This window comes from Eumetopias jubatus, unplaced genomic scaffold (assembly GCF_037043125.1).
Source record: "Eumetopias jubatus isolate StellerSeaLion01/CBP00866 unplaced genomic scaffold, mEumJub1_p1.0 scaffold_8, whole genome shotgun sequence".
NCBI lineage: Eukaryota > Metazoa > Chordata > Mammalia > Carnivora > Otariidae > Eumetopias > Eumetopias jubatus.
The window spans coordinates 99138970-99211058 of record NW_028274814.1 but is presented as its reverse complement, the minus strand read 5'-3'; positions in this window follow the sequence as shown (position 1 = coordinate 99211058).

Here is a 72089-nt window from a genome sequence, read left to right as displayed (position 1 = left end):
TTTCCTTTGTACTTATATCAAAATTAAGGAAAAACTATATTGTAGTTTGAATTCAGAAAATAGGTCTCCTCCAAATCAATGTGGCAATGGAGACCTTGTTTCTTATTTTAATATTTGACAGCATGGGCATATATAAAATGATTTGACATTACTTGGGGTACAAATTAAATCAGTTGTCATCGAAATGACTTTTCCCCCAGTATAATTTTGCATATAGGCATTGTTTTGCCTTGTAATTTTAGGCTGACTAATTAAGAGACATTATGTAGTATGCAATAAAATCTATTTTGCAAAGCCATTTTTCCTCCAAATTTTTTCTAAAAATTGTGAATTTTTTGAGTTTAGAGACTTTTTGTAGTCCATAGAATTTCTGTATTTTAAGGCATGTTAGCATGCCACAAAACTGATAATGCTTAATTCTAAGAGCAAATGAAATTTACTTTTTGCAGTACTGCTTCAATAACACATAATAGATTTAAATATTATCATTAAAGTTCCTGCTGGTGAATAATATAATGAATAACCATATATTTTCAAAAACTGTAATTTTGTTTAAATAATTCTTTTTCTACTTCATATATATTTTTATCTTCATCCATTGTAACACATCTTAGCAGATTCTACCTCAGGTTGTACTGAACTGTTTTAACTTTTTTTTTTTTAAAGATTTTATTTATTTAATTGACAGACAGAGACAGCGTAAGAGGGAACACAAGCAGGGGGAGTGGGAGAGGGAGAAGCAGGCTTCCAGCCGAGTAGGGAGCCTGATGCAGGGCTCGATCCCAGGACGCTGGGATCATGACCTGAGCTGAAGGCAGTCGCTTAACCAACTGAGCCACGCAGGCGCCCCTGAACTGTTTTAACTTCTTTGAAACTAATCTCCCCTATGATTGTTCAGGGCATACCATTGGTAGAGGGTAATTTTTCAGTCACTTCAAATTCAGCATCAATCCCTTGAATAAACAACAACCAAAAAGGATCTATAACAATCGACTCATCAAGAGCCAAGAAAAACCATTCTAAATAATTTGCCTTGATTTTTGATGATATATATTCATTAGAAAAAAATCAGTCATCAAATGTTCTTAAAATTTTACATAGCACCAAATTACTCACTAAATAACAGTTCCCTTTTGCAATTTTTAGTGTTACTTTGGGTCAACTAGTTGTTTTCCAGAAATAGTATCAATATAAATTATCATGTTCCAATGAATTAACTGATTGTAAGTAAACCCTATAAAAATTTACAGTAAAGTCCCACATGTTAGAGCAAAACAAGATATTCAAAGTAGGCAAAGGCAATTCTTTCTACATCTCTAGAAATCCTTTTACCTCCAAGCCCACAGAAAATCTACTTCTCAGGCTGCAGGAATTTTTTTCTTTTAAAAAGTGTTACCTACAGCCATTTTCTCTAATGTAATGTAAAAAGTGGTGATTAATTTTTTAAAGATTTTATTTATTTATTTGACAGCGAGAGAGGGAACACAAGCAGAGGGAGAGGGAGAAGCAGGCTCCCCACCGAGCAGGGAGCCCGATGCAGTGCTTGATCCCAGGACCCTGAGATCATGACCTGAGCCAAAGGCAGACGCTTAACTGACTGAGCCACCCAGGCGCCCCTAATGTGGTGGTAATTAATCTTAATATTCACCAAAAGACTTAAGCCTATAAACTCTGTGATTGAGCCAATATTAAGAATGTTCCTAGATAGTCAGTTTATAGCATAGTGCACATTTATTTTAAATATCAAGATGTAAAAGTACCTTCATTGCCTATTTAATGTAATGTCAGTAAGGAGGGGAGAATGGACAAACATTTGCATTTTGGTTGTGTTCGTTAGAAATATATGATTAACAATTCACACAAACAGATCTTACAAGATTTAGCAATATTTTAAAAATAAAGTTCATACCTCATTCAATTAAAGGTGCATATTTAAGAATGAATACCCAACCTTTACAACAACATGGATGGGACTGGAGGAGATTATGCTAAGTGAAATAAGCCAAGCAGAGAAAGTCAACTATCATATGGTTTCACTTATTTGTGGAACATAAGGGATAGCATGGAGGACGTTAGGAGAAGGAAGGGAAAAATGAAGGGGGGGAATCAGAGGGAGAGATGAACCATGAGAGACTATGGACTCTGAGAAACAAACTGAGGGTTCTAGAGGGAAGGGGGGTGGGGGGATGGGTCAGCCTGGTGATGGGTGTTAAGGAGGGCCTGTACTGCATGGAGCACTGGGTGTTATACGAAAACAATGAATCGTGGACTACTACATCAAAAACTAATGATGTATGGTGACTAACATAACATAATAAAATTAAATTAAATTTTAAAAAGTGCATATTTAAAATAAGCATGTTTTTGCTAACTGCATGAGTATACATTTCTATAGCCAGTTATTGCTTTCCATACAAGGTCATTTAATGCCATAAGGATTTAATCATATCAGGAACACTGTGTAATCCTTTAAGAAAAAAACATGCATTGTGCACATGCACACACTTAAAAACACACACACTTTTTCAGTTTCTTCTTTTTGTTGTTTGTTTGTTTCATTTTTTTACACTAGAGAGAAAAGAAGCCAGGAGAGGGAAATTGACAAACAAAATGAACAAAATATAAGTATTTGAGAATTTGAAGTTTCCCTTATTGTCTATATATTTATATCAATATTCTGAGCCTGAATTTTTTTTCTAATATTGAAAATCATTATTTTCTAAACCTTTAAACTTCTGACCAGTTTTTAGCTGTTTCTTCTCAGTAAGAAGCCCAGGTATCTGAGAGCTTAAACAATAAGAGAAAGAGAAGAAATGTGACTTGAAACAATATCAGGTTGACACAAAGGTAGCAGTTGACACTAAGCATAAATGAAAAGCCCATTTCCTGATTTTCATCACCACCAGCGTTTTCCCTTTTTCTTTCCATTTACAGATATCCTCAGTTTTTTTTTTTAATCTATAATACTTTCAGAGTAAATTTAAAAGTGCTTTACTGGCATTATTTAAATTTAACAACATCCATGAGGATTAAATCATTTTTCATTTTGCAGATGAGTAAAATGATCTGACAAATTAATTTACATCTTCAAATAAACTGCATGACTATTGGTATTCACAACTATAACATTCGTACACTTTATTAAAGGTATGCATTTTTGAAAAGTAATTTTGAATTTGTCATTTATTTACCTTCTGAATAGACTCAAACATGTAAGTTTGTTATACACACATTTATAAGGCAAGTATATGAAAGAGATCTTCATATATCTTTAAAATTTAATTTATATGCATATGGTTATATCTAGAAGTTTTCTTTTTCTGTATAATTCGTGGATGATGAAAAACAACTCATAATTTATGTGGAGATTGGAAAAGAGACAAGTATAATATGCCACATTATTAAAATATATTAAAACCAAAACAAATGAAAAGGTGCTGCACAAATTGAGTTTTTGGTAGGATTATATGCTTTTGAGTAAAGGAAGATATACATAGATGTTTGAGAGTGGCAAGTTTTGAACCATAATACAGAGAAGAAATAAGTAAAAGTGGTTTTCAAAGAATGTGGTTTGTTGGCAAGTAGATGAAAGAAGGCATTTTGGTTGAATGACATGGCATGAGCAAAACCTTTGGCTGAAGTAATTGATAGAAGTTTGAGAATACCAGAATCTCAGCATTGTAAATAAATGAGTGATGGCCTGATCACAATTTCCAGGCAAGGTGATTCTAACACTGAGTATGGTATTTAAGTGACATTTCATATCTAAAAGATTTACTTTTCTTCTACCTGCCTTGACATTGTAATTCTTTGTAGCTAAATTTACCTAAAATTCCTTTGACATGCTCTAAAACATAAGGCTATATTCTCAAATCTCTAGCCTCTGCCTGGAATTGGGGATGCCATCATCAACTTGACAAACAGGAAGCATTCTTTAACTTGTTTTTAATTCTCTAACCTGTTTCTGCTAAGAATTTAAATAATTTATTTTTCTTTTACTGAGATACTTTTTTATTGCAGTTTTAAATGGTCTGTTAGGATTGATCATTTCCCAAGAGCAATCCTGAAATGGCTTACTAGTTTATAAACCTAAAATGAACCTTAAGAAGTGGACAAACTTTTGTTATCAATGCTGTAAGACTTTATAGCATCTCTACAGACAGTTTTAGAAAGTACATTTGTGCTAGCAAGTTATTTTATTGAAAATGAAAATTTCAAATGCAAATAATACCTCAACAAACTTGACATTCTACAGTTAAAATTGTTGGCAATGAAACAAAGTGGTTAAGAACTTTGCTTAATTTCAATCAAACCCACCAGTAATGTCAATCATAACCCTGATTTTGAGCCTTAACTTCTCTGAGCCTTTTCCTGGGCCTAAATGAGGTGACTAATACTTTTTCTCTGGGTTGTGGACAAATCTAAGAATTTCCTAGAGGGCTCCTAAGTTATACACAAAATATCACAGTAGCTACACTTTAGTATTCTGGAACATTCCATAGCACAAGAGATTTTCCATAAATATTCTAGAAGACTTAAAGAAATGTATTGATAATGCAGAATTTCCCCGGGATAAAGACTTGTAGTTGGGGGCAGAGGGTAGAATTGTTGCTTAAATCTCCATATTAATGTCTCATAATTTCAGCTTTGCACTTGCAAAACATCTTATAATTAATCTTCCCTTTAAATTGTATCCTCTTTAGGGATCAGAATGGAATAAGAATGCAAAGAAAAGAAAAATCAGAAAAGAGAGGTACTTCTGTACCATTTTTATTTTTCCAACTGTAGAAATTTGCCCAGGGCCATTCAGACAGTAAGGACCTGGAGAGTAAGTAAATAACTTTAGATATGGCACTGTAAGACATCCTGCAAGTCCGAGTTTTACACTCAGAGAAATCTGTGTTCTTTTACTTCCCAGTTCTATAACCTTTGCTAAGTTGCTTTGTTTTTGTAAGCCTCAATTTCTACATATGAAAAACAGGAAGCGTCTTTGTGATGTATGCAATGTTCTTAACACCTAAAAGGCACTCAGCTCTTGAAAATCTAGTATTACAGAGAAATGAAGGATCTATCAAAACCAAAGTTAATGGAAAGAATTATGAAAAGTATGGTTATTGAGATTTCCTGTAAACCATATGTGTAGAAGCCAATATGGGTGAGATATTAATTTAGACAATAATATCCATTTATTGGACAAATCCTAAAATAACCTCAGTTATACGCACTGTGTATCTAGTCACAACTCTCATTTTACTAAATGATTTTTAAGAAAAAGTAACAAAATGTATTTATATGCATTATTTTTAAAAAGTTGTTTTATTTTAGTTATGTAAGATTATATTATTTAATGAAATTTACATAAAAGTTATATATTCATGTAGTTACAAGGAATGTACGTATATATGCATGTATGTATTTTTACCTTTGTTTTCTTAGATACCCCTCTAGTCAGGCATTTGACTATAACAAGGACTGACATTTGCTCATTTGTTTTTGTTTTGTTTTGGTAAATATTCAGGACACCCAGCAGCAGTAAGCTCTCTGTATATGCTTAACTGGGTAAGCATACATATGTTCACTCTATGAGCATATGCATAAAAAGGTTTTACTCAAATGAGTAACATACGAATTGACTACTGAGCCAAATTTTAAACATTGCTTAATTTCAAATGATGAAACAATTGCGTGCTACCTTGAAACCTGGAATGATTTGAGAAAATTATTTCATGACTACCACCTAAAACAAATACAAAAAATAAAAGTTGACAAAAAGCAGGTAAAATAGAGGTCTGTATTTTACAAAAGGAAGGGAACTAGATTGAAAACTTAGAGAACTGGGTTGAAATTTTGACTCATAAGCGAGTCAACATAGGACAAATTCATTAGTTTTACCCTGTGAGCCTCATGTTCTATTAAAATTGAATTAGCAATACCTGTTGTCATTTAAGGAGAGTTGTGAGAACAAATTAAGTAATGTCTGTAAAACTATATAATAGAGAATGCATTACAAACATGGATATTAAAGTGATCATAAATTTAAAACAAGATATAATTATTTCATGATATTCTTTTTTTTTTTCTGAGTTTTTCATGCATATAAAGGAGAGAAGAGAACAACTGTAGTGCTGGTGTTTTTACTCAGAAAGTGCAAAAATAGGAAGAACGAGACTTGGTGTGTTAGGGAATAAGAAACAGTACATTTCATGACTCTCCAGAATTATAGGTAATGCTACTCTGAAGCCTGATGATGGATCTATGAGTTTTGAAATGTAGTGCCCTGTCAGTCTCAAAGTAGAATGAAAGGCTATAAAATGGAGCTTTTACCTTCTGCTATTTTTTACCAGTTAGGTTTGTAATAAATATAACTCGTCTCAGGTTGAGGAAGCAACTAATACTCCTAAATTATGGTGATTATCATGTTTCAGTCCCCTGAAGAAGTCATGGTATGCATGGTTTGCACTTGATACTTTTTTTTTTAATGTAAGCTAGGTGCAAAATAATGCAGAAATAAGTATGGATTCTGCTCACAAAACATATAACTAACACAAAACAAAATTGGCTCATGAAAATGATTAATGCGTAAGAAATTCTATGGTGAAAATAGTGCAGAATTTATTCTTAACCAGTCTAAAACATTGAATTCCTAAGAGATTTATATTAACTGGCACAGGTAACAGTGTCTTTACATCTGCAGTCAATGGATTGGAATTACACTACTAAAAATGTTCCTTATAGAATTCAAAGTATTAGCCTTAACCCTCTTTCTGTTGAAAAGTTGAATTATTTCCATTTAGTGTGGCAGACTTATGATACACATAAAAAGTATAGGTTTGTGTATTTTATCAGCTGAATATTGATATTAATAGCTAACTTTTGCTGCCAGCTTTTTTTAACCTAATTTGCCTTGTTTACTTTTTTACAATGAGATACACACATGGTAGGATCGAGGTAGAAAATTAAGCAGTATGACTCTGAAGAAAACACATTATAAGCATTAACTAGTTACTAATTAGACTCTAGCACAAGCCTTATCTGCAATGATTGATGCACTCTTAACAAAAGAAAAAATGAGGCATCCTGTATATGAAAGAGATTTGGTTAACACTGCAATTAATCTTTCCACTTATGGGAGAAAATTGTTTACTGCAAATTTTATTTACTTAACTAATGTAGATGAATTATCCTAGATGACAGTCAAAATCATATCAAACCATGGTCTGTGTTTCAATATTGATGAATTTGATATATTATTTTCTTGATATGTTGGCTTTTTATGTTCACTCACCAATGTATCAGTTACATTAGCAGAAAAATCACATAAACATTGCTTCTTCTAATTGGTTATATAAACTTTTAATGACACAGGTATTCATTCTTACAACAAAAAACAAAACAAAAAGCAATATCAAAAATGACATAACTGTGAACCTTGAACCTATGAAAAAGGAAGTGAACAATTGTGGTATTGAATATGAAGACAATCATGTTCAATAAAGTTAGAGAGAAACAGTCGTTTTTTTATAATATCAGTTCATTTAATTAGTTTTCAATTCAGTGTATTTTATATATTGCAACATAAATAATATTCTAGAGATATAAAGATCTGCTGAAACTATTTATGAAAAGGAAACTCTATGAGTCATAATTAATGAATGGTTTATAAGAGATTCTTTTAATTGGGTAATATTATATAAGATTATTAATTATAAGTATTTCCTCAGATTATTTTTGTCCTTTACACTATCGTTTTCTGAATCACTCTCTTCAGGTAGAAAGTTGTTTTTACCAGAGAAGGTACATTGCATTGAATCAGGAGTATTTTCAAGATGTGTTTAAAATAGATTACTTCAGTAGAAACCAATAATATAAATTAACAATATCAAGAATGGTGTCATATGAAGAGATAGTCTGATAATACTATGGCCTTAGGCTATTGGTAAAACTTAAGAGCAGTTATTTTTCCTTTATAACATGGCAGAAACCTTTGTCCCTAAAATTATAAATCCTAATACTGGTGAATCCACTTTCTGTTAGTAATAAAATATTAGAAAGATGTAAACTTAGTTTATTTCCTCTATTCTTCTCATTCTATCTATATACATTAGATTCCCTTATATAATTTTATCAAATATGAAGAGTCTGAGTTACTATGAAGGGACATGTTAAGTTAAATAGTAAGTTGTGACAGATCCAGCAGTTGAATTTAGAATTGTATGCTTTCGGAGTGCCTGGGTGGCTTAGTTGTTTAAGTGTCTGATTCTCGATTTCAGTTCAGGTCATGATCTCAGGGTTGTGAGATCAAGCCTGATGTTGGGCTTTGCACTGGGCATAGAGCCTGTTTAAGATTTTCTCTCTGCCTTCCCCTTTGCCGCCCCCCTAACTCTCTCATTCTCTAAATAAATAAGTAAATAAAATAGACTGCCTGCCTCCTATCTGGTATATAATTTGAGTGAATTTGTTGCTTCATTCATTCATTCAGTCCTTCTGTTGGGTAATTACTTTATCCCATGTGCATTTAATCACAGTGTTCATAAAAGACATCAAAGAACTTCACACAGATTTCACTTGCTAGCTAAGCATACAGTAATGGTTAATTTTATATGTCATTCTTACTGCGCAATAGGGTGCTCAGGTATTTGGTCCAACATTATTCTAGGTATTTCTGTGAGGGTGTTTTTGGAAGAGTTTAACATTTAAATTGGCAAGGCTGGGTAAAGTGGATTACCATCTTAAATGTGCTGGGCTTCATCTAATTAGTAGAAGGCCTGACTGGAACAAAAAGATTAATCCTTCCCCAACTAAGAGAGAATTCTTCCTGCCTGATGGCCTGAGTAGGGTATCAGCTTCTTTCCAGCTCTTCTGGGGGATGCCAGCCTCTAGACTAGAGCTACATCATTGGCTCCCCTGGGTCTCTAGCTTGCCGACTCACCCTGCAGATCTTGGGATTTGCTAGTCTCCATAATTGTGTAAACTCATTCCTCATAATCAATCTCTCTCTCTTTGTTTCTCTTCATACATGTATATACACACATACACATGTACACATGTATGAACACACATACACACACACACACAGATCATATCGGTTCTGTTTCTCTGAAGAATCCTGATTCGTACACATACACTGTTTAGCATTTGGTTAAACAGACACTAACAGTTTAATAGTTAAACAGATCATGATGAAATAGGTGTCCAGTCCCATGTCTTCTGTTTGTGGTATATAGAGTTCAGTATTCAGTTTCAAATAGACAGAACAACATATTCAAAGTGTTGAAAGTTGGAGAGAGTGTGACTTTGGTAACCTGCAAGAAACTTTAATTAGAGCATAGAAGACATATGCGGAAGTGAATAAGGATGAAGATCAAATGCCCCATGCAGATAGTAGTCAACCACTCAATCCATAAAACTCAATGACTACTCTGCTTTAAGAAATTGGCAGTAGTTAATCCACATATTCATCCCTATATTCAGTGTTTTGATACACAGAGAAAAAGCTCAAAGAACCATGTAGCAACTCCCATCTACACAGTGTTTGGAAATTAGTAGTTCATTTTTCTTCTAAATTGTAAGTTCTATTTTATTCAAACATATATTTTCTGACCATACTACAGTGTGAACCCTTTCGTGATAACACTACCAAAAGTAATGTCTTCATAAACTAAAATAAATTATTAGATAATCTATTCAAGCTACATTTCAGGAAAGACAATTCTAAAACAACCTAATAAAAAACAAATAAACAGCAATACCTCTGACCTGTCATTAGAATTAATTGTGTTGCAAATTTTCTTTATTCCTGCCTGCCTTTTTTCCTTCCTTCTTTTCTTCTTTAATTTTTATTTCAGTTTTCCTCATTTTTTATTTTATATTTTAATAGATAATACATTCATATGATTAAAATCAGAAATTATACAAACCTTTGTATTGAGAAATATCCTCCTGTCTTGGTATTGATTTGCTTGTTTTTGACTACCAATTTGTCCTATATCTGAAACTTTTAAAATATTCCTTACCCTCACTTTCACCAACTTTTCTGTAATTTGGCTGTTCCTAAAGATACAGTAATTCTACATCTCCTTGAAATGATGACAATTTTTTTTTAAATTTGATTTATACCTTTTAAAATTTACTTCAATGTGAGTTTCTATTTTTACTTTTATGTGGACCTCAAAAATGTTAGGGTTGTGATTCCATAGAGAAAAAAAGGTAATTGTGTCATCTGAGCTACCCAGTATTAACCAGTTCATGTCTGATTTATTATTAAATCATTGGATGGGTGTGCCCAGAAGTTCTACATACAGAATTAGGCTCAGGCAGCCACTGAAACCTCAAGTGAGTAATGTAATTTATGACTCATATCTCAGTGGGTCTACTCTTGTCATATTCCATTTCTTTTTCACCCTATTTCATGGGAAGTTCTCCATGATCCACTAATTTATAAATAGCTTTTCTTTTTATATGATCTCTCTCTCTCTGTATCTGTATCTATGTGAATTGGACCCATAGAGCATTACAGCCCCACTCCGAAAGATACTGGGGAAGAAAAATCCTCCTATCATTGGTACAGATTAGGAGGGATATCTCATGATCTACTTTGCCTGGTTGGAGATATCTGCCAGAGTTAAAGGTCTACACTAATGGATAGTGGCTAATAAATTGGCCAGATATCTGAGAACTTGGAATAATTGAGGCTGCAGTATTGAAGACAAGGAGATTTGGGAAAAAGGTATATGGCTAAAGAAATTTTCATTATAGACTCATAAAGAGAATATACATTTTCCCAAGTGAATGCTCTTCAAATAATAGCCACTGTGGGGGGCGGGGACAGAAAAAAGCCTCTCAATAATCATTTGACAAATGACAAAAGATGTTAATGAGACTTTCTCTAGCTACTGCACTGCTTGCTAAATGGGCTAATGAACAAATCAGACATGGCAAGAATGGAAGCAATACATGGGCTTATTAATATTTTTTTCTTCATCAAGGCTGAGTTAGCTATCGTTACAACTTGATGTTCACAAGGAGCTAACTATCAGTAATCCAAGCTTTTCACATGGTACCATACCTTGGAGGGATCAGCCTGCCTACCAATGGCAAATTAGTTACATTAAATATCTTTAATCCCCCATGAAAGGAGCCCGATTTGCCTGTATTGGAATATGGATTTGTTATAGAGGTAGATTTTTCTTTTTGTCTACCATTCTGTAACCATTTGCATCTTTACTGAATCCTTATTCATTTATATATTTCACTGAATGTGTCTTTGATCAATAAACTATTCTTAAAGCAAGAAGAGAAAGAAAATGAGCTTATGCTTATAAGAATATCAGTTTGCCATATTTCTCATCACTCAAAAACAGCTGGCCTTAAAGAATCGTGGCATATTCTTTTTTTTTTTTAAGATTTTATTTATTTATTTGACAGAGAGAGACACAACGAGAGAGGGAACACAAGCAGAAGGAGGGGCAGAGGGAGAAGCTGGCTTCCCGCTGAGCAGGGAACCTGATGCGGGGCTTGATCCCGGGACCCCGGGATCATGACCTGAGCCAAAGGAGACACTTAAGGGCTGAGCCACCCAGGCGCCCCTGGAATATCCTATAGGATATAGAATATAGAATATTAGTTAAGATGCTATAAGAGGGACAGTACCTTTGGGTTTGGGATATGGTATAGGCTATGAATGAAAGATCAATATGTACTGCTATTTCTCCCGGAGTTAAAAATATGGACCCACCAAAAGACTAAGGATTAGAAGCTAGTGTGGCAGTTTCCAGTCAGAATTTCTGACCAACTTTGAAAATACCGATTTCCTTACACATAACATTCAGAGTCCCACTATTTTAGAGGTCTTAAAATGGAGAAAAAAATCCTCCATCAGGGGATTCCAAACATGTTTCCATTGAATTTATAACTGTGACTTGACTGCTAAATGGCTATATTAATAAGAGTTTTATAGATAAACATAATCAATAGGATGGACAGAAAGATTTATACTTAAAATTTTTTTAATTAATTAATTAATTTACTTTTGATGTAGTGTTCCATGATTCATTGTTTTCGTGTAATACCCAGTGCTCCATGAAGTATGTGCCCTCCTTAATACCCATCCCCAGGCTAACCCATCCCCCCACCCCCTCCCCTCTAGAACCCTCAGTTTATTTTTCAGAGTCCACAGTCTCTCATGGTTCGTCTCCCCCTCCGATTTCTCCCCCTTCATTTTTCCCTTCCTACTATCTTCTCCTTCTTTTTTTTTAAATAATTGGTTCATGCAATTAAGGAGGTCAAGAAACCCTACAATCTGCCTGCTGCCAGCTGGAGAATCAGGAAAGACAGTATTATAATTCAGTTCAAATGCAAAGTCTTGAGAACCAGGGGAGCTGATGGTATAAATCCCAGTCTGAGGCCAAAGTCCCGAGAATCAGGAGCTTTAATGTCCAAGACCAAGAAAAAATAGAAGTCAAGAAAAGTGAATTTACCCTTCCTTCACCTTTTTGTTCTATCCAGGCCCTTAATGGGTTGGATGGTGCCCATACACATTGGTGATGGTGGGTCTTCTTTTCTTTAGTCTACTGAATCAAATGCCAGTCTCTTCCAGAAATGCTCTCTCCAGGCACACCCAGAAACAATGCTTTACCAGGTATCTGGGAATCTTATAGCCCAGTCAAATTGATACATAAAATTAACCATTAAAATGGCTATTTTGGGCTTCCCAGGTTATTGAGGAAAACAGGAAAAGAGAGGTTTATCATGTTGTCTAGACTGATTGCTCCTGATTAGCAAACAGCAATACTATTACAAGATGTAAATATGAAAGATATAGGGCACCTCCAGTGGCTAAAGTTAATTCATGGTAACAGCTTTACAACATAGTAATATTAACAGAGGTGTCTAATCTTCAGGAAAGTTTAGATATCAAACCAATTAAATACCTACCATTTGTATCAACATGGATGGAACTGGAGGAGATTATGCTAACTGAAATAAGCCAAGCAGAAGAAGTCAATTATCATATGGTTTCACTTATTTGTGGGACATAAGGAATACCATGGAGGACATTAGGAGAAGGAAGGGAAAAATGAAGGGGGGTAATCAGAGGGAGAGATGAACCATGAGAGACTATGGACTCTGAGAAACAAGGGTTTTCCAGGCTGGGGGGGAGGGAGGATTCGTTAGCCTGGTGATGGGTATTAAGGAGGGCACATATTGTGATGAGCACTGGGTGTTAATTGCAACTAATGAATCATTGAACCCTACATCAAAAACTAATGATGTACTATATGTTGGCTAACTGAACATAATAATAAAAAAATGCAAATAAAGCCACAATTAAATAGCCCTGTCAGTTGGGAAGCTAACTGAAAGCTGAACACATAAAACCAGAAATCAAGAAAAGTTAGTATAAATAGTAATTTTAGCCTTGTGAACACCTGAAGAAATGAGAGCCATAGAAATAACTCATGGGTGGGTGCCTGGGTGGCTCAGATGGTTAAGCATCTGCCTTCGGCTCAGGTCATGATCCCAGGGTCCTGGGATCGAGTCCCATATCGGGCTCCCTGCTCCTTGGGAGCCTGCTTCTCCCTCTGCTTCTCTCTCTCTCTCTGTCTCTCATGAATAAATAAATAAAACCTTAAAAAAAAAAAGAAATAACTCATGGGTTAGTTATGTTAACTTATTTTCCCCAACATGTTCTTCTAGTTTTATTTATACAGGATATTCTGCCTGGAATTAATTCTATTAGTAAATATAGTTTACGGATTATTGAGATAGATCTGTGAATAAATTAGAGAGGAAAGGCCATTAATTAGAAATTTTAAAGTTGGAGCTATATTCAATAATTGATTAAACTGGGAATCTTGCCTTTTGGGGATGGATGAACATATTTTTACTTCTATATAGGCCATTGTATTATGGTTAGGGGTATTGTTATTATTGTTTTGAAATTATTAGTCAAGGATGGGGATTGTGGTGGACATCTATTTTGATGACTATCTAATCTGGGAAGACTGTAGTTACCTACATGGTAAGTAGGTCTTGGTCACTCTACATTTTACTTGTTCACATTTTACTTGCCTTTCCAATATAGAATCTCACCCAAACCGGTTCTTTACACTCAAAAAAAAAAAAAAAATTCTTTTCCCATACTAAGGCTCATATATGAAATTTAGATTCCACCATTTATATGCATCCAAGGGAAATTTTGATTAGTTTCATGGCAAAAGAGGTAGGGAAGAGTGTAGATATCGTGCTGATGCTAATATTTACAAAGATCTGAAATTGTAGGAGTGGAATGGCTTCCTGATTTGTAGTTTTCTGTTCATGGCAAAGGTAATAACTCTAGTCATTTCTAGAATCTCAGTCTAGAATTTATTTTCTCAGAATGAAAAGTTCTGTGAAATAGCTCTAATTTTAACAACTCCTTTTTGGTAGAGGGTTTTTTTGTTTTGTTTTGGGTTTTTTTGGTAACAAGAATTCTAACCAATAGTGGCCATATGTCAATTTGTTTTGTTTGTTTATTCATTTATTTATTTGAAAAAGAGAGTGAGAGCAAGAGGAGTAAGGAGGGGAAGAGGGAGAAAGAGAGAGAGAATCTTGAGCAGGCTCCATGCCCATTGCGGAGCCCAATGCAGGGCTCACTCTCACAATTCTGAAACCAGGATTTCAACTCAGCTGAAATCAAGAGTCATATGCTTAAAAGACCCGGCCACCCAGGTGCCCCAAGTTTTATTTTATTTTTGAAAAATCCCAGAAAATAATTTTATGTAAAATTAGTATTTTGAAAATTATGGTAATTAAAGTAAGGCTAAGATATGGTTCCTCTAGGAGAATAACTCAGCTAGGAAATTTAACCTGCAAAATTAAAATTAAAATTAAAATTTGTTTTGCCATTTTGTTAGTAAGGATTAATGAATATGCTGGAATTTTCACCTTCACTTGGTCATCAGGTAGGTATATTAGAAGACTTTAGGGAGCAATTTGGACTGAATAGGTTAGAAACTTTAGATGGTTTCTATAAAGATCAGATGAAATCTTTACTCTGTAACATAGTATCATTATTAGTAGCAGGTTGCAAGAGTCTGAATGATAGGGAAATATGAGTACTCAATTAGGCTTGATTTTATGTCTCTTGTTCTTTGTGGCCTTTTCTATGTAGCAATATTAAAGGGCACTGAATGCTTTTTGCTGTGACACTTAGGATTATTTCTCAAACACCATTATCATTGGAACTGCCCATTTAATGGCAGATATGACACTGGCCTACCTAACAGCATAGATGATTTTTGTGGTGACATTAGAATGTCAAAAAGAAGCAAGATTATATTAGATTACCAGAGGTCTTTTTTTGTTTTTTGTTTTTTGTTTTCCCAGATGATCCCTGGTACACTACTCTAAATGTACTGGGAGTTGGAAAATCGAGGATGATTTTCTTTTCCCCAGCGGAATATGCCAGGTGGTGCCTATACTGCAAAGGGATTAGTGTATAAAGAGGGCCCATATATAGTCCTATGGTTAATTTTATCAACTTTTGCTAAAACTATAGGGATGAATAAATCAACAGAAACATAACAGAGAACAATTAGAAGCGATGTCCAACTGATAAGGTAAACTGGAATTGAAACCCAGGATTACAGAATTGAAGGGGGAATTGCCTGGGGTGATAACTGACAATGCAGACATCCTTAGGATCCCTGTGGCCTGGAGTATCAGTCAGCAACTTCCCAGGAAGAAGCTGTATAACAGTAACTGTATGACTACTGTATGAGTGAGTAGAACTGAGAAATTCTTTAATTCTCAGGCAGGTATCTCTTGCCTCAGAGTGGTAAGTGGTAAGAGAAACAGTATCTGCACACTTTTAGATGCAGTATGGAGTAATGCAAATAGCAACAGTCTAAAAAAAAATATTCTTTACTTACTCATTTTGAAAAATAACTATAGGTTAAAGGATTTAGCTGTTAGCAATCCTGGTCCAAAATGTGTACATTTAAACTTTCTTTTAGGCAGTTATAACTACAGGATGAAAATAATGTTAAAAGAGGTTCAGAAATTACTCTTAGGCTATTGACTTAGGCTGGGAGATTCCAAGTTGAAAAACAAACGTACAGAATTGAAGCATGAAACTTTCAGTAGTTAGAATGTACAATAAGCAATTTTATTGCTTTGTAAATTATTTCTGGCATGAGAAAATACAGTAGTGCTCCCTTATCTTCAGGAGATACATTCCAGGATCTCCAGTGGATATCTGACACTGTGGATAGTACTGAACCCTGTATATATATATATATATTTTTTCCTTTACATACATATGTATGAAAAAAGTTTAATTTATAAATTAGGCACTAATAATAAAACAGAATGATTATAGCAATATACTATAATAAAAGTTATTTGAATGTGGTCCTCTTTCTTTCTATAAAAATAATTTTATTGTACCATATTCATCCTTCTTGTGATGATATGAGAAATAAAAGGCCTTCATGATGAGATGAAGTGAGGTGAATGACATGGGCATTGTGACATAGCATTAGGCTACCATTGACCTGGTCATAAGTCAGAGGACCATCTGCTTATGTAGGTGGTTGACTTTGGGTAACTGAAACCATAGAAAGTGCAACTGGGTGGCACTACTATGTATCTGATCATATAATGTGCACGTGTGCTTTCTAAGAAATAAAGTAGAATTGAAGCCTCCAGTTTATTCCTTCCAGGTCATCTTCAGTGTCCCTACTTAGAGGTAACCTTTACTCTGCACTTGGCATTTAAATTCTCATGCAAAGTGTTATATTTTATCTTACATAATTTCCAAAGATCATATATTTTATTTTGCATGAATTTAAATTGTATTAAAGATATTATACTTGATCATCTGGAACTTTTTAAATATTTTAAAAATAATTATCCATGTTTACAATTACAAGAGGTTCTTGTTCCTTCATTTTAATGACTATATATTGATTTGCTGTGTAATAATACAACTTCTTGATTTATTCTCCTGACTGGAAATTCATATTGTTTTCAATTTGTCAATATTACAAACAATGCTATAATGAATATTCTTGTACAATCTCTCTGGGCACATGTGGCCATTTCTTGGTGAAATGTAATTGCTGAGTTATATTATATGTGTATCTTCCACTTCACTAGAGAGCGTGAAATTGCTCTCCAGAGGGACTGGGCAAAATTACAAACTTGCTAGCAGTGAATGGGAGTTCCCTTTGCCCCACACCTTACCATCAGTTAATTGCTTTTTTTCCCTCATTTTTGCCAATTTAATGAGTGTGAAATTGTAGGTAATTATTGTTTTAATTTGCATTTTCCCAATTACTAATGAGTTTGAGCATTTTTATGTGATTATTGGCTTTGTGAGTCTCCTCTTAGGTGATTTGCCTTAATTTATTGTGAGCTCAGCCAGATATTCTAATGAATATTTGTTTTATTTTATTCAGAATTTTTCAATGTTTTGCAACAGAAAATTTTTCAGTATTTTGTTTGAAACACTGCTTTGAAATACTAGTGCCTGGTTCTCCCCCTCAGACATTCTAATTTAGTTGTTATGTAACCTGCCCATTAGGGTTTTTATAAACTCCTCAGGTCTTTATAAGTACAGTAGCATTTGGGACTCTTTGGATTAAGTTGATCCTAGATTGCTAATGTTCTAGAAAAACAAATCCGTCGGTGTCATATTTCTTGCCTTAACTGGTAGGGATTAGGTAGAAGACGAAGAAACAGAAATCATTCAATTGGCAAATGAAGTTGAAATACTTTGATTTACTTTATTTGATAAAATATCCTGTCACCTTGGATAGATAAAGGATTTACCATAATAATACCAAGGGACATTTGTTTTCTGCCTATTATAGAAAAAATATTTAGGGAAGGAAAGAGGGATAAGCTGGTCAAGCTGCTATTATAAGAATATTGAATATTAGGGTTGAATAACTACATGAATAGACTTTAGTCTAAAATTTGGACTTTCTATGGGGAAACTAGTTTTGAGAAATGGGATGTTTCTTCACCCAATCTGGCAGAGTAAACGTAAACTGGAACAGGTACTGCTGACCGGCACTACTGGGCAGACATGCCCAAAGCCCAAGTCTCCAGAAAAGTTCTGGAGAGTAATAAAAATCCACATGAGACTGACAAAGGATCCTCTCAAAGGACCTTTGGGATCTTCATCACTGTGCACCCCTATTCCCACCCTCCCAGTTAGTGGCATTGGCAGTCGGCCACTTCCTTGGGTTGGGGAGGTTATGGAAACTCCATTCATCCTGAGATTGTTGCTATATAACTTTCTCAGTGTAGAAATGATGTTTAATAAATCGTATCCATTGTCAGTTTTAAAGGAATTCATATCCTTTGCCTTTGTCAAGTTGAGATACCACACACTGGGTGTAGAGTGAACAGGACTGGCTGTTAGAACAAAATAAAATAAATAGCTGTCATAAGGCTGCATAAGTAACACTAGTCTAGTAGAGCAAAAGAAGCTGGCATGTGGATACACACCCACTGAAAACCAGGGAGGAGTTTAGCTTCTCGCTGTAATTTGTTTATTTCTTTTCTCTTTGTCATTTTATAAATTGTAGATGTGCTTTACTTTCTTATCTCTCAATATTAAGTGCCCCATAAGAATTTTTAAAAAATGAAAATTCTGGTTTGTGTGGTTTTATATCATTCATTGCTTAATACTTTAAAATATATTACATTTGTACATTATATACATTATTACATTAAAATATAATACATATCATTTTTAATTAAAAAAACGGGGCTAATTATAAACTTACAGAAAAATTGCAGCAATAATATGAAGAGTTTTGTTATATTTCTAATCACGTTTCCCTTACTATTAACAACTTACAAGACCAGAGTACAATTATCAAGAAAAGAAAATTAACATTGCTACAGTATTATGGACTAAACTGTAGACCTTCTCAAATTTCACAAGTTTTCCATTAATGTCCTTTTTCTCTCCTAGGATTCTATCCAGAATCTCACATTTCATTTAATTAATTATCCTTAGTCTCCGCCAGTATGTAACAGTTCCTTAGTCTTTCCTTGTCTTTACTTACCTTGACTGATGCTTTTGAAGAGTAATGATCAGTTTTTTTGTAAAATGTCTCTCAACTAGGAGTTGTCCAGTATTTTCTGCTAACTGGAATGAAGTTAGGCATTTTGGGCAAGAATACTACAAAAATAATTTTATGTCCTCAGTGCATCATATCAAGTTTTTGTGATGTCAGTATGCTTATTAATGAGCATTGATTGCTCATTGAAAAATGAGCGTTGAAAAATATGAAGTTTGAGGTGATAGATGGAAATTAATGAAAGGTACCAGAGAGTTTAATTCAGTACCATATGAAAGCATGAAGACTATGACTGATGTAATGTTGATATCCCCACAATGAACCTGATAGTGAACATATATAACATCACCCCAGCTATAACCTGTGCACTAGTCAGCAGCACTGTCACTCAACATAAAACAAAGGGTATAAAGAAAGGCTTCAGATATGTTTTTTAATTGTTATTGTGGAAATGCAAATCAGGCAAAAAATTGACATCTCTTGTGCAAGAAAATTCCTAGCAACAACGACATGAAACTATCATTCTTGAAGTAATACTTCAAAACCAGTCATGTAAATTGTGAAGGAAAACCACCAGAATGTTTTGCACCTTAAAAGAAAAGTCTTGGCTAGGAACAGTATAATGAAAAGTACAGTCAAACAAGCGGGCAGATTGCTTAAAGCTAAAATTCACATCTGTTTCAGAATTGCACTGGGAGGTGAAACTCACATAATTGGAGAAGTTTAGTGATATACTGAATTGAGGTTAAACTGAACAGGTTTTAGTTCAAAACCCAATAGACAAACTGACAAATAACATTTTCAGAGGACATATTTTACTATGCTTACATGCATACTTCATTAGTTTAGAGACTGAAATTAATTTTTCTTCTACTTTTTCATTTTATTCTTCTTACTTGCCTACTTATTTTTCTTCTTAACCATGAAGTTACATAAGTAAATAATTTTATGATTTTATTGCCTTTGTAAAACTATGTCATAACTCTCATTCTGTTCAATCAGTTCCAAATTTTTCCTAGCAGGTAAAAATTTTTATGAGTCTATTAATTCTCAATATAATTAACATAAGATGATAGCGTTTCTTTTAACAGAATAAAACTTCAAACATTAGTTTAGAATATAAATAGTATGTATTTGTAATTTTACTGAGGATAATTGTAAGTTGTAAAAATTTCTTTTTGTGTAGCAAAAGAAATTTCTTTTTGTGCAGCAAAAGAAAAAAGCTTTTTGTGTAGCTCCTTTTAGGAGCTGCAAAATTATCATTTATCATTTTTCTTGTCATTCATAGGCTGTATATATTAGCATGAACTGATAGTAACACAAAACAATTTAAGAAGCATTTTTTTTAAAAAAACAAGAAGTGTAAAAGTATTTTAGTGATGAAAAACAATGCATGAAAGTACACTAAAAATGCTTGACACAAAAATAAAAAGCAGTCAGAGAAATAACTTTATTTGATTCCAAGCTGACTGTGGAATCTATTTGGACTTTATGTGGAATTTATTTATTCATTCTTATAAATGAATAAATTGCATAGCAACATTAGATAAAAAAGTAATTTGTAATAAGAGGATTAAAGTATTGTTTCAGCTTTATTGAGGTATAACTGACAAATAATTTATAAGATATTTAAAGTATACAATGTAATGATTTGATGTATGTGTATATTATGAAAGTATTCCTCCCATTGAAGAATTAACACATTCATCACCTCATATATTTTCCTTTTATTTTATTTTATTTTTTGTGAGAATATTTAAGTTCTACTTTCTTATCAAATTTTAGTTATACAATATAGTGTTATTAACTATACTTACCATGTTATGCATTATCCTCAGTATTCATTATCATCTTATAACTGAAAGTTTGTACTCTATTACCAAACTCCTATTTCCCCCATTCTTCATTCCCTGACAACCACTTTTCTATTCTACATTTCTATGAGTTCAAATTTTTTTTTAGTTTTCACATGTAAGTAACACCATGCAGTATTTGTCTTTGTTTGGATTATTTCATTTAGCCAATGCCCCCCAGTTTCACCCATGGTGTCATAAATGAGAGGATTTCCTTCCTTTTTAAGGTAGACTAGTATTCCATTATGTATATACATATAAGGAGTAAATAGGAATATATATATGTAAATATATATACATATATATATTTAAATACATATATCACATTTTCTTTATCTACTTTTCCTTTATAGATACATAGGTTGTTTCTATACCTTGATTATTATGAATAGTGCTACAATAAACATGAGAGAACAAATTTCTCTTTGAGATCGTATGGAAGTTCTATTTTTAATTTCCTGAGAAAACTCCATATTGTTTTCCATTGTGGCTATACCAGTTTACATTCCCAGCAACAATGTGCAAGGGATTTCTTTTCATCATCCTCCCCAGCATTTGTTTTATGTTCTTTTTTTAAAGATTTATTTATTTATTTGAGAGAGAGCACACGCGAGCAAGCAGGAGGAGTAGAGGGAAAGAGAGAATCTCATGTAGACTCCACGCTTAGCATGAAGCCCGACAGGCTCAGTCTAAGACCCTGATATAACAACCTGAACTGATACCAAGAGTCAGTCATTTAACTGACTGCACCACACAGGCGTCCCTGTTTTATCTTCTTGATAATAGAAATTCTAACAGAGCACCTTTTCATATACCTATGGGCCATTTAACTATCTTCTTTAGAAAAATTCAAGTCTTTACCCACTTTTTAAAAAAAATTAATTAAAATTTATTATAATATTTTTGATTATGTAGTTAAAATAGAAAAGGTTCAGAGGTCAGCTCCTTCAGCCATGAATTAATAAATCATGAGGAAATTAAATTTATCCATATAAAAAAAAAAGGAATTACACTCCTGCGCAAATATGTAGAAATGTAGAAAGAAAAATAGGAAATAATTATTTTCCTACATTGGGTAACAGGCTGCACAAGATTGTTGACCTTTAGAAAAGGAAACCAACTGAAGTAAACCCCGGTATCATAATGCAAAGTGCAGATGTTGGGTCCAATCCATTTATAAAATATTGTTTTGTTTTGTAAATTTTAACAAATATTAATGTAAGTTTTAACATTTTCTTTGACAATCAAGTGAATCTGACATTCTCCATTGGGTGCAAACTCCTTTAAAAACTGTTTAATTTGAAGGAAGAACAGGTAAAAACCAAGCAACGTTAGAGTTAAATTGAAAAAAAAAAAAAGGAGATCTCATAAAGGGGAAATGTTGTCAACTGTTTAGGGTGTTTAGTCAGAAAGTGAGAGAAGTTTTGGTGATAGGCATTGCTACGCAGAAGAAACAGAACAAAGCTCAATAACCTGCCAGAAGCTGAGAAGAGCAAAGAACGATTTTCACACCTTTCTGATAAGACAGTGGGTTAATTAAAGGCAATCAGTCTAGTGCAAATAAGAAAGAATTGCAAAGATTGTATTAATGCAAGAAATTTTCAGTGGTGAATAGACCTTTCCAATTGAAGAAAATGTAGAAAGCAAAGGAGTTTGCTTGATCTTAGGGAGTAGAAGGGATAACTGATCAACTTGCTGTTACCTTGAGTATTATATTTCAATTTCATGTAGTTTTTTTTTGTATGGTTTTGACCATAGTTTATTTCTAAAATGAAGGTGTCCTACAATATAATCATCCTGTAGTGTCTATTTCTTTTGTACACATAGATTCAAAGAAAGTTTTTCAGTAAACTCAATATTGAAAATATTGAAATGAGCTTTATATTTTACCTAGGTAATTTTCTTGGCCAATAAAGTCTGTGAAATGGTTATGAGATTGTATCAGAAACGACTGGATTTTAATAACAATAGCATGAAGCATTATGTTTATATAGTATCTTGCATTTTGGAATCTCAGATGATTTAAATATACCTCATTAATCACCAAGGCATTCTTGGAGGTAGGTAAGTGGGTGTTTTAAGCATTATTATCAACAATTAAATAATACCATAGAGATCAGTCTTATCTTTTACAATATAAAGGAAGCATATTTTTTTTACCTTCAAAAGGCTTATAAGGAACAAAAGAAAAAGACATTTAAATATAAATTTGCCCCTAAACACACTGTCAAATATCAGTGGGATAATTAAACAAAATGATTTTGAGATTCATAGTAAAGAAACTACTCTCTTTAGAATATATTAGATTTTTGTGCAAACAGAGTCAGTAGTTTTAGGCCTCTAGGATATGATTAAGTGCATTAGAACAGTAATTTAATTTATTATTGATTCAGCTGTACTTCCTGTTTCCCAGTGGTTCTGTTTCCGAAAAGTTTGTATGAATTAAGTTTTTTATTTTAAAAAAATAATGGAAAGATGTTATTAGCTGAATAATTCTTTGAAGGATAAGTATAATTGTCATTCATCTGTTGTATCTAATTGTATAAATATTCTGAATTTATTCAGAAGGTTTTTATATATTTGGAATTCTTAAAAGTGAAACTTTATGTTCATACAATTGTACTAATACATTATAAACAAAAGTAGACATCTAAATTGATAAAATAAGGAAAAATGTGATGTTATTACAGGAAATATTCTGTTGAACTGATAACTATGTTTAATATTCTATTTTGGAGATAGGAGCTGAGCAGGATCTCTCTGTCTTTTTCCATTGAAGAGAGGAAAAAGGATCTGGAGCTACACAGGGCAATCTGGAGAATAAGGAAGGAACAAAGAAGGATTAGGAAGGCAAGTATAACTAGAGATGGCTCAGGTCTTAGAATAGAAAGCTTTTGTTCAATTTAACTAAATTTTCAAGAGTCGGGGGCCACAAGCTGACATACAGGTTGCATTATTACTATTCATACATAGACGTGAGGATTTCAAATAAGCAAAAATGATTGAGGCAAAATATAAAGTGTAGAAGTGCTGACATTTTTTTCATCTAGGGAACTCGAGTAGTCACAAAGGTGAACATCAAAGCTGGATGGGCATTTAATTTAACTTTGTTCAGATCTAAGGTAGGTACAGTTGAAAGAGCATAGGTAACTGACTCAGAGGATTTGATACCTGGCAGTTACTTTTGTCATTCACGTGCTCTCCCCATATATTGTAACTGTTAAAATTCTGCATAATTTAAGAGACTAGTTATCATTTGTCTGATTGCATTTTGATTTATTCTAGAGTCTCATCAACAATTTGTAAAATGGCTATACTATCTCAAAGAAAAAGAGTTATGAAAGCCTATAGGCATACCTCCTAGATTATATCCTCTTTTATTACACAATAAAATATAAAAGTTGCCAATCAATTTCAGGTCCTGAGTTGGAAATTTTTGTGAACATTCCAGTGATTTCAGGAGTTCACACCCAATTTTTCTGTTCACTTAAATAGTTGATTTTTCTTTGCTGATAATCTATCAGTTATATTCCTGAAAGATCACAACTGAAACTTAATGGAAGCTAACCCTAGCCCTGCTCTTTGTAGAGTAACACCTAAAATGCCTTAGAGGAGATTATCCAGCCAAAATGAATTAGAAAGCTTAAATGTCTTACAGTCACACATCCTTTTGGAATAAGTTGTTAGCAGTGGAAAGCAGGAACCTTACATAGAGCAGAAATTTTTCAAAATAAAGATAGTGTTCAAGTATTATAGATATAAATCTGAGATGGCCCAGCACCTTGGGACTATTGCAAACAAACAAACAAACAAACAAAAAACACATTGTTGTGGGAAGGAAAGGGACCTTGAGCCATACTTAGCTGGATAGTAACTTGGTTTCTTCTTTTGTTAATTATGTGAGTTTAAGACAAGATTAGAAAAACTTTTAAGATAGCAATTGCTAAGGGGCTCCTGGATGGCTCATCTGTTAAGCATCTGACTCTTAGTTTTGGCTCAGGTCATGATCTTGTCATCATTTGATGACATGTCATGAGTTCAAGTCCTGTGTCAGGCTCCACACTCAGCAGGGAATCTGCCTGGAGGCTCTCTCCCTTGGCCCCTTCCCCCACTCACACTCTCTCTCTCTGTCAAATAAATAAATCTTCAAAAAAAGATAATGATTACTAAGATAAAAAGGACAAATAATCAGAGAAGTCAGCAGTGCCAAATTGGGCAGATGCTTTGTAAATTATATCAAGTTCAACTATGACCTAAAGAAGTAGGTCACACATAGTAGAAGAGAATAACAGATCAGATAGTCAGTAAACTCTATTAAACAAAGTTAAATATGTAAATCTAGAACTTTAACTTTTGCTGATCCATAGGTTTGGGTAGTCGTAGTGTAGTTGTGGATGAAGAATTTGGTGGCTTAGTGGCTGCTTCACAAAGGCTTTCCATTTGTAACTCAGAGACAAAGGTGGTTACTTCATATATCAGGTAAAACTCCACCTCCTTGCAGAAACCCTGCCTGGACCAATCTAGTTCAATGATTGTCTCTCACATCTGTGTGGGTCTAGCAACTATTGTTCCTGCTTTTCATGGATGTCTGATTCTACCACTCGCTATTTACTGTCTCACCCTACTTTCATTAGAAGCTTCAGAAATACAGTCTGTGTTATATGGTGTTGTGCCCTGCATAGTAATTAACTTTTGATGAGGTGCTCAACAAATATTTATGAAAGGAATATATCAAATTATAGTGCATTTGTAACTGCAGGTTTGAATGATTTATCTGTTGTTGCAACATGTCTCATGAAGGTAAGGGACAAAATTGCATGAGTACAAGCAAGCAGTTACATCCTTTGGAGATTGTTTTTAATGCATACTTGTGTTATTCACCTGTCTATTCTTGGCACAGCCGTCAGAGAGCAGACTCACATCTGGTGACCACCCTATGGAACCAGACCTCCTAGATTCAAGTCCTGGCTCTTCCACTGTCAGATTAGGGATCTGGGGCCTATCACTTATTACAACTTGTTTTTCAGAGGAGATAACAATTCCAAGTGTCATATAGTTGCTACGTGATTGAAAAATGATTATATGTAAATAATCTTACAATTGTAAGTACAAAGCAAGCATTCAATAAATATTAGCTATTATTATCTGTACCACTATCAGTCAAAAATTTCTTTGTTCTTTGATGTTCAGAGTCTTAGCTGTTCAGATGTTTCATCATTCTGAGCTCTGTTGTATCTTCCCCCCTCCCCCGTGCTGCGGGGGAAATTACAGATGCCTGAGGAGAGCATTTTTTTATGGCAGTGAGTCTGCAGTGAAAGTGTTTTGTGGGTCCCCAGTGTTGAAATAAGTGTATTTCTATTCTTCAAAGGCCTTTTGCTGAGAAACCACAAGACCTTACTCAGGGACACGGCATTTTCTGCGGCTAGATCTTATTCAGTGTGAATCATGAGAAACTACTTTCTGGAAATTCCTGTCCTGCCTCAAATTCATAAGACAAAGAGCCCCATTTGTGTAATAGTGCCTTTTAGGTGTATGTTTCATACTATCCCCCCACATGCATTACTTAAATGCTGCCACAGTTACTTTCAATAGATGATATATCAGTGATAGCATGTGCTTCATAGTTGGGAATCTCACCTCATTAGCTATCCTCCCGTACATCTTCCTCCAGAGATGGGAAATTAGAAACGGAGTAGCACTGTCGTTTAATTTCTATAACCAATATTTTAAACTAGTGGCATTATTCATCTTGATTCTACTTTTAGCTTAGTGGTGGTTTTAGTGGGAAATTTTGGGGTGCAAAGGAAAGAAACCAATTGTAATTAGTTCCAGCAAAAGGGCAGTTATAATGAGAATATAGTGGTGTCTCACAGATCTTGTGGAAACACATACAAGTCTCAGGAATTTTTGAAACCATAAACAGGAAATTGGGAATGCTATCTTTATTTTCTTCTGCGTATGTTTTCATGCTGTTTCTGGTTGAAAGGCTTTCTCTGATACGTATCATGAGATGTATGTTCTACATACATGAACATAAGGATCTTAAAATCCAATGTAAGGTCATTATTTACAGTCCTTTAAACCATTTTCTTGCTAGTGTGCACTGGCTTAATATAACTGCTATCTTACATTCACGGCATAGAAAAATTCAGAAAGTATCTTAATATATCAAATATTTACTAATTGCAGATCACCAGATTTTAATTCTATTGAAACTAGCAAGGATCACTAAATTACAAAGAACTTACGAAGATATGTATATGTATGTACATGTATGGCTATGTATATATGCCCATGTGTGTACATATATGACTATCTAAACATGAAAATACAGACCTTGAACATGACAACTGAGAAAATTGTACTAATTATCATATCTCCAAAATTCAAAATGAGAAAGTTCTGGGCAGTGTGAGAATATTGATTAAACAGTTTCACCTGGTAGAAAATGCTATTAAAACAGTGGCTCTAAGATTAATGAGGAAGGAATTCATATATTATTTTTTTCTTTTCAGGGCTGAGTATAAAGCCTATCATTTTTAATACTAGCTTCTCAAACTCTAGCTTTGTTAAACATCAGCAAAAGGAAAAAAATTGGCAGACAAAATACTATTAGAAAACTAAAATTTATCCAACCACAAGGACATACAATTTAGAGCATGATACATTATGAGGTTTGAATTCTAGTGGAATGACAAACACAGTTTTAGAGAGTACTGATATGATCTAAATGTAAAAGATGACATAGTAGAATCAGGATCAAGACGTGCGATTGTCTATAAATAGTACTTAAACTTCCTAAATTCTGCCTTATGGCCTGTTTGTTAGTGTCCATTTTCCAAACTAAAACTTAGAGGTTAGGGTTTTGCAAGATCTTTTAGATTGTCACTCAAAGGGCCTCCTATTTTCACTTGTTTATTGTTCAGTCTAAGTTTTAATATAGATGATGTTCAATCATTATCAAAAGGTGAGGAGATATAAAAAGAACAACCTTTTTATTGAATAAACCTTAGACATCACATAAGTTCTGGAATTAGTCACTGTGATTGCTAAGTATTACCATCATCAACAAGGATGTGATTGTAAGTAGCGGCATGACCTGTAACATAAAAGTGGAAGAATCAAAAGAAAAGGTATGCATGATTTAATAGCGATGAATGCTTAAAAATTAGAATTTAACAGAGTTAAGAAATACAAAAATCTAAGTAAATAATAGTCACTAAATAAATTCATAGACTACTATTTAAACCTCTTCCTGACAAATGATCAGGACCACATGATTTTTATCAAATCTTTAAAGAAGATATAATGTACACTTTTTCCCAACATATTTAATTAGGTTAGTATAATCTTAATTCTAAATTCAAGGAGAGTACAAGAAAATAAAATAATAAATTATTCTTTCTCATGAACATATATGCAAAAATCTCCAAACAAATCACATTTAGAATGTATTAAAATATTGAATCATTAATAAAGAGTGTCTCCAGAATCCAAGGTTGGTTTACTTTAGGAAATTTATCCATGTATACCAATACATTAAAGTAAAAACAGAGAGAAATGTATATAATTCTCTAAATAGATCCAGAAAGTTATTTAATAACATTTCGGAAAGGGTATTAGTAGAAACTTTTACTATTTAAAATTTTGTCTGCAGCCCCCAAACTGAGGACAATATTTTCTAAGTAGTCTCACTGTTCAGAGCAAGACAAAGTTTGAGACAATTTAGTCGTGTCATACAAATGGAGTTTGAGTCCTTCTAGCCCAGAGAGTCCCAGGCTTTCCTTTCTATTATGATAGCCATCATAGGCATGGAAAGTTTAACTTTAATTTTCATTATTTAAAAGAAAATGAGGGCACCTGGGTGGCTTAGTCGTTAAGCGTCTGCCTTCGGCTCAGGTCATGGTCCCAGGGTCCTGGGATCGAGCCCCGCATCGGGCTCCCTGCTCCGCGGGAAGCCTGCTCCTCCCTCTCCCACTCCCCCTGCTTGTGTTCCCTCTCTCGCTGTCTCTCTCTGTCAAATAAATAAAAATCTTTAAAAGAAAATGAAATTTTAAGTTGTTTTTCAGTCATACCAGGTGCATTTCAATTTCAAGTGCTTAGTACTATATGTGGCTAGTTACAGCCACACTGGACAGCACAAACAACATTTCCACTATATCCGAAAGCTCTATTAAAAAGCATTGCTCTAGAGTGTGAAGACAGGCAAACATGATTAGGGGACATACTTGATACAGAGTATTTCTTTGAAGAGAGTTGCAGGAGTGATGTGCAACCCTTCTCCCACTCTCCAGTGTCTATATAACTTGGGATATTGGTACTTTTTGTCGTCACCACAAGCCAAGAAGTGAGTCCTTAAAATAAACACTGACAGATGTTTTTCAGGAGAAAAAGATTACCCTGGTACCCCTGGCTTCAGCCACTAAGAAAGCTATTTCAGAGTACTGGAAGCACACTGCTTTCAGACACATTGTGGAAGACAAGTCAAAGTTCAGCCATATGTTCAGTTGGGCCCATGGACAATAACTGGACACAAGTATCTGCAAAGTGTTTCATCTAAGATTTCCTAGCTAAATAAATGTGACTTTTAGAAAGATGCAGAAACTGTCAGGAGTCAAATGTCCCTGTACCATGAGTTTGAAAAACCAGTAAAAAGCACTCCAACAGGAGAAGGGTTTAGTGTCTAACCATGTAGTCTTATCTAAAGGAAGCCAGTACTAGATTACAAGTACATTGATCAAGAAAGAATTTTCCAGTTCCAGACATCCTTTCCTTTCCTTTCTCTTCTGCACCAAACTCTATATAGCCAGAGGTAGCATAATGAATTGGGAGAAGTGATGTGGAAGAGTGAAGTATAAAACCTCCAAGTAAGATTGTGCACCAAGCCTTTGCAATATGGGCAGAGCTGTCTCATTTCAGAAGAAAGAGCATATCTTTGGAATTTGTCTTTCAGAAAGGGGAAAAGCGGGGAAAAATTATGTTTGTAATTAATATGATTTTGGAAGGCATCTTTTTGCAATTTGTATATAACCTCCATTTATGATAACCATGGCCCCAGTAAGAGACAGAAATAGTAAATTTACTATTAAATTAAAATTTTTAATAATAAAAATGTTAATCAACATTCTCTCTTTTCCTTTGTCTCTACATCTAACAGTATAGATTTGAGCCTCAGTAAGATGAAGAAACCCTTCTTATGAAATAGCAACATCATTAAAAATTACAGCAATTAGTGCTGTTATTATTACAAAAATAAACAAATATTTATTTGGCAATGGAACAGAATGGAAAGCTCTGATACAGGCCAAGAGCTCTAAAGAAATAGTAGACAATATTGGAAATAGTACAAATAAAGATTTACTAAACAGAATTTGAATCAATGAATACTGTCTAGCAAGTGACACCCATTATTAGCTCCAGGGGAGGAGTTGCATGGCATGAAGCATAGCAAATAGCATAATAACTACTAATAAAGGAGCAATAGACCCCGGTTGTCAACCCAGTCCATGGTTTGCAGGCACCAGGTCTCCAAGAATGATAGAACTCAAACAGCTAGTGGATGAGACAATGCTTTACTCACATAAAGAGACAGAGGAAGATCAGCTTCCATAGTAAGCATTAGTCCTCCATGGCCAAAGGGGCTCCTCCTATAGACAAGCAAAAAGATGGTTTGCAGGCCACCCTTCCCTGCTGGGAACTGTTAGAGCAGTGGGGTTGGCCAGATGCCATAATGCATGCACTTAAGGAGAACAAAGAAGCAAACATCAAGACTAGAAGAGATAAAGACATTCCTAAGGAGATAGGCTCAGCACAGGCTGTGAGGTTTTTTATCTCTTTGTAAGGAAATGTTCACATATCAAAGTGCATTACATGCAGCTCTTCAGGGGTACAGAGACTGTGTTCTTGTGACTACCTTTCCCAAAAAACATCCATTTGAAAAAAAAGCATATAAGTATTCCTATGCCATTTAATAAACATAAATTAACATCGAATTAGATAGGCAAAACTTACAAAATTTAAACTTCTATGAAGAAAGTATGAAATATGCAAAATAAGATGTGGAAAGCACAATGTATAAATAATGAAAGAGTAATATATTGATTATGTTATAATTACATATTCTATGCAGATAAAAAAGTGAGAAGATAAACCTAAGACTTGAAAATGTATTTTAAAATATAACAATATAGAATTGGCATTAACATATGGTATATTAAAATACCTAAGAAAGAAAATAATATTAGTAAAATAGGCAAGGAATATGATCAGACAACAGGAAACCTAAATAATTTAGCAAAGAATCCTCAATGCAATGGTAAAGATAGATTCTTTAATACTCATCAACTTGGAAAAAAAATATTTAAGGTAAAAATTTAGAATATGTTAAGTTGAGTTGATTACTTATATATACGCACACATATCTTTTTGTTTGACAAAAGAAAAAGTAAACACGTTGTTTTGGAAAGCACTTGAAAAAATAGTATATTTAATGTCAAAAATTCATATGTTTTCTCATAATTCAGCTTTGGTTAGCCTATTGAGTAATTCCAAGTGGTAAGAAAAAGCTTAATTATTGAGAACTCTATCAATATGTTATATGTAATTAAAAGTTTGAAGTAATGTATTCATTAATAAAAACTTACGTAATGGCCTAGCCACACTGTGGAAAACTGTTCTTTAAAAATTAAACATATAAATAATTTGTTGCATTGAAAAAATACTGATGTTTTGTTAAATACCAAACCTGACTGTGAAATGATAATTTTCACAAATCTTGTAAAGGTAATTATTAAAAAGTTTCAGTAAAGGAGCGCCTGGGTGGCTCAGTTGGTAAGCATCTGCCTTCGGCTCAGGTCATGATCTCAGGTACCGGGATCTCAGGGTCCTGAGATTGAGCCCCGGATCAGGCTTCCTCTCAGCAGGAAGTCTGCTTCTTTCTGCCTCTACACCCCCTTCCCCCCACACACACACTCGTGCCCTCTCTCTCAAATAAATAAATAAAATCTTAAAAAAAAACCCCACCATTTTATCCCTCAGTGTATTTAATTGAAATGAGTGCTTCTTAAAGGTGTTAAATTGGTTGTGTGCATCTAACATGAGAAATATTTAATACAGTTTAAATTTATAATTTCTTGGAGTCATATTAATCTCAATTGTGTATCTCTTAGAAGAGATATAATTAACACTTTAACAACTATTTTTTTTTTAAGATTTTATTTATTTATTTGACAGAGAGACAGAGAGAGAGCACAAGCAGACAGAGCGGCAGGCAGAAGCAAGCGGAGAGCCCGATGCGGGGCTCCATCCCAGGACCCTGGGATCATGACCTGAGCCGAAGGCAGATGCCCAATGACTGAGCCACCCAGGCACCCACAGCTAGTTTTGATAGAAGTGTTTTTCTCTAATAGCATCTTGAGAAACAAATGTATTTAAAACAAAGTTAGAGAAAAGAGTAAAATAAGGAAAAAAGAATGGAATTAAATAGACCAAAAAAATATGCACACTAGTTCTCTTTTAATGACTCTACTGATTGCTCTGAGACTTTTCAATTTTATCAGTTACTCAATTTTACACTATTATGTACAATGTCATCTTTCTCACTGATGTCTTTTGAAAATAAGAAATTACTTCATTTGTTAATACTATTCCAAGTAGTAAGGTAATTTAGTGGTATTGCAACAAAAAAGCAATGAATTTCCAGTGAGGATTTCTTCCATAAAATATTTATTTAACTATTGTCTTTCTTTTATTTGATTATTATTTAACTGGTATAGGGAGTACAAATACCTGATTTTTATTTTTTATTTTTTGTATGACATAGCCTGTGTATTTGCTCTTTTATTTTACCCTTAATAGATTTAAGCAGAATTGGAAGGAAATTTCTAACTTGGGTAATTATAGACTTTATAATGGAAAAAGTATCATTGAATTACTTCAAAATACAAATTGCTCATTTACAAATTTGGGACTTATTTGCACTGGTGCCATTACCAGAGGAAAAACACAATCACAAACTTTGCCTTAACATTTATATCTATGAGAAACCACTGACATTCAGTTAGTGCTATTAAAAATTTTTAAATAATAATTTTATTCAACTGCATGGATCTGGAGAGAATCTGTTTTACAAGGATGATATTATCTTAATTAAAAGTGCATTTATGTGTGAAAGCATAAGGTCAAATGCATTTCTGCTTTACATATTATCCAGAAGCTTGCACAAAAGTTGTAAGTTATTCAATCATAATTATACTTTTAAATTTCTGTTTTACTTTATCTCTGTGAGGCTTCAGCTCCTTTTTTCAGATTAGGGAAGGCCATACTGCCTAAGCATTTTTAACTGATCTAAGTGAAAAAAAAATTGCATTTCTATTTAAATTTTTTAAATTAATTTTACAAAACTGTTTTATAACTTATGAACAAGAGTCTACTAAATTGTACACAAAGAGTTTATAATGAAGATAGTTATATAAGTAATTTCGAAGACACCCTTGCTATTCACTCATTCCTCATCAAATTCTCAATAACATCATCAAATTTCTGTAATGTATTTTATGTTTTAATTAATTAATTTTGAAATGAGAGTTCAATTAACCAATGAATAGCTTACATATTGATTTCCCTGAATTGCATTAAGTATAGTGCAGAATATATTTTTTATTTATTTAATTTATTTATTTGGTGCAAAAAGGTGGTTTTACTTAAGCACAGGGACAAGACCCGTGGGCAGAAAGAGCTGCCCAGAATATATTTTAAAAAAAATACAAGATCAGTATCAATATGAAGCCAGTGTCTTTTTCAAAACATGAGGTTTATACATGAATCAACTAAGAAGTAGATTTGATCTGGTCAAAGAATTTACATGACATCATTATCAAATTTATCTACTTTACTCCTCTTCAAAACATAGTGAGCTCTTTTAAATGCATGAAGATTGTCCTCTCATTTCTCTGTTGTACTTGATCTCCTGCTGATCATATCATGTCTTCTGAATAAAAATTCTATGAACAAGACTCGGGGAAAAAGGCATTTAAGAGTGCTAAGCCATGAGACCCTTTCTCTGCCATGTCTGTGTCTGGCATGACTTGCAGAGAATACCCTGTTTATGCCTTGCATAGAGTGAGAAGCAGAAAAACGGGGTAGGAAGGTGACTCCAGGACAATATTTACTTAATTTATGGATTCACTGTCTAATCATTCATTCATTCAGCCAATTAGTCATCATTCCATAATTACATAATTAGTATATAGAGCTGAATAACACCATCTTTGATATCTAGTACCTCACAACCTAGCATAAAAAACAGTCAAGCAGAAACAATTACAGTGAAATCATGATAAATTTCATAATGAAGTTTGTTTTAAATGTTAACAAGAACAAAGAAAAAGGAAACTATGAATTGACAAAAAGAGTGACCCAAGGTTTGCATATTAAAGAAAAGATCTGGGCCTTAAAGAATGTGTAATCCAAGAACAGGTGAAAAGACAATTCTATAAAAATAAAGAAGGAATGTTCAATTTTTGTTTTATTAATTTTTAAGACAAATGTTAATTTCTAGAGTTTCAGATAAAAATACAGTATTTGCATATCCATTCTCTCAAATAATGTTTGTTAAATCAGCAAGGACTGTGATAGAAACTTCAAAAATATTATTAGCACAGCAATATATTTAAAAGCCAAAAACTATTTGAAAATAGTCAAACATTATTTTAAATAATTTTGACCAATATTTCTACCTTTTAGCTATGAATAATGTTAAGTCTATTGAAATCTGTATTAGAGCTCTCCAGAAAATCAATCAAAATGATATGTATCTATATAGATATTTCTCTCTATATATCTTATAGATATATATGTAGGTATATATTTGTATGAGTTATTTTTAAATTTATTATAAGAATTGGCTCACAGGATTATGGAGGATGAGAAATCCCATCTGCTTTCTTACCAACTGGAGACCTAGGAAAGCTGATAGTGTGTTCTAGCCTAAGTCCAAAGGCCTGAAAACTGGGACAACCTTGGTACAAATTCTAGTCCAAGTCCAAAACCCTGAGACCTAGGAATGCTGGTGGTGTAAGTACTGGTCCAAGGACAGGAGGAGATAGATGTTGAGCTCAACAGTCACACACACACGCGCGCACACACACACACACACACACACACACACACACACACAGGAAGATAGATAATGCTCCCTTCTCTATCATTTTTGTTCTATTCAGCCCCGCAACAGATTGGATGATGCCCACCAGCATTGGAGATGGGAATCTGCTTTACTCAGTCTACTGATTCAAATGTTCATCTCTTCCAGAAACACCCTCACAAATATATCAAGAAATATTTAACCAACTACCTGGGCTCCCCTTGATGTAATCAAGTTGACATAAAACTAACCATCATGTAATCCATTTAAAAAAAGAAAAAACCTAATCATTGACTTTGTGATAAGAGCCATCCCCAAACTTTTTTGAAATTTTTTTCAAATTCTAAGTGAAACATTAAAATTTAAAAAGATGATTTCAGTATTTCTAACTAAATTTAACAGTTATCTCACTGAACTGCTAACTCAGCAGTTAGCTAACTTCTCAAACCAAAATATTTCTGCTAAAAAGACATCCAAGAAGCTTCATTTAACCTCCAAATCCAAATGATCAGTTTTTTACTTTATTAAATGTGTAGTAAGAAGGAAAACTATGTGAATATAACGAACGCCTTCTGATAAGAATTAAGCAGAATGCAAAAGAATGGACAAGTGTAAATACCTAACACTAGAGGAAGTCACACATCAACATAGAACTTTGTCCTTTGATAAAAGTTAATCAATGAATTATTAGTACGGATTTGGAAAAAAATGCATGTATGTCATTTCTAATGGACATGAACAGAGGAATGTTAAATTCAGTCCAGTGTGAATGAGAGAGAAATATAAATGTTTCTTACTTATTTCTATAAGATTGGGGATTGACAATAAAATGTTTCATAACACATTTTCCTTTAAATGTCCAAAAATTTAGATTATTTTTATTTTTATTTTATTTTATTTTTTAGTGGCAAAATGTGTTATTTTATTTTATTTATTTTTTATTTATTTTCTGTTTACTTTTTATTCAAGTTTTTATTTAAATTCCAGTTGGTTAAAATATAGTGTGATATTGGTTTCAGTAGTAGAATTTTGTGATTCATCACTTATATACAACACCCAATGCTCATCACAACAAGTGCCCTCCTTATTACCCATCACCCATTTAACCTATCCTCCCCACCCACCTCCCTTCCAGCAACCCTCCGTTTGTTCTCTATAGTTAAGAGTCTTTTTTATGGTTTGCCTTTGTCCTTTCACCTACTCCCAAGTTCATCTGTTTTATTTCTTAAATTCCACATATGAGTGAAATCATATGGTATTTGTCTTTCTCTGACTGACTTATTTTGCTTAACATAATGCTCCCTAGCTCCATTCATGTCGTTGTAAATGGCAAGATTTCCTTCTTTTTTATGGCTGAGTAATATTCCATTATGTATATATACCACATCTTCTTTATCCATTTATCAGTCAGTAAACATTTGGGCTCGTTCCATAGTTTGGCTATTGTTGATAATGCTGCTATAAACATCGGGGTGCATGTGTCCCTTCAAATCAGTATTTTCATATCCTTTGGGCAAATACCTAGTAGTGCATATGCTAGATCATAGGGTAGTTCTATTTTTTACTTTTTTTGAGGAACTCCATACTGTTTTCTAGAGTGGCTGCACCAGTTTGAATTCCCACCATCAGTGCTGCAAGGGGGTCCCTTTTTTCTGAATCCTCGCCAACACCCATAGTTTCCTATGTTGTTAATTTTAGGTATTCTGACTGGTGTGAGGTGATACCTTATTGTAGTTTTGCTTTGCATTTCCCTGATGATGAGTAATGTTGAGCATCTTTTTGTGTGTCTGTTATCCATCTGGATGTCTTCTTTGGAAAAATGTTTATTCATGTATTCTGCCCATTTCTTAACTGGATTATTTGCTTTTTGGGTGTTGAGTTTGATAAGTTCTTTATAGATTTTGGATACCAGCCCTTCATCAGATACATCATTTGCAAATATCTTCTCCCATTCTGAAGGTTGCCTTTTAGTTTCGTTAATTGTTTTCTTCACTTTTTTCACAAGCTTTTTATCCTGATGAAATCCCAATAGTTCATTTTTGTTTTTGTTTCCCTTGCCTCAGGAGATATAGCTAGTAAGAAGTTACTACAGCCAATGTCAAAGAGGTTGCTGCCTGTGTTCTCCTCTAGGATTTTGATGGTTTTCTGTCTCACATTTAGGTCTTCATCCACTTTGAATTTATTTTTGTGTATGGTGTGAGGAAAAAGTCCAGGTTCATTCTTCTGCGTGTGGCTGTCCAATTTTCCCAACACCATTTTTTCAACAGACTTTTTTCCATTGGATATTATTTCCTGCTTTGTTGAAAATTAGTTGACCATAGAATTGAGGGTCCATTTCTGGGTTCTCTATTCTGCTCCATTTATCTATGTGTCTGTTTTTGTGCTAGTACCATACTGTTTTGATCAGCACAGCTTTGTAATATACCTTGATGTTGGGAATTGTGATGCCTTCAGCTTTGCTTTTCTTTTTCAAGATTGCTTTGGCTATTTGGGGTCTTTTGTGGTTCCATACAAACTTTAGGATTTTTTGTTCTAACTCTGCAAAAAATGCCGGTGGCATTTTAATAGGGATTGCATTAAATGTGTAGATTGCCTGGGTAGTATAGATATTTTACCAATATTTTTTTCTCCCAATCCATGAGCACAGGATGTTTTTCCATTTCTTTGTGTCATCTTCAACTTGTTTCATAAGTGTTCTATAATTTTCAGAGTACAGATCTTTTACATCTTGGATTAGGCTTATTCCTATGTATCTTATGGCTTTGGTGCAATTGTAAATAGGATCAATCCTTGATTTCTCTATTGGTGTATAGAAATACAACATATTTCTGTACATTGATTTTGTATCCTGTAACTTTATTGAATTTGTGTATCAGTTCTAGCAATTTTTTGTGGTGTCTCTTAGGTTTTCTACATAGAATATCATGTCATCTGCGAAGAGTGAAAGTTTGACTTCTTGCCAAATTGGAAAACTTTTTGTTGTCTGGTTGCTGTGGGTAGGACTTCAGCACTATGTTAAGTAACAGTGGTGAAGGTGTACATCCCTGTCTTGTTCCTAACCATAGAGGAAAAGCTCTCAGTTTTTCCCTATTGAGGATTTCATTAGCTGTGGGTCTTTCATATATGGCCATTATGATGTTGAGATATATTCCCTCTATCCCTACTTTGTTGAGGATTTTTATTAAGAATGGATGCTGTACTTTGTCAAATGCTTTTTCTGCATCTATTGAGAGGATCATGTGGTGCTTATCCTTTCTTTTATTAATATGGTGTATCATGGTCATTGATTTGCAAATGTTGAGCCACGCTACAGCCCAGAAATAAATCCCACTTGATCATGGTGAATGATTCTTTTAATGTACTATTGGATTCAATTTGCTAGTATTTTGGTGAGAATTTTTACATCCATGTTCATCAGGGATATTGGCCTATAATTCTCTTTTTTAGTGGGGTCTTTGTCTGGTTTTGGAATCAAGGTAATGCTGGCCTCATAAAATGAGTTTGGAAGTTTTCCTTCCATTTCTATTTTTTGGAACAGTTTCAGAAAAATAGGTATTAACTCTTTCATATTTGATAGAATTCCCATGGGGAGCCATCTAGCTCTAAACTTTTATTTGTTGGAGATTTTTAATTACTGATTCAGTTTATTTGCTGGTTATTGGTCTGTTCAAGTTTTCTATTTCTTCCTGTTTCAGTTTTCATAGTTTATATATTTCTAGGAATGCATCCATTTCTTCCAGATTGCCCAGTTTGCTGACATATAATTTTTCATAATATTCTCTTATGATTGTGTGTATTTCTGTGATGTTGTTTGTGATCTCTCCTCTCTCATTTGTGATTTTATTTATTTGTGTCCTTTCTCTTTCCTTTTTGATAAGTCTGGCTATGGGTTTATCAATTTTATTAATTCTTTCAAAGAACCAGCTCCTGGTTTTATTGATCTGTTCTACTGTTTTTGTTTGTTTCTATATCATTTATTTCTGCTCTAATCTTTATTATTTCCCTTCTTCTGCTGGCTTTAGGCTTCATTTGCTGTTCTTTTTCTAGCTCCTTTTGGTGAAGTTTAGGTTGCATATTTGAGATTTTTCTTGCTTCTTGAGGTACACCTGTATTGCTATATACTTCCCTCTTATGACTGCTTTTGCTGCATCTCAGTGGTTTTGAACCATTGTGTTTATCATTTGCTTCCATGTATTTTTCATTTCTTATTTGGTTTCCTGGTTGGCCCATTAATTATTTAGTAGCATGTTGTTTAACCTCCATGTATTTGTGGTCTTTCCAAATGTTTTCTTGTGGTTCACTTTAAGTTTCATAGTGTTGTGGTCAGAAAATATGCATGTATGATCTCAGTCTTTTTTATTTCTTGAGGCCTTATATATGATAGATGTGATCTATTCTGGAGAATGTCCCATGTGCACTTGAAAAGAATGCATATTCTGCTGTTTTAGGATTAAATGTCCTGAATATATCTGTTAATTCCATCTGGTCCAGTGTTTCATTCAAAGCCATTGTTTCCTTGTTGATTTTCTGCTTAGATGATCTGTCCATTGCTGTAAGTAGGGTGTTAAGTCCCGTACAATTATTGTATCATTATTATCAATGAGTTCCTTTATGTTTGTTATTAATTGCTTTATATATTTGGGTGCTCCCAAGTTAGGGGCATAAATATTTACAATTGTTAGATCTTGTCAGATAGTCCCCTTTATTATGATACAGTGCCCTTCTTCATTTCTCATTATTGTCTTTGGTTTAAAATCTAGTTTGTCTGATACAGGTATGACTACTCTGGCTTTCTTTTGATGTCTGTTAGAATGATAAATGGTCTCCATCCCCTCACTTTCAATCTGCTGGTGTCTTTAGGTCTAAAATGGGTTTCTTGTAAGCAGCATATAGATGGGTCTTGTTTTTTTGTTTTTTTTTTTAATCCATTCTGATACCCTATGTCTTTTGATTGGAGCATTTAGTCCATTTACTTTCAGAGTAATTATTGATAGATATGAATTTAGTGCCATTTTATTACCTGTTTTGTCCTTGTTTCTGGAGGTTTTCTCTGTTCCTTTCTAGTCTTTGTCACTTTCGGTTTCTCTCCCATTCGAAGAGTCCCCTTTAATGTTTCTTACAGGGCTGGTGTAGTGGTCATGAACTCCTTTAGGTTCTGTTTGTTTGGGAAACTCTTTTTTTTTTTTTTAGAGATTTTATTTATTATTCTGAATGACAGCCTTCTGGATAGAATATTCTTGGCTGCATATTTTTTCCCATTCAGCACATTGAATATATACTGCCACTTTCTTCTAGCCTGTCAAGTTTCTGTGGAGAGATCTAATGCTAATCTTATTTGTTTTTCCTTTTAAGTTAGGGACTTCTTTTCTCTTGCTGATTTTAGGATTTTTTCTTTAGTTTTATATTTTGCAAATTTAAATATGTTATGTCTTGTGTTGGCTTGCTTCTGTTGATTTTGACAGGAATTCTCTGTGCCTCCTAGATTTGGATATGTTTCCTTCCCCAGATTAGGGAAATTTTCAGCTATAAATTTCCTCAAATAAACCTTCTGTGTCTTTTCCCCTTCTTCTTCTGGGACTCCTATGATACAAATGTTATTACACTTATGGAGTGGCTGAGTTCCCGAAGTCTATATTCATGATCCAATATTTTTCTTTCCTTCTTCTTTTCAGCTTCATTGTTTTCTCTAATTTTATCTTCTATATCACTCTTTCCGCTGTAATGTGTTCATTACACCCAGTCATTTTTGCATCTGGGTTATAGCATTTTTCATTTTGGCCTGACTTTCAGGTGTTTTATCTCTGTAGTAAAGAACTCCCTGATGTCTTCTATTTTTTTCTCAAACCCAACTAGTATCCTTATGATTGTTGCTTTAAATTCTGGATGAAGCATATTACTTTTATCTGTTTTGATTAAATCCCTGGCTGTGACCTTTTCTGATTCTTTCTTTTGAATGAATTCCTCCATTTTGGCATTTTGTCTAGGTCTCTATCTTATTCTGTGTGTTTTTTTAAATTTAATTTAATTTTGTTATGTTATGTTAATCACCATACATTACATCATTAGTTTTGGATGTAGTGTTCCATGATTCATTGTGCATAACACCCAGTGCTCCACACAGAACGTGCCCTCTTTAATACACATCACCAGGCTAACCCATCCCCCCACCCCCTCCCCTCTAGAACCCTCAGTTTGTTTCTCAGAGTCTATAGTCTCTCATGTTTTTTCTCCCCCTCTGATTCCCCCCCTTCCTTTTTTCCTTCCTGCTATCTTCTTTTTTTTTTTTTAACATATAATGTATTATTTGTTTCAGAGGTACAGGTCTGTGATTCAACAGTCTTAACACAATTCAAAGCGCTCACCATAGCACATACCCTCCCCAATGTCTATCACTCAGCCACCCCATCCCTCCCACCCCCCCCACCACTCTAGCAACCCTCAGTTTGTTTCCTGAGATTAAGAATTCCACCTATCAGTGAGATCATATGATACATGTCTTTCTCTGATTGATTTATTTCGCTCAGCATAATAACCTCCAGTTCCATCCACGTCGTTGCAAATGGCAAGATTTCATTCCTTCTGATGGCTGCATAATATTCCATTGTGTGTGTGTGTGTGTGTGTGTGTGTGTGTGTGTATACCACATCTTCTTTATCCATTCATCTGTCATTTATAGCAGCAATGTCCATAATAGCCAAACTATGGAAAGAGCTACGATGTCCATCAACAGATGAATGGATATTCTGTGTGTTTTGAAAGCCTGTTGTGTTTCCTGCTCCTGAGAGTAATGGCTTTATAGAGAGGTCATATACTGTTTAGTGCCTGGTACTTCAGGAAGTGTCTTTGGTGTATGTGTGGGCACTCTGTTGCTGTGTTTTGGCTGCTTTTTCCCTAAGCTCAGTCCTCTGCAGAATTTCTCTTTGCCTGCATTTGGGATTGTTTGGACTTTGGCCAGAATGTGGTGATTTTAACTAGGTGTACTCTGGTCTGCTTGTTAAAAGAGACCCAATGCCATTTCCACTAGAGCTGAAGTTTTGTGGAACTCTATGGTCAATAGATGTGGAGCATGGTGGGGGGTAGAGGGGGGAGTTGTGCTGGTCTTCTGGGGGAGGGGCCTGCTTCTGTGCTTCTCAGCCACATGTGCCTGAGAAAAACAGCACTTGCTGAACTCAGGGGGTGGGCCTTGGTATAAGCTATTTAGGCTGCCACTCTTGGCACTGTGCTGCTTTCCAAAGTTAGTTTATGCTGAGGGGAGGGGAAGAGAAATGGCACCAGCCCCTTCCCTCATCCCCAGAGAGGGTAGTTCGTGCCCACCACTGTCCGGGAAGCACCCCAGAAGAGTGAACAGTCTTCTCTCATGTGTCCCAGGTGTCCCTCAGATTTCTGCATTCACCCAGGCTGTGTCCAGGCTGTCTGCCCACCCAGCAACACAGTGCACCTGTGTTTTATCCCGGGCAGGTTGGTTGAGTGTTAAAACTCCAAACTTTGGGGATCTGGCTTGGAATGGACCTGTGCTGGTCTTCTGGGGAAGAGTCTTGCTATGTTGAGACTAACGCAGGTTTGTCCCAGTAGGGCAGTTCTCACCTAAGCACTGGGGCATTGAGTTTGAAGTAAAACACAGCAAAAAGCTGGTGTCCAGGTTAACCATCCTCAGCAGGTATCTCTGCGCCTATGCTAAGGGGCGAGGGAGGGTCATGGCACCTGCCAGTTCTTTTGTACCAGGAAAAGCAATGCCACCTCTCCCAGATGTGCTCCAAGAAGGGGTGAATGTCTTTCTCAGTGCATCCCGGGGGATCCTCAGATGACTCCATCTGCTCCTGGCCTTCTGCCCTCCTTCTCCATGGGAGCAATTGCACCCTTAGGTCTCCACATCAGCCAGGCTGCCGACCTCCTAAACTCAAGTCGTTGAGCCCTGCTGGTTGTAAAAACTCATGAAAATCAGCCCCCCCTTATTTTCCCAGTCAATGGCTTTGGGGAACAGCTTTCCTTGTGTAATCTCTGTGCTCCTCTCTCTCTCTTATATTCACTTTCTCTGATCTCTCTCTGTGACCAGGGCTCTCTCCCCTCTACAGTTCCCATTATCTCTTTCTCCCCCAAATCATGTCTCTGCACCTCCTACCTTCTGTGATGTAGCCTATTCTCTCCCTCTGGTTGTGTAGTTTGTTCTGTCAGTCTTTGATTGATTTCTTGGGTATTCAGAATGATTTGATATTTATCTAGCTATGTTTGAGGACCCAATTAATCCTAGGGTCCTCCTACCACTCCACTATCTTAGCTCCTCCCAATTTAGGTTATTTTTAGATGTGAGTGATAATGTATGTTTGAGAAAGCCATACATACAATGTGCATATTTTGAAAATAATTCCATGGAATTTTATCATGAAAGTTAATTGTGGTATCATTTCTTCTTTCTTCTACAGTTCTGATAGGTAATTACCATTTGTAAATATTTTGTCTATTGTGTTTCAACTGACAATATTTCTAAAGAAATATATCTACTATCTATCTCTCCTTAAAAATCATGTCCTTGAGGGGTGCCTGGGTGGCTCGGTCGGTTAAGCAGCTGCTTTCAGCTCAGGTCATGATCCCAAGGTCCTGGGATCGAGTCCCGCATCAGGCTCCCTGCTCACTGGAGAGTTTTCTTCTCCCTCTCCTCCTGCTTGTGCTCTCTCTCTCTTGCTGTATCACTTGCTCACTCTCTCTCAAATAAATAAAAATCTTATAAAAAAATGATGTCCTTGAGCAATTCATTCTGTGCAAGTATGGAAGATTAAAGCTTACCACAAAATTATACTGATTTTTTTTTATGGTTTCAAACATGTTTCCATAATTTATTTTATAGTATAAGGCTGCAACAGGTGTTAGAGATCATGTAGCTCATGCTTCTCAAAGCCTTCTGTTTTTACTGGCAGATGTACAACATTTGGTAGATATTAATAAAAAAAATCATGTATCATAAAGGGATGGATATCATCCAAATTTAGCACAACTTGAGTTAAACTGTTGGTGGGAGCTCTTCAGATATATTTTTGGCAGTGTGCTAAATGTTAAGTGAGGAAAAAATGAATGAAAATGATTGAGTATTATGTTTGCACACAATTTGCCCTAAAACTATGAATTTATAGAATTATGAAACCTAAATGTATCATTTATTCTAGTCCCGCATCTCATATATTCTTATAATATATATTACATAATGACAACTGTATCCTTTGCTTTGAGTGTTTCTAAGGCTACAAATAATCATCTTTGTGTTTGGTGCTTTTAATTGCATGACACTTTGCCCTGTACCTGTAGTTAACTCTTTGAGTCCCAGTTGTAACATGCATTCCTCCAGAAAGGATTTTCCTTCTCCTCTCGTAGAGGTATTGCCCACTACCAATATGCTACTACCTTGGTTTTTCTAGCCAACTAGGTGGTATGAATTGAAGATATATAATTAGAGATTTTCCCAGTAGCTTTTTCTTTTACTTCTCCCCTTCAGCTAGGGCTGAGATAGACATGGATCCCAACTATCACCCTAAACCACTCACTGCCACCCTAAACCACCCTAAATCGCCTAAATGGTATTTTTTTTTTCTAATTCACCTTCCCAGGAAGCTGAATTTTTCTGAGAAATCTATAATCTAATTTCTTGCCTACAGAGCTCCCCAGTAGCATTTCCAAGCTCCCTTATAACCAATGCTACCTGGCCCAAGGGTAAAAGCTGACCTTCCTGCTCACAAGCCTGTATGAATTTCCTCTATCTTACAGTATTTGTATCCTCTGAGAATTTCTGTTAATTTCCTGAAAAGCCAGCCAAGCATTAAAAAAAAATAAGAAAAATATTTCTTCCTTCATTTAATACCCTTGTATTCAAAGATTTTTAGATGTTCTCCACTGGGAAATTATTTCTGGTTGTCTTATTTAAAAATACATCTAAAACAGCTTTTTCCCATCTTTGTCCATTCAGAGAGAAAACAAATATGAGGAGAAAGATAACTAGTAACACCTTGCAACCTGGAAAGAAGATGTGGTATATATACACAATGGAATATTATGCAGTCATCAAAAAGAATGAGATCTTGCCATTTGCAATGACGTGGATGGAGCTGGAGGGTGTTATGCTGAGTGAAATAAGTCAAACAGAGAAAGACATGTATCATATGACCTCACTGATATGAGGAATTCTTAATCTCAGGAAACAAACTGAGGGTTGCTGGAGTGGTGGGGGGGGTGGGAGGGATGGGGTGGCTGGGTGATAGACATTGGGGAGGGTATGTGCTATGGTGAGCGCTGTGAATTGTGCAAGACTGTTGAATCACAGATCTGTACTTCTGAAACAAATAATGCAAATATGTTAAGAAAAAAGAAAAAGAAGAAGATAGCAGGAGGGGAAGAATGAAGGGGAGTAAGTCGGAGGGGGAGACGAACCATGAGAGACGTTGGACTCTGAAAAACAAACTGAGGGTTCTAGAGGGGAGGGGGGTGGGAGGATGGGTGAGCCTGGTGATGGGTATTAAAGAGGGCACATTCTGCGTGGAGCACTGGGTGTTATGCACAAACAATGAATCATGGATCACTACATCCAAAACTAATGATGTAATGTATGGTGATTAACATAACAATAAAAAATAAGAAAAAAGGTATTCACATTCACCACACAAACTACAGCAACAAGCTATAAAAGTATATAAAGGTAAATAAAGGTAAATAAAGACACATATATATGGTTCAGTAATGATATGAAAATATTTCTCTCTCATATATATACAGTATGTAACAAAAGTTAAAAAAAGAAGATGTTTTCAACTGGTCAAAATAATGTTAAATTCAAAAGGGAGAATAAAGAGAAGAAAATAACAAGGACAGATTTAAAAAGTGCACTACCAAATAATAAAACATAAAGGCACAGTGATTAAAATTTTGGTACATATAAAATGATCAGTGGGCTGGATTAATGGAATATAATAAAACAACATCTTTATTAAACTATTTTTATCATTTCTATCATTTCTAAGTGATGTGAAATATTTTCTATAGTTTGGTTTCATAAATGAAATAGTGGAATATTTATTTGGCATAAAATCATAAATATGCTAACATTAATTTATGGCTCATTAATCATTTAATACAAATGTTGACATATACTCTCTTTTGAACTAAATACTGTAGAGTCAGCCTTATTTAGATAATGCATTCATCTGGATAGATACTAACTTTTAAAGTTTATTCTAGGCTAAGAGATTTTTCCACAATAAACATAGGATGAGGTCTACATACTGAAAATGAGTTAAATAAATTGGTAGAAAGTCAGAGAGAATGGAATGTTGAGGAAGGGTATTGGCAAAAATATTTCATAGTGGCCAGGCATATAGGACCCCTGAGTTTCAGTTCCAAATATGCATTTATTACTACTTTGTTATTCCGGTAGTCCTCATGTCATTTTCCATTAGTTATAGTAGATAAGTTGTCTGAGGGCTAGGCAGTATAGGTGCTTAATAAATATCAACTTTCATTTTCTCTCCTTTTCTCTGTCTATCACTTGCCTCATCACCCCTCACAACATCCAGAACATTCTGAGAAGCCATCATATTCTAAATTCAGGTTTTCATATTTACAAGTTTAGGTTCTCAGGTTCTTTAGTTTCTAAGAGTCTAATATATAAAACATAATGCAAAATAGCCAATATAGTGATTTTTCAATGAAATAATAGTGGCCTTCCCCCCAGAAAAGTAGATTTTAAGTTTTTCTTCCTGATATCAGGACACTTTGAAAATATTTCTCCTCTTCTTCCTCATGAAGAATATAAAATAATAAACAGTAACTCAGAGGGTCTAAACAGAGGCTGCTGCCTTCTGTTGAATATAGCATTTATTTGTTATAGGAGCCAGGCAACACTGCCAGTCTCAGACTTCTGCTTAGGGTCTTGACTTAATACGGAATCTCAGGTTCACCCTCCTAAACTTAGAGTAAGCTGAGGCTTAGTTTCCAGCTAATGTCATCATTTGTATAGTAAATCATGGCTTTTATAAAGCTTATTGTTCATTGTATCAATTATTTGGTTCTGCTGCAGAACAAAAAAAACTAAAATAGCAGTGACATCAGTGAGATAGAAAATTTTTTTTATCATGTAAATGTCCAGGTAAAGAGTCTAAGACTGGCATTGCTCTCCAATATCTCAGAGACCTGGGTCCTTCTATCCTTTTGATCTGCCATATGTGGTCTTTACCTTAGGTCTCCACATGCTTCCTTCTGCAAATTACAGCACAGGGAGGAAGACAAACAGTAAGGGGGGGGTAATATCTCTTGACAGTCCCTACACTTGAACACATGGCACTTTTTATTATCATTTGTTGACCAAACTTAGTCATATAGCTATATTTACCTCAAAATAAACCTGAGTAATAGTCACTTTGACCTGTGCCCAACTAAACATTTTGGGCTCCTATTACTATAAAATGAGAAAATGGATATTAAGAGTAAGCCCACTTTGCCACACTCATGACTGGTGTAAGCTGAGTGTTACAGTTACTGCTGCTGTTGTTTCCTCTTATTTTCTGCGAGCACAGCATGCCTTAAAAGATGTGCATATCATGTACCTAGTATCTATTGGTATAAAGGTCAAAATCCTTTCAAATCATTTAGTCGGCTATATGGAGGGGAACAGAAAACAAAATTTTGCCTGAGTGTATTAGTACTATTGATTAGGATATGGATTCCCTTCACATTCAGCCAAATCAGAGCTATATGTTTCAGATTTTTGTTTTGAGGGGGAAAAAAACAGCCCCTGATGACTGTTAGGGCATGTTGTTTTCTTGTGGAACAATAAATTAATGTTAGACAGGGCTACTCTGAGACCAGAATGAGGCCAAATCAAAACAACAGTAGTCCATAATCATGTTTTAGCAAAGACAGAAACAAGAACATTGTCAAACAACAAAAAAGACCAAAATTCCCCCTCTCTCCCAGATAATGTGACTGCTCCTTTTCTATGAATTACAATTTTAGCTTCTTCCCAACTTCCCAAAATTATTAATATACCCAATTCTATAATCACCTCTTTTTTTCTGACAGTATCCAATTCAGAACCAAACTATGTTTTCTTGAACTCTCTCCAAATCACTAAACAAAAATCCAAACCCTATAAGAAACCTGTCCTAAACCCTTATGGGTTTTTTGTTGTTGTTGTTGTGGTTGTTGTTGTTGTTTTTATTTCAGTTCAATTAGCCAACATATAGTACATCATTTGTTTCACATGTAGTGTTCAATGAATCATCAGTTGTGTATAAAAACCCTTGTAATGAGACTTCCCATACTCATCCCCACCCAATGTTTTGCTTGCTTCCTTGTTTTAGGGAGCCAATAAACTCCTTTGTTTAAATGTAATGTGTTTTGTTCTCCTTGACTGGAGGAGTGTCAACAATATTTGTAATTTGGGGACACCAAGGCCATTATGTTTATTTATTTTGATAGCTACTGTGATCCATGAGGTGTGGGTTTTGTCATTTTATTTCACACAAGTAATTAATTTCTAATATTTTTCTGAGGGTCTGTTTCTGTTGTCTTTTTACTTTTGCTTGCTTTCTGGTCCTTTTATGAGGGATGATTTGTGAGTAAATTCTTTGCATTATGTATGAAAACCTGTAGAGATAATATTACATTTTGTACTATCTTGCCTCTCTCTATAAAGGGTTTACTTTTGCTTCTTGAAGGCTGTTTGGCTACAAGCAGAGTTGTTAATACAATATATAATTGACTTCGTTAGTAAGTGCCTGAAATCTGAAGCAAATAGCAAACAAGAAAGCAAAACAAAATTAATTTCACCTTTTCTTTCATTTGTGCAGGAAGACCTTTCAGTCCTTGTAGAAAATTTTGCCTCCCTTTAAAAATGGAGGCTTATAACAAATAGTAAGTTATACATAAAATAGTCATAAAAGCATAAAACAATGTACCTTCCCCAAATGTACTTTGAGGAAATTTCTTGAAAGGTGAGGCAAAGATATTTTAGATGTTTACAGTTGAGTTGGGTTAAGAATATTGTAGTAATTAAATAGGTTGAATGTATAGACCAGCAGGTAAAATGTAAGGCAGGAGAAACTAAACCAGAATATGCTATCACAAGTTTGTTGGAGTAATTTTGATCAAGAGATCAAGAGGAATGGCTAACAAAGCCACAAAATAGCCTCTATAAAAAAACACATTAAAGAGGCTTTTGTAAAGACATTTCTCATAACAACGAAAAAAGAAGTCTGGTTGTGGACAAAGTAGATGTTGGGGTCCAAAGAAAATTACCAAATACCTAAGTAGTCATTGAAAGATGTGGAAAGAACTATTGGAAGTGGATGATTGCAGGAGAAAAACAAACAAACAGTAATTTTGGGGTTTATGATAGCAGTGAATAGCTGATAACTGCAATTCTATGAAGATTCTGTAGAGCCGTCCCATACCATAAACACAATCAGGGGCTGCATAGGAAGTGACATGACAAATTTCATCTCAACAATGCAAGCAGGTACTAAGTATAGGGTTTGTCGTTTGTCACAGCAGGGAAGGGAGTTGAAGATAGTTCTGCCAAGCCTCAGTCATTATAGTGATGGTCACTCTGTTGAGATTAATCTAAAAATCATTTTTAAAGGATCCTGTTCTTATAGTGAAGAGATTTGCTGTCTATTTCCTGAAACCAAGAAAATTTTATTTGATTCTTTTTTTCTGGGTGCTTTTTCTAATTGCTGTCATTTGACAATCCTGAGTCAGTCAAATAAAATAATAGCATTTTAAGACAATGCCTATGCATCTATATAGTGCCCATATGGCTATAACTTAAAAGTTTTATTACATATACATATGAATATGTATGCATAGTATGCAGGTTATATATGTACATATTTATATATATATGTGTGATCTTACAAAGTGTAAGACAGCTTCCCTCCCAAAAAGGATTTAGCCCCAAATTTGAAAAACCACTGCTCATAAGAAGTCATAACTGAATATTATTTCTGTCTTGCTATAATTTTAATAGGTATATTAGGCAACAAATGCTAATTGAGTGCCTACAGTATAACATGAATTGCCCTTTAAAATGAAGATAGAACCAGGACTATCCCAGTTCAAACAGCAACTCTTTGTAGATTATGCCATGTTTGCCATCATTTTTCAGAATATGTTGGTAATAATTAAATCTATGATAATTCTTATATTAATGTCACTTCTTGGAAGAGTGAAATGCATAACTTGTGAAACTATATGCAGAGGCCCTGATAGGATGAGTGACTCAGGCCAGCTTTCCCAGGACATTCCCAGTTTTAGCACTAAAAACCCGGCATCCAGGGAAACTCAGCCCCAGGCAAATCGGGATGGTAGGTCACCTGACTGCAAAGAGTGGTAAACAACATAAGTAAAGCTCCAGCCTTTGAAAACCTTATATTTAAGTTTTCAAAAACAGACAACAAAATATAAGTAATTACATAAAACACGTTCTTCCAGATACATGATTTTTGAAGGGAAAAAGAATGAAATTAAAGATGACTAAAGATTTTGCTGTGTTATCCTAAATAAGCCGCTTAACTTTTCTGAGCCTGAATTTCTTCACCTGCAAGTTAAGGAATATGGGCAATTTAATCTCTGGGGTTCCTTCTAGGTCTAAAATCCTGGAATAGAGCCTTTCCCATCAAGATTTAAATTACTTGTACTTTGTCCTTAGACATAATAGACATCATGTCATCTATTTCTGTCTAGTTGCTACTCAAACAGTTAAGAAGTAGAAAATAATTGGCCTTTCTGCCTTTTGAACAATGTTTATTGTTTCATCAGAAGTTGTAGGGTGAGTAGTAATTTATTGTTGTGTCACATTGTACCTGCTGGGAAAGGATAGCAGCTAATAATGGAGCTGTTTACAGCAAAATGCATTTGTACAAAAGAATTTGCCTTCTGTGTGAAGCTGATGAGGTATTTTGAGCTAGTTCATTTCCTCCTTGTGACTTAAAAAGACTTTCCACTTGCTGGGCAGTCATTTAAAAAGCAAAGTAAAGTTTATAGTTTTATATCCCTTATGGGCATATAGAAAGGGGACAAAGAGTTTCTCAATGGTGGGATATTTAGACCCACTTCAGAGTGCAGTCATCATAAACAATTATCTCCCCAGTGTACTGTTCTTCCAGGGCTCTTTTCACTATACAGACTTATTAAACCCATGCACCTTAGAATCCAATCATCTAGCTTGGAAACCAGCTCCATTGCTTACTAGTTATAACACTGTGAACAGGATAATTATCCCTTTTTTTATAAAACAGTGATAATATTTCCTATATTATAGAGTTGTTTTTGCTTAAATATGATAATACAGATAAAGTGCTGAGTACTGTACTTGAAACATACTAACTGCCCAATAAACATTTGCTAGAACTATGATTATTTTAAAATTCAAAACGAGTCCTATGGGACAGGTTAATAATAAAGCAGTGTCTCACCATTTGACACTACTGAGCCAATCTTTTAATGTACCGAAGCCACTTTTGTCTAGTATACCAAAGTATTTATAAATGTGGTAAATTTCATGGAGGTTAGAGCTTGGATTTCAACTACTTGAGATCAGAGCTGTCTCTTCTAAGTGTCCTATAGATGTACATAATGACATAATTATTTTTAGTTGAAAAAAGTACATACCAGCAAACATTAAGTGAACACTGGAGCCATGAAATATGTTAACATTAGATATATGTTTAACCTAAATAATTGACATGAAATATAAAATAGGGCTTAATCAGTTTTAGAAAGAGAATATTGACTATCATGGATTATACGTAAAATCAATTATTTTTCTTTATTGTTTTCTTTTAATTGTAAAAACAAAATTGTTCACACTTCTAAAAAGAATATTATTTTACACAGAAGAAAGCAGTTGATTTGATGAGAAAGTCTTCAAAACTAACTCAAGAACAGTATCTTGAAATATATAAGAGTTTTTCCTTTGTCTAAGGTGGAAAATTATTGTTTTATAAACAAAAATAAGGATTAAAACAAATAACTCTCATGAAATTTGTAGTACAGAGTAGAAAGTACTCAAATTGCTTTATGTTTTGTTTTGCTTACAAGTAGGTACAGAAGAAAGTGAAAATTTAGAGATTTAATATCTGATTTTGCTATTTGAAAAGGTTTATCTCCCTATGTGCAATTCTCATGATATAATGGCATCATCTCCTGAGTCTTCAAACCATCACTAACCTTTTCTCTTTTAACAATACAAGGATAACAGTGCATTTATATCATATTTCTATTCCAAGAAGGAAGGTATTTTCTAATCACATAAATGTCTCACTTCCGGGAAATATATAAAATATTTTTTTAAAAAATAGATTACTGTAGGGGTGCCTGGGTGGCTCAGTCATTAGGGGTCTGTCTTCGGCTCAGGTCATGATCCCGGGGTCCTGGGATCAAGTCCCGCATTGGGCTCCCTGCTCCGCGGGAAGCCTGCTTCTTCCTCTCCCACCCCCCCTGCTTGCGTTCCCTCTCTTGCTGTCTCTCTTTGTCAAATAAATAAATAAATAATCTTTTAAAAAAATAAATAAATAAAAATAAAGATAGATTACTGTAGGTCTTAGTACAATAGTGAATTCGAACTAACAAAGAAAGATACCATAGAAAAATGCAGAACAAAACAAAGAAAACAAAAACTTCCTGTGGTAAATAATTAAAGTTTTTATATTGTTATATTTTTCTCTATATTAATACTAATAGAAAAGCCCTAAAGCCTGTTGCCCTTTTATTTCTGATTCTTAGAAATTTCCAGCTTTCTGCTCTCCCTCTACAGAAGCATACATTAATTAGTATTTCGCCACTTAAAAAATGGCATATTATCCATAGTATATTATTCTTAGTTGCCACTAAAAGAAGTTATCACCATGTATAAGGAAACTAAGTGGTTTTCAAGGAAAGTTTTATTCTTTTAGTGCTTGTAAAGCTATCAAGTTTTATTTTTTTAAATTTTTTTTAAAGATTTTATTTATTTGACAGAGAGCGAGACAGCGAGAGAGGGAACACAAGCAGGGGGAGTGGGAGAGGGAGAAGCAGGCTTCCTGCTGAGCAGGGAGCCTGATGTGGGGCTCGATCCCAGGACCCTGAGATCATGACCTGAGCTGAAGGCAGTTGCTTACCGACTGAGCTACCCAGCCGCCTCAAAGCTATCAAGTTTTAAAGGATTTTCATTCTTAATAAAATCTTAGACAAAAGCTCATCTCTGTACACATATGAATATCTCTTTGTGATTAATCTTGAGATTTTTGGTTTCTTTTACATATGTATTTGTTGGGGGCAGTTAGATTTTTGTCATTTGTGCTTTTAATTTAGTACCAAGGGTACTATCAAACATAGAAACCGACTAACGAATCAAATGACTGATGCAGGACCTGAAAAAGTAAAATGTTAATATACAAGTAAAAATAATTATAAGATAATGTTGATAACCCAGGTTTATTTATTTATATATTCATCCAACTACAGTAACAAAGGTAAAGAAAGGAAGGAGTCAACTCTGTCCTCAAAAGTATTTCAGCTTGGCACATGTTTTATTAATTGCTAAAGCAAACACATGTATCAAGAAGATCTGTATATTCCATGTATACATAAATATTTATTTTATATGTATTATATATCTAAATATTTTTATTTTTATGTTTGGGTATGAAATGGATAAAATATTTACATTTAAAATTATATCAATATATTTTAACATATAATAATTATTAATACCTGGCAATATTATTAATTACATCTAATCTAATTTTATTTTATTTTATATTATTTTTTAAAGATTTTATTTATTTGGAGTGAGCGAGAAAGAACATAAGAGTGGGAGGGGAGGGCAGAGGGAGAGAGACAAGCAGACTACCAGCTGAGCTGGGAGCCCAAAACGGGGCTTGATCCCAGGGCCCTGGTCCTGAGCCAAAGGCAGATGCTTAACTGACTGAGCCACCCAGGTGCCCCTAACCTTCAAGTTTTAATAAGGATATCACTGAGGCTCAAAAACATCAAACCTTTCTGTCAAAAGCATCTAATTAGTGACAGTCTCCAGACCGTACAATATCATCAATTCATCAGTTTTTCTTAAATTTTTGAGGTTATAGTCTTTTTTAATAAATAGAAAAATCTTACCCTTGTCCTAAAAATTCTAATGTATCCCTTCTACCACAATACCCTGATTTGCTTCTGAGAAGGTAGTTTCTTCTCAACAATTCTAGTCTAGAAGATTTTGTACATCAGGGCTTAATTTCTCTTGTTTGAAATATCAAAGGAATACTTTCTATTTATAATATAAATTACATGATAATATTTATGCTTTTTAAGAGCATACTCCCACACTTTATAAAATGTCAATATCTTCCCACAGGAGATGAAGTATTAGAAGCTCATGAATCCTCTTCTCTTTCTTCTGGACTACCCTATTCTGTTACTCTCTGTCGGTGAAAAGTCATATTCTTTAAATGGCCATTAACTAACAAGTTTTGAAGCATCTCATATGTGTGTGGTTATCCTTGTATACTTTGTTTTGAAGGGTGGTAGTACATAACAGTCTTATGAATCTTGTTATAATGACTCATAAGTAGCTGTGTTTGAATGAAGAACTGGGATTTCATCACTTACAGAGCATTGGCTATGTGTCAGGAACATGGCATACTTACATTGTTCTAATAATTATAACATTAAACAGTATATATATATAGCTATCCTGTTTTTTTTTTTTTAGGTAAGAAAAATGGGTTTTAGAAGCCTAGAAACTCCCCAAGGCACTGCTTGCAGAAATATGTGTTATGGTTTCCTGACTTCAAAGCTTTCTGATTTTTATTATTCTGTGCTATATTATTAAGAGTCACTTTTTGGAAGTTTGGTTTTTGACATTGCTACTCAGACAGTGATGGTCTTTATGAAAATCACCTGGGGAATGTTAAATATACATATTTTCTTGTATCAATTCAGTTTTAGTGAACAAGAATCTCTGGGTGTGGGATCATGGAATACACCATTTTCAAATCCTCCCCAGGTTACTGTGATATACAGATAAGTTTGAAAACTATCCCACCTTACTTTTTTCAAAATCTAATATTCCCATTCTATCCATAATTTGACACCTCAGTATACATGCATATAGTCACAGAGTAACAATTTCTTCTTCCATATAGAAATACAAAATTCCTAAGTCAGTAGGACATTAAAATTGGAGCAAGGATCACAGCATATATACTTTGTTTACTCAAGATTGTATGTTGACAGTAACCAAAAGTAGGAAGGAATTGTTTCTGGTTTTATTGACAAAGTTTCATGCTATTCAGAACAATACTGTGATCTTAAGGAAAAAGCATTACTGGGGTTTTCATTAAGCAAAGATTCAAGTGATCAGTTATTTTACTTTTGAACATCATCATACTATCAATATTATTACCATATTACAATACTATATGTACTATACATGAAGAACTACTCATAGAAAGAAATATAAAGTAAAAATCTAAGCCAGGATTAAGTTTTCATCCATGAAAAAGAAATTCCTTTTTGTTTCCATGGACCTGCCTACATTTTCTAATTTTTTAATGTTTCCTTGAAATAATTTAAGATTTATTGAAGTGTTGCAGAAATAGTACAGAGAGTTCCCACATATCCTTCACCTACCTTCCCTCAATTCAAATAACTTACATAGCCAAAGTACAATTACCAAAACTAAAATAATAATAATAATAATAATAATGTCAGTCCAGCATTATAACCAAACTACAACTTTATTTGGATTTCAGCAGGTTTTTTTAATTGATGGTGTTTTCCTATCCTGGAATCAAACCCAGATCACACATGTCATTTAGATTTCATATTCCTTGGTGTTCCTCACTGCAGAATGTTCCATAATGTTTCCTAGTTGTTCTACTCTTCAATATTTTTGAAGCATACTGGTCAGTTATTTTGTAGAATGTCCTCTAATTTTGTTTTGTTTTCAATGTATATTCTTTTCATCCATTTACTTTTAAGCTGTATATGTCTTTACATGTATAATTGATTGATTGTATACAATAGGTAGTTGTGTCTTGCTTTATTTTATTTATTTTTTATTTTCTTTAAAGATTTTATTTATTTGACAGAGAGAGAGAGAGAGAGCAGAAGCAGGGGGAGTGGCAGGCAGAGGGAGAGGCAGGCTCCCTGCCAAGCAGGGAGCCTGATGTGGGACTCTATCCCAGAACCCTGGGATCATGACCTGAGCCAAAGGCAGATGCTTAACCGACTGAGCCACCAACGCACCCTTGTGTCTTGCTTTAAAAGACAGAAAATGTTTCTTTTAACTGGTATGTTTAAAACATGCCCATTTTAATCTGAATATTGATAACCAGTTTAAATATATCATCTATGAATTCCTTGTCAGATAGTTTCAACATTTATGACATACCTGAGTCTATTTCTGAAGATAACTATGTATCCTAGAAGATTGTTTTATCCTATCTTTTAGAAGATTCATATATATATTTTAAACTGGTAGGCATATCTGTGTAGGGAAGTAGAAATTGAAGGAAATATATAGTACTTATACCTGGAAATGGGCACTTCTTTACTTCTTCTGGGTCGCTAAAGTGTGGATTTGAGATAATCCACTCCAGAGTTATTTTTTTTTAAACAATTTTAATTATCTTTTAAATAAACTGATAAATGAGAAAAATATATTTTATGTTTATGCCCAAATTTATCATTTCCTCTGTTACTCATTCCTTTATGTAAGTCTACTTTTCCATCTGGGATCATTCTTCTATTCCTTGAAGAATTAATTTAATATTTCTTATAGTGATTGTCTACTATCTCTCATCTACTGTTTGTGTGAAAATATATTTTACACATTTTTGAAAGATTTTTTCTGAGTATTGATGGTATTCTATTGACCTCACACTATCATATTTCTCAGAAATTGTCTGCTGTCATTACTATCTTTGTTCCTTTGAATGAAATGCACTTGTTTTCACTGACTCATAAAATTTCCTTTTTCACTGGCTTTAAGCAATTTCATTATACTATTTCTCGGTATGATTTCTTTGTTTTTATTCTGCTTAGGGTTCACTGCATTTCTTGAATCTGTAGATTCATAGTTTTCATCAAATTTGGAAAATACTTGGAAATTATTTCTTCAAATATTTGGGGTACCTGGGTGGCTCCATCAGTTAAACATCTGCCTTCAACTCAAGTTATGACCTCAGGGTCCTGGGATCAAGCCCCACATGGGGCTCCCTGCTCAGTGGGGAGTCTGCTTCTCCCTTTCCCTCTGTCCCCCGCTACCCCCACTCATGCATGTGCTCTCTCTCTCTGTCAAATAAATAAAATCTTTAAAAAAATGTTTATTTTATCCCTCCCCATCCCCCCTTTTCTTTTTGAACTCCTAATATATGTAAGACATTTAATATTTTCCCCGACTTACAGAGGTTTGTTTTCTTTTTCAATCTTTTCCCTATCTGTGATTTTTTTTGATAGTTGTTATTGCTATGTTTTAAATTTCACTAATTTTTTTCCAAAGGGCCTAATCTGCTCTAATCTTTCCAGTATTTTTTTTCATTTCAGATATTGCATATTTTATCATTATGAGTTGTTTTTATAACTTCTTTTTCTAATTAGCTTGATTTACTTCCTGTAAGTAATTAAGACAGTCCCAGACAAATATTTATTGATTATTAAAAAATATAAAAATAAAAATTACATGTTAGCACTTTTCCTTGAAAATCTAGTTCATGATATGGCTGGAAGGGAAAAAAGAATAAAGGTCCAAATATTATTGTCTGAAAAACATACCTGGAGATAAAGGACTCTTTTGAGATTGTTCAGGGTGGCTAGCTCAGTTTTTTCTAGTAAGAAAGAAGCGTAGCTGTGGCTCTTGTGAGTCATGTGTTGCGGCCTTGCAATGATAAGTCATAACTTTTTACAGTTTTACTCTGCTGAAAGATGAATTGAAAAGCCCATTAGTGTTCAATAGCAGGCCATCTTTGCTATAAAATTTTCAGTTATAACCAATATTAAAATCCTCTGGCTTAGATAATTAAGGAGAACTAGTTCATGTCTAATTACTTGTTACCGATGTCTCTACACCATATTTCCTAGACTTAGTACAAAAAGAAAGAAGCATGTAAAATATCTCACATTGTTTCAAAAACTAATTACATTTAAAATGTTAATATTGAACTTGAATTAAAATTAAAATATATATAAACCTGAGCGAGGTGGTTTCTTCTTTATATCTTCACTCGATTATCCTATTTTAGTCAATGACTATGAAGTATGAAATAAATTACACTTTTGAGAATGTATTAGGTGAAAGCCCCCCAAATTTGGAAGCTGAGACTGAGGCAGAGACATCCAGAAATTAAGATATTAGGAAAGAGATTTCTATTTCTCAGAGTCTAGTGTTATTATTGATGGGTCATATAGAGATTTGATTAGCAAAATGGCAATTTGTTAATTTCTCTGCTAATGTTATTTAACAAAGCCAACTGTGGTGTGTGTGTGTGTGTGTGTGTGTGTGTGTGTGTGTGTGTGTGTAATTCCTTCTTATAGTATATTGTCTCTATTTTACAACTGTTTCCATTTTCCTGGACCTCATTTTCTATTATGTATTTTAAGAACCTCCTAACTCATGCCCATGAATATATTCAAATCCCTATCAATTTATTCTCCATACAAATCCCAGAGTAATCTTTCTAAATTAAAAATTCATCATGTCATCCTCTGGATTAAAATATTTGGAAACATTTCCTTTACCACAAGACCAAGTCCTCATTTATAACTAAAATGCAATTCTAGCTTAATCACCAGTGCTTCTCACTACTCCATACCAAACTACAAGCAGTTCCCCCTAAAATGCCCCCTCTCCATATATTCATCCATTTCCACTTGCTTGGGATAAAATGCAGGGAAGGGGTCTTAGTAAATCAAATCAAATTATATCAGGGCAAACAGACCAAGCTAACCTCTGCAAAAAGAAAATCTCAAAGAGAGTATTTTTAAATAAATAGAGTATATAGAATAGATGGATTATGATGGTTTAAGGTACCATGCACAAAACTTTTCTCTGGAAAAAAAATTATTTTCTATAGTTTGTTTGTATTTATCAGGGTTGCTTATAGGTAGGATGATCACATCCTGATCTTAGGAGGGTGTTTTCAATACAAATTCAGCTTTACTTTAATGTTAAATCTTCTTTGAATTTCCTCATCTCTGGACTTTTCTTTGATACTAATGGATTTTATAAACTTAGGACAAAAGGTACAGAGAAATAGTGGAGAAATGAAACTTACCATCTGTCTAAAAACGGGAACTGCAGTCAAATATGGAAGCTATGTTTTGGATTTGTAGTGTTATTTTACACACTACTGTAAAGCATTGCATATTCTTAGGAGGGGGAAGTAAGCTGATTATATTTTTGCTTTAAGGAGTTATCACTGTCAGCAGTTTGGGATGGATTGGAGCTAAGAGAAGCTAGAGAAAAGAGAATCTTTTTGGAATAATGAAAGTCAGAGGTTAATGAGGGTCCAAATGCTAGATGCATAATGAAGGAAATTGAAAAAAGAGAAGACATTGTAGGATAAAATTCAGTAATTGATAGAATGTGTTGGGTGACAGAGAGGGAAATTTTCCATGTTTTGGGGAGTTTTAAAACTTAGAAATGACTAAACGGAATTAACATTATCTAAAATTTGCAACACCAGAAGACACGTTTCCAAGAGAAATATGTTATACTTACTTTTTTTTTGAAGATTTTATTTATTTGCCAGAGAGAGAGAGAGAGCACAAGCAGGGGGAGCGGCAGGCAGAGGGAGAGGGAGAAGCAGACTCCCTGCTGAGCAGGGAGCCTGACACTGGACTCGATCCCAGAATCCTGGGATCATGACCTGAGCCGAAGGCAGACGCTTAACTGACTGAGCCACCCAGGCATCCCTGTTATACTTACTTTTATTCTAATTGAATTTGAGCTATGCCTTTGCAATTTGACAATTAAAAATGTATTTCAGGCTTTATGATTTCAAAATACTCCTTAATATTAGCAAAATGTCACTTTTAGTATATGTCCCGATAGAAATAATTAAAAAAAATCTTACTCGACCTGCTAGAACAGTCAGTAAAATTACAAAGGAGATATGCAAATTTGAGAATAATTAATAAGTCATTCTAATCTTAGCCCATGTTGGAAGTAATATAAAATGTTATTATCTTTTGAAAAAAAATTGGCAATTTGTTTCAAGATCATAAACTAATAAAATTATGTATGAGAAGAATTCTCCCCAAAACTCTTTGACACCTGGAAAAATAATGGCACACAAAAAGCTCATCAATTAGTATTTTTTTTACAAATACAAGAATTTTCAGATGTTTCAAACACAGAATACATTCATCAAAAGTTGATAGGTAAATGTTGAGAAGTAAACAGTAAATATATCCTAAAGTCTCTTCTCAATGTGAAGGAGGCTATAAATGTAGTTGTTTTAACATTAATTCAAATAACTGAAATAAATATATTTGCATGTAAACACATTTACAAAATAATTACAAATAACACCCAGAAGCCTAAAAAAAAAGGTAAAATTTTATTACTGTACCAGTGGTCCTCAAATTTTGGAGTATCTCAGAATTTCTTGATATCGTTGTTAAAAGTAAATAGCAAGTCCTGGGATTCACTCCAAGAAATTCTAATTTTATTGTTCTTGAGAGAAGGCAGGTTATCAGCATTTTTACTAAAGAACCCCAGGTAATTGTGGTACACATGTTGTTGAGACCATATATTTGAAACATACTGAATTTAAGAAGGAAGAAGAGAAATAATCCTCATGATTTAATTAATAGAGCTCAACTTAGATTTTTTGTAAAGAATTAGAAGATATGGTATGGAGAAATTATAAAAAAAAAAATAAGACTGCATACTATGTTGTTGGAATCAACACCCAAAAAATAGATGTACCATATCCTTCCTATTTCTTCACATCAGTCTACTGGGATTAAAGTCATAGATGTCTGATTGGTGCAATCAAAGTCACATTTCTTAATGCTAGCAGCAAGGGATTCTAGAAAATATGGTGTTTATTTATTTATAATTCTTAATAGTGTTGAAATTCACCCTATTCAGAAAAGTCAAATTGTGGTGAGCTTGTTAAAAAGGATAGTCATCTACAAATGGCTGCTATCTGTTATAGCTTTCAAAAAGAAAATATGGAAGGTATTACAAATACCTATTAGTATCTGAAAAAAATATGAATAAATTGGCCAACTTGCTTCTAGTATTAGATAATATCAATGGAAAATGGATATGTATTTTTTTAATAAATGTATAAGAGTGGCTAATTTTTTAAGTCGGTACTCATCTATCTCTAAACTATAAATGTATTTTATACTTTAAGCTGGAAAAATAGGTAGAGGTATGTATTAGTCTCATTGCTGCTATAAAAAATTACCACAAACATCTGGTTCAAATTAACATAAATGTATTATATTAAAATTTGGAGTTCAGAATTTTAAAATCAGTCTAATTAGGCTAACATTATGGTGTTTGCAGAACTGTGTCTTTCTGGAGGATCTAAAGGAACGGTAAGTTTCCTTGCCTTTTCTAGTTTCTGGAAGCCACATGCAATCCTTAGCTTATGACCACTTCCTTGCCTCAACCCAACCTCTTGCTTCTGGTGTGAGATAATTATGGATATTTTTGGTAAGGTACCAGAATAGAAAGGATGGGTTAGAACCCTAATGTTGATACATAATAAGTAGAAAGACGCTCTTGCAGTGTGTTTCAAGATGATGGCCTAAAGTTCCAAGAAAAAGAGTGATTGTATGGTTTGGATATCCTTCTCCAAGGAAATAAAGCCTTAGAATGTCTCTTCTAAGTTGTGTAAGTCAGGATTCTCCAGAGAAACAGATCCAATAGAAGATACATATATATCAGTAAATTTGGAGATTATATATAAATTTTGTTGTTCTCCTGATATATATATATATATATATATATATATATATATATATATATATAGGGAGAGAGATATCTAGAGCTACATCTAGAGAGAGATTTATTATAGAAATTGGCTTATGCAGCTATGGAAGTAAAAAAACCCCATGATCTGCTGTTTGCAAGCTGGAGAACCAGGAACCCAAGTAGTATAATTCAGCCCAAGTTTGTAGGCCTGAAAAATTGGGGGACTGGTGATATAATTCTTGGTATGAATCTGATTGCTTGAGAACCAGGAGTGCTGATGTCCAAGGACAGGAGAAGATGGAACTTTCAACTCAAGTAGAAAGAACTAATTTGTCCTTCCTCCACATTTTTGTTCTGTTAAGGACCTCAACAGACTGGCTGATGCCCATCCCCCTTGATGAGGGTGATGTATTTTATTTAATGTACTGATTCAAATGCTGTCTTCTGTAGATACCCTCACAGACACACCCAGAAATAGTGTTTACCATCTCTCTGGGTGTCCTTTAGCTCAAGTTGACATGTAAAACCAGCCATCACATAAATATGATATGACAATAAGCAAAGAATATAAGACATACCATTACAGATATGTGATGATCAGCATAATGGTGAGGAAATAGGGCATCAGAAATAAAGCAGAAGAAATAAAAGAAAGGAGACAAAGTTGGGATTACCATTGCTGCTGCTTACCAGCTCCCTCTTAAATGAAAACTCTAGTGGAAATCAAGTGAAAGGAAGCCCTGTAATGCTGACTCTGATTTATTATTAAAAAACACTTCTAACAGTGGTGCCTGGTTGATGCAGTCAATTAAGCATCTGACTCTTGGTTTTGGGTTGGGTCATGATCTCAGGGTCTTGGAATCGAACCCTTTGTCAGCTCTACACTCAGCAAGGAGTCTGCTCCAGATTCTCTCGCTCCCCCTTCCTTTTCCCTTCCCCTGCTCGCTTGCTCTCTAAAATAAATAAATAAATCTTAAAAAAAAACAAACACACAAACTTTCTGACAGGTAGAATATGATATGGAGTTACTTCTTTGGCATTTGTAGTTGTGCGCTCCTTGGCTTCTGTTGTGCATCCTTTAGAAACCTGAGGATCAGGATTATTATGTTCATTGGCATATGGAGCTCAGGGGAAAAAAAAACCCAAAATAAAAAAAACAAACAAAAAATCCCTAGAAATTAGAGCTAGATATAATCAAGATTCTCTGATAAAGTATTCAGCTTTTTAAAAACAAGTTCTTAGATGTGTCTTCTAAGTAAAATAGCCATCATTATCTACACCACTCATATTTAACAATAACAACATCATGACAGTTTTTGAATAATGCATACTGCAACTGTTAATTTAATATTGCAGTCTTGGATAGGCAGTCATTTTGTTAAAAAATAAAATCCATTTTGGAGAAGAGTTTGGGGCCAGGAATTTTAGGTGGGGTTGGTATATTTTTTTTCACTATACACTACTGTGACCTGAGAATAAAATAAACACTTCTAATAATCATTGAAATCTTCAAATTAATTTCTATATTTATAAAATGAATTACTAAATAATATTATTGAATAAAACACTTATAATTACTGTATTTGGTGTGAAGACAAAACAATATAAGCCTGTTCATTGAAAATCTACTAATGTGTCTAAATTGATATTTTTCATTGTGCCCTAATATGGCAGAAAATATACACTCTTGGATCTTAAGCCTGGAAAAACAGTAGTAGTAAATATGTAAGTAGCAACCTGGTGAAAATTTACTTAAATGTGTATCTTCTTATGATGTTCTAGGGCTTTTGCTTATTTCATATTACTGCAAAGGACCAATTTTGCCTATTCTAGAATTAAAGCAATAAACACCTAAGTTAACAAAAAGGAAGATTTAAAACAACCAAACTTTACATTTCAAGGAACTAGAAATAAAGGCCAAAGTTATGGAGGAAGGCAATAATAAAGATTAGAGCAAAAGTAAACTGAATAGAGTAGAAAAACTCAATGAAACTAAGAGTTGTTGTTTTTTGAAAAGATAAAACTGACAAATTTTTAGCTGAACCAAGAAAAAAACACTCAAAATCAGAAATAAGAGGAAAGATTAAAACTGATACCACAGAAATACAAAATATCGTAAGATATTATTATGGACAATTATATGACAACAAATTGGGTAATCTAGGAGAAATGGATAAATTCCTAGAAACATACAACCTACTAACACTACATCATGAAGAAATAGAAAATCTGAATAGACCTATAACTAGTAAGGAGATTTAATAAGTAATCAAAAATGTCCTACCAAAAAAAGAAAAAAAAGTCTCCTATCAAAAAGAGCCCAGGACCGGATGGCTTCATTGGTGGTTTCTACCATTTCTACCAATTAATGTCAATCCTTAAACTCTTCCAAAAAATTGAAAACTAAGCAACACTTCCAAACTCATTTTATGAGGCCAGCATTACCCTGATATCATAACCAAACAAAAACACTACAAGAAAAAAATTACAAGTTAATATCCCTGATTAATGAACATGCAAAAATCCTTACCAAAATACTAACCAGATTCAACAGAACATTAAAGGGATCAAACATCATGATCAAGTGGGATTTATCCCTGGAATGCAAGATGATTGAATGTATGCAAATTAATAAACGTGATATATCACATTAACATAATGAAAGATAGAAATCATATGATTATCTAATGAGCTATAAAAAAACATTTAACAAAATCTGAAAAAGTAGTTGCTTTTCACCTGTAAATTCCAGAAATCTGTGTAAGAGTCAATCAGATCTGTTTGAAATTTGCCAAATATTTTAATATTACTTTTCCCAATTTTATCATTCACATTCTCATCTATATTGGTATTTGAGGACTTTTAACATAACCAGTTAAATGGAAATATGTAACATTTATGATTACAATCTTTTTTTATAACATCTGTGAAATTCAGTCTTCCTGTGATTATTGTCTTTTGACCTTAGCAACTACACAGCTAAGCAGCTAATGAACACTATAAGATATAATAGTTTTAACTTCTTTTCTGATATTCTTGAAAGGATATGCTCTAAATTCTGATACATCTTTTTAACTTCAGTGACATAAAATTTGATGAATGTCTACTAAAATTTGGTGAAAGTATGTTTCACTCCTGGGAGAGTAAAATTATACTGTCATTTTTATGTTGATGATAATTTTCATAATTATATCAGTTTATGCCTTGATTTTCATGTATTACAAAATTTGATTTTTACTATATATAAGAGTAGAGATAGTATACAAAAGAATAGTGTATTCTCTTGACAGAGAAATGTATTTTTGAGTTATATTTAGGAATGTTTATTTTTTTTCTTGTTCAAACATTTGATATTTATTTGATATTTATATTCCATTGCTATCAATAACATCTTTTTTGTTTATCCCCAAAGTCATTGTTTTTTTTTAAATGTGTTTAATTTTGAAATGGGTTACACATGCTCACTGTAAACATTTTAAAAGGTTCCTTCCACTTTTTTGTACTGTCCTTTCATTTCTTTTTTCTAACTCATTGTACAATTTTGAATGATTTTCAACAACTGTATTGAGGCATAATTTAATTCCACAAAATTCACTTATTTTAAGTGTACAATCAAATGATTTTTCGTGAAGTTAGCAAGTTGTGCAACCACCCTCATAATCCAGTTTTAGACATCCCCACCACTGCAGCAAGGCAGTTGAGGGCCCACTTAGAGCGAACCCCTCTTCCCACTCTTGGTGCCAGGCAAACAAATCTGCATTCTGTATCTGTAGATTGGCCTGTTGTAGACATTTCATGCAAGGGGAAACACACTCTGTGGTCTTTGTGCCTAACTTCCTCCACTTAGTAGGATGTTTGGGAGGCTCTTCCATGTATACTGCGTATCAGAACTTCACTTGTTCTTACTGCTGTGTAGTATTCCATCATAGGGATAGACCACATTTTGTTTGCCATTCACCAGCTGATGGGCCACTGGGTTGTTTCCACTTTGGTTATTATAAATAACGACGCTGTGTGAATATTCATGGGCAGAAGTTTTTCATTTTGATGAAATCTAATACATATTTTTTCTTTCTTTTTTTAAATTTAATTTTATTATGTTATGTTAGTCACCATACAATAAATATATCATTAGCTTTTGATGTAGTGATCCACAACTCATTGTTTTCATATAACACCCAGTGCTCCATGCAGAACGTGCCCTCCTTAATACCCATCACCGGGCTAACCATCCCCCTACCCCCCTCGCCTCTAAAACCCTCAGATTGTTTCTCAGAGTCCATAGTCTCTCATGGTTCATCTCTCCCTCCGATCCGCCCCCCTTCATTTTCCCCTTCCTTCTCCTAATGTCCTCCATGCTATTCCTCATGTTCCACAAATAAGTGAAACCATATGATAATTGACTTTCTCTGCTTGACTTATTTTACTTAGTATAATCTCCTCCAGTCCCATCCATGTTGATGTAAAAGTTGGGTATTCATCCTTTCTGATGGATGGCTGAGTGATATTCCATTGTTTATATGGACCACATCTTCTTTATCCATTCATCTGTTTAAGGACATCTCAGCTTTTTCCACAGTTTGGCTATTGTGGACATTGCTGCTATGTCACTGACTTGTTATTAACATTCTTGTTAATATAAAGATATCTTTAGTAGTTTGTAGCATTCTGAAATATGATACATGCACATTATATCTAATCATTACTTTAAATGGGAAAGATAAAACATTTTGAAAGTTTGTGCTTGAAAATACTGTACCTAGAATCAATGTACTTAAGACTTCAACATTACTCTATATTTTATTATATGGATTTTGACTTAGTGAGTCAGGTCACTCAAATCTGACTCAAATCTCTCCTCTTTTCCTCCAATAGAACTTCTGAAAAACATTGTTCATACAGCACATAATGATGTCATTTGGCTAAACACAGAAGAGTCCACTGTAAAATTGTCATCATAATGAAGGATTATAAAATGGGCCATTTTTCTCTTTTTTGTAGATAACATGTAAATCTAAGTTAAAGGAAACTTGCATACCGTGATGTTTCAAGAATACTTGAAAAAAGGATGGTTAAATATAAAAGAACATATCAGGACAATTTTATATGCTTCTTAAAGAATAAAAAATGTTTTGTTATTTTTGTTTTTTAAATATTTATATTTTCCATCAGCCTTTACAATATTCTACACTTTAGAATGCTAGAATTTTCCTTTCTCCATAAATGTCATATAAATTCTCCTGTGAAGTCTCTTCTAATAGGGGCATACTGCTAAATAATGCCTTTATATTGATGCTTAAATAGACAATAAGAATGCTTGGGGAAGTTCTGGTGGTGGTGAGTCTGCATTATATAATATGTTAGGAACTAAGTATATTGGAAAAAAAAGAGGAATGAGAAATGTCAGTGTTGTTTGGGGATTTGATTAGCATTATCTTGAAGTTTAGCCTACTATTGCATAAGTTCAAATGCTTCCAGGTTGGAATTTCAGTTATGCCACTTAGAAACGTTGTGGCTTTGAGGAATTTCCTTAATCAATTAGAACTTCAATTTCTTTATAAGTCAAATGTGATAGCAATACCTACTTAATGTGATTATTTTGAAATTAAAATGGTTAACAATTACATTGTACTTAACACAGAGGTCTATGTGACCCAGAGTCTGGCATTCACTAAAAGAGTGTGATTGTTATTATTAGAAACAGAATTTGTGTTTGGTCTCCTGAGACAAATTAGCATCCACTCTTTTCTTTGGTTAACGGGAAGGGGTAGATCAAAGTAGGGAAGAAAATACCTGCTTTATCACTTTTACAGCCTTTATACAAAAAGTTTTGTGTAGTTTGTTTAGACCAAGGGAGTAATTTTTCAATGGAAACAAAGCTATAATGGTAGTTAGTTCCTCAGACAAACCCACAGAACTCTATTTAGGCCATAATGTAGTTGAAACAATGTGTAATTGTAATGGAAAAGAGTAGGGAAATAATCCTGTTGCAATACTACCAATTAAAACAGAGAAAAATATTATGTCCAACTTTTGACCAAAAAATACAAAGCATGCTGAAAGATAATAAAAAACACAGTTTGAAAAGACGAAACAAGCATCAGAACCAGACTCAGTTATGACCCAGATTTTGGAATCACCAACAGATAGGGAATTTAGAATAAATATAACTGATATGTTAAGATCTGTAAAGGAAAAAAAAATAGCATGCAAAACAGATGAGTAATGTAACCAGAGAGAGGGGTATTCTAGGATAAAATTAAAAGAAATCATTAGAGATCAACAACACTAACAAAGTGAAAAATGCCTTTGATGGTCTAATCAGTAGACTAGACACAATAGAGAAAGAATCTGAGATCTTGAAGCTAGAAGAATGGAAATTTTCCAAACTGAAAAAGAAGAGAAAAAAGAATGAGTTTAAAAAAAAAGACCTGTGGAACAATAACACATGGTGTGACATGCACATATATTTGTAATTGGAATACCAGAAAAGAAAGAGAAAGAAACAAAAGAAATGTTTCAAGCAATAATGACTGAGAATTTTCCAAAGCTAATGACAGGCACCAAATTACAAACATAGGGAACTCAGAAAACAGCAAGCAGGATAAATACCAAATAGTCTGGGGACGCCTGGGGCTCAGTCAATTAAGCGTCTGTCTTTGGCTCAGGTCATGATCCCAGGGTCCTGGGATCGAGTCCCACATAGGACTCCTTGCTCAGCGGGGAGACTGCTTCTCCCTCTGCCTGCTGTTCTCCCTGCCTGTGCTCTCTCTCTCTCTCTCTCTGACAAATAAATAAATAAAATCTTAAAAAAAAATACCAAGCAGTCTATACCCGGGCATGTCATATCCAAATTTTGGAAAACCAAAAACAAAAAGAAAATGGTGAAAGAAGTCATAGTAAAAACAAAAACAAAAATGCCTTATATATTGAAGAACACGGATAAGAATAACATTCAACTTCTCTTCGTGAACCATACAAACAGGAATAGAATCGAGTTAAATAGCTAAACTTTTGAAAAAAAAAAAAACACCAATCTATAATTCTGTATGTAGCAAAATTATTCTTCAAAAGTGAAGGAGTCAAAGACATTCTCAGGCAACAATTGAGGAAATTTATCACCCTTAGACCTGTCCTGAAAGAAATATTGAAAATTCCTTAGAAGGAAATGATACAGATCAGAATTCAGATAAACATAAAGAGAGTGAGACTGTTGGAGATAGGTTATAAATTACTTGCACTTCCTATGACATGTTATTTGAAAGTGGACTTAGATTAGTTGTAAAGGTATAATAGATATATTGCAAACACTAGGACCACTAGTAAAAAAAAAGTATAATTGATATGCTAAGGGCAGAGAAAAATGGAATCATGTAAAATGCTCAATTATAACCAGAGAGAACAGAAAAAAAAGGAGGGGTGAGGATAGAAAAAGAAATCATGAACATGTGCAACAAGTAGAAAACAGAAACATAATAAATATTAATGAAACTATATAAACAATCACCTTAAATGTAAGTGGCCTAACTACAGTAATGAAAAGACAGAGATTGTCAGAATAGATTTAAAACAAAAACAAAATCAAGACTCAACTATATGTTGTCTACAAGATACCTACTTTGAATATAAAAACCAAGATGGGTTAAAAGTAACGGTATGAAAAGATAGAACATGCTGATAGTAAATCAAAAGAGAGTGGGAATGACCATATTAATTTCAGACAAAGCAGACTTTAGAGCAAGGAAAATTATCAGAGATAAGGTGGGGAATTACTTAATGATAAAGTGGTCAATTCTCCAAGAATATATAATAATCCTTAATATGTAGGCACTCAACATTAAAGCATCAAAGTAAGAATTACATAAGGCAAAAACTGATAGAACCACAAGGAGAAATGGACAAATCTATTATAGTTGAAGATTTTAATGCATATTCCTTTATCATTAACTGATACCAGTAGACAGAAAATCAGTAAAGATGTGACTTGAGCAACACCATTAATCAACTGTATTTAACTGATACTTATAAAATGCTTTATCCAACAGCAGCAGAATAAGATCATATGGATCATTTACCAAAATAGACCACATTCTGGCTCATAAATCACACCTTAACAAACTTAAAAGAAGATAGAGAACACAAAGTATGCTTTTAGACTATAATGGAGTTAAATAGAAATCTGTAACAGAAAGCTAGAAAATTATATATATATATATGGTTAAACAACACAAACTTAATAACACATGTGGGTCAGAGAAGAAGTATTAAGAAAAATATTTTAAATATTTTAAACTAAATCTAAATGAAAATCCAACCTATCAAAATTTGTGGGATACAACCAAAGCAATGATTAGAGAGAACATTATAATACTGAATACATACATTGGAAAAGAAAAACAGAGCTGAAGTCATAATTTAAGCTTCTAGCTTAGGAAACCTAGAGAAGGAAGAGCAATTTAAGCCTAAACAAAGCAAAAGAAAAGTAAAGAAAACAAACAAAAAAACATGGAGCAGAAAGTTTGACACTGAAAACAAATAAAAATACATGGAAAAAAACAATGAAAGCAAAATCTGATTCATTGAAAAGTTAACTAGAATTGGTAAGTCTGTAGCCTGGATAAAAACAAAAAAAAGAAAGAAGACATAAATTACTAACATCGGAAATACTAACATTACTACCAGTACCAGGGCACTAAAGGATTAAAAAAAAATATTATGTGCAGCTCTGTGCTTACACATATGACAATTTTGGTAAAATGGACCATTTCTTTGAAAGACACATACTACTAAATCTCCCAGATAGAGAAGTATAAATTTGAGTAGGACTATAATTATTAGAGAAATTGAAATAACACTTAAGAATCTTCTCCAAAAGGAAAGCACTAGGGCTCAAATATTTTCACTTGTGATTTCTAGCAAATATGTTAGGGAAAAAAATGATCCCAGTTTTCTACAGTCTCTTTCAGAAAATAGAAGCAGAAGGAGCACTTTCTAACTCATTCTATGAGGCCAGCCCTACCTTAATAACAAAAACAAATAAAGATATTGTAAGAAAGGAAAACTACAGGCTGGTATCTCTTATGAAGATAGATGCAAAAATTCTCAACAAAATATTAGAAATAGAGTTCAACAAATTATACACTAAGACTAAGGGGAGTTTATTCCAAACATGTAAAGCTGGTTGTCCATACAAAAACCAGTTAATGAAACCCAACAATGAATAGGCTGGGTAAGGGTGGCAAATCATATAAACACATTGACTGATACAGAAGAAGTATTTGACAAAGTCCAATATTCAGTCAATTAAAAAGACTCACCAAACTAGGAATAGAGAAGAACTTCCTCAACTTGATAAAGAACATATACAGAAACCCTGCAGTTAGCATAATACTTAAAGGTGAGAAGCTGAATGCTTTCCCCTTAAGACTGTAAACAAGATATTGGTGTCCTCTTTACTACATCTATTCAACATCATATTGGAAGCCTTACCTTGTGCAATAAGGCAAGAAAAGTAAAACAATGTATACAATTTGAGAAAGAAGAAATAAAATTTTCTTTGTTCACAAATGGCATGATGGTCTATGTACAATATCATAAAGAAATGATCAAAAACCAAACAAACAACCTCTGAAATTAATGTGCAACTATAGCTGAGGTCACAGGATACAAGGTTAATATACATAATTTAGTTGCTTTCCTTTACACCAGCAATGAACCATTAGAGTTTGAAATTAAAACACAGTACCCTTCACAAAGTTCCCCAAAATCAAATACTTAAGTATAAATCAAACAAAATATATACAGATTCTATATTTAGAAGAATGCAAAACTCTGATTAAGGAATTCAAAGAATAATTAAATGGAGATATATTTAATGGTCATAGATTGAAAGATTCAACATTTTTAAGACACTGATTATTCTAACTTGACCAATGGAATCTCAATCAAATGAAAGTATTTTATGGAGTTTGCAAACTGATTTTAAAGTTTATATGGAAAAATCAAAAACCCAGAATATCCAATACAACATTGAGGTAATTAAAAAAAAAAAAAAAGAGGAAGAAGAA